We start from the raw sequence: 71,829 nt of genomic DNA, 5'->3' as shown, positions 1-71,829 counted from the left end.
ATAGAATATCAAGAGGTTTCACTTCCACAGGTTGGTCGGTTCCCTCTGTTCCAATTCTTTTTGGAATGAGACCTGTTCCTCAGATTCTCTGTGTCCACTCATGGTCAGATTGGACACTGCTCCCCTCACTGGATCTGCTGGCAAATGTCTGAAGTGGGAATGGCCAAGGAAGGAGTCTCACTATTGTCACAAGAGCTGCCTAAGAATAAAAGAGGCATGCCAATCATTCATTCAGCAAATATTTAGTGGGTACCAGCTATGTGCTGGGCACTCTTCAGGGTGCTTGAGGTGCATAAATAAATAAAAGAGGCAAAAATTCCTTCTTCTGTGCTGCTTCTACTCCTGAATATGTGGCCCAAGACATCAAAATCCTGGAAGGATCAGATAGGAGGGTGAGTGGGTGATGCCCAGTGAACAACAGGAGGTGTTCATCCTCTTTCATAACTTCATAGCCCATAAACATACACAGATCCAGACTTGATCTGGATGTGTGATTGGATACTAGCAGGGAGTAATTAAGCTTATTCTTTCTTATGAATTTACCAGGCATATAAAATGACATGGTTAAAAAGGACTAAATTAATTTAATGCTAGTAACTTTTTCAAACTTTCTGGTATTTACTGTCAGTTCTTACTTGTCCCAACCATGCCCAATAGTAGCTTTGTGGACCTTGAAAGATCAGCATTCATGCTGCTCTTAGTCAGCAAACCAGAGCTGAGTGCAGGGGCATCCTGTGCCTCCTGAAATTAGTTTGTACCATGAAGCCAGATGGCTAGTGTTCAAAGTCAGCGCCCGCCCCCCGCCCCGAAGCAGGCATCCCTCCTCTCTCTGTTATGTGTGCCCTATCTGTAGGACACACCTGTTACCCAGATGCTGATCCTCAGTCAGATTCTATCTCGAGACTAGAATCCTGTCAATTGACACAGCTCTTGGGGTCCATTTGTTTCAGGGGCCCAACTTGTCTGTGAATCAAACTGAAACCCAAGAATTGATTAGAGGCTCAGAGTAAGGCAATAGCAGAACTTCATCCAGCATGCAGATCTTCTGATACCAGCCCTGGGCCCATACACATATCACATATTCACATATTTTATGGAAGACAAATATTATTGTTTTGGGTCTTACTGTCATTTTTCTTCTGGTGATGTGGATGGTATGTTGAGTTTTGTCCGAGATTGACAGTATCAATTATTCATATTCTCAATTCATAGCTACTTAGCTTTATTTTGAGAGTGAAGAAGGCCATAGATGCACTTGCAAGAAAAGAAAATCTAAGACCCTGATTTGTGTATTTAAGGAAAGATCTCATTACAAACTGAACCCAGGTCCAGAGTACATGTGGCAGCAGAGTTTAAGAGCATTAAAGCATTGATTATCATATCATAGATATGCCAACAAAAATCAGACTGCCATAATTTTCAGAGAAGAAACTAAAGATACATGCAAGTTGTGTTCAGAGTAATATAATCTTTGTGAACAATAATTAGCTTGTTTATGTACTATATTAAAAACAATTCTTACAGACCAGTGAGCATCTTCTAACTAAAATCAGTGATTTAAGTTAAGACATAAAAGTGTTCTCCCAGTGAAAAACTAAGGCAAATGTCTCCATCGAAGGTAGGGTTGCCAGGCAAAATACTAGACGCCCAGTTAAAGTTGAATTTCATGTGAATAACAAATAATGTTTATATTAGTAAAATCCTTAAATTTAACTCCACTTCCTGTATTTTTATTTGATAAATATGGAAACCATAATCTGAGGGGCAAATTTCTCCTGCATAAAACCAAAGGATACAATGGCAAATTAATTTGGAAAATAATTAAATACAATTTCAAATCTTCCTGAAGGCAAGGTTTCTCAACATTGGCGCTACTGACATTTGAGGCTGGGTAATTCTTTGTAGTAGGGGCTGTCCTGGCATTGTAGGATGTTTAGCAGCATCTGTGCCCTCTATCCCCTGGGTGCCAATAACATCCCCTAGCTGTAACAACCAGAAATGTTTCCAGACATTGCTAAATGTCCCCTGGGACCCAAAATTGTCTCTGGCAGAGGACTACTGTTCTGAGGGAAGAAGCTTATTTATGAGTAAGTATGGCGCATGTATTTTTTAGTAGAGAACTAGCCTGTCCTGGTCTTGAAGAAAGAAAAGAAAAGCCATATTTTATATAGTTTTCATTCTAAAGCATCCGGGGAGAGACACTAATGGAGAACTGATGGAAAGTGGTTGAGGAATTGAAGAGCTGGTAAGACGTGGGGTTTTTTTGCAATCTGAGGCTCTGTGAGAGAAGCTTGTTTCCTCTTTGAGAGAAAAAGGCAGCAGAAAGGACTTCTGAGAGGGCTCAGTTTCCCAATGTAGCCTTCATCCAGGCTCTGAAAGAACAGTTAGTACTGAGTCTGCTGATTTCTGGAAAAGGAGTGTTGTATTTGGATAGCAATAATTGAAATTCCAACCTAGACCACCTAGCTGAATTATGTGTGTGTCCAAAAAAATCAAATTACCGAGAGATGTGTTGAGAACCAAAGTGGGGAAATCTATTTACTGTTTGATCTTCAGAAAACATTTTGAGAGGGAATTTTGCTATGGTGTTGCTTCTGTTTTCCCCCAAGAAAACATATGAATTTAGTTTGCTGGCTAAACCAAGAAAGTAATGTGGTTACACATATTATAGAGAATTTTTGAAAGAATTAACCTTTCAAGCTTTTGTGGCTCTAATTACTGTTCTTTGGTGTACATAGAGATTCACTAATCATTCCTTCCTCCAAAGAATTTTCAGCATAATCCTATTTTCCACTCAAGTTCTACAGGATTGCCAGATTGGAGTGAAAAATCAAATCAACTTCCAGTGAAGAGAGACTCAAGAGCACAGTGGTTCAAACAAAATTCCAAAGAGAATACATGAACTTCTTATTCTTTTATTAATTTGAAATTTTCAGTTTCATATTTTGTGAGGATAGTGCAAAAAGTGTCTTTTGATTGAGTCATTCAAACTAAATTTAGGGGACAAATATCCCCCTATAATGTTCTTTTTTTAAAAAAGTTAGGTCAAGGCAGTTCTGCTCTAAGTATGAAGCACCTCAATTCTGGTCTACAGATCTTTCTTTAGATAAACAATATAAGGTGCAGCAAAGACCCATTGCCTGAAGGTGCAGCAAAGACCCATTGCCCTTAAGATGAAGTCTTGAATCCTTCCTGCAGTCTATAAGGTCGTAAATTATCGGACTGGAGTTGATCACACTTTCTCCAACTCCTAGGGTATAGGCTAAACTGCTCTAACATAGAGATCCCAAAGTAGAGTGGCTCAAATAAGATCAAATTTAATTATTCTCTCACATAATGGATTAGAATCATACAGGTGTTCAGTGGCCCAAGGTTCATGGGGATCTTGATCCATGAGGTGATCCAGTGACCAGGTATTCTTTATCTTGTTGCTCCTCCACCTTATAAGGCATTCTCCTCACCCACATGGCCAAAGCTCACTCACCAGCACTCTCTCTGTAGAAAGAGAATGCTTTCTTCTCAGCCATAGAAAGATGGGCAGAGTGTCAGGTAAAAAGCTTTCTTTTAAAGATGTGTCGCAGGTGGGTTTCCTAGGAAACAGATTCTGAGATGGAGATCAGCATGCAAGAGGTTGGTTAGGGAATACTCCTGAGATGGACAGCTGTAGGAGGAGAGGAAGGAAGCAGAATTGAGCAAGAGAGAAATCAGGCTGCAGGACAGTCATAACAAGGTTTCAATTGACCTTCTAGAGAGTCCTGAAGCTGAGACAGCCCTTCAGAGGTGGAATGGAAACTTGAGCCTTTGTATGCTTGACCAGTTATCAGCTGTGAGCTGCTTTAGGCAGAGGACATGACCTTGGATGAGATGGCTCTTTTAAGTCGAGGCAATTCCTAAAGAGCCCTGTCAGCCAACAGCCATGGCAGGGCAGGGCAGTCATCAGGACATAGTGTGATCTAGGAGTTGCACAAATCCCTTCTACCTGCAGCTTTTATCTAGAAGGGCCACCAGAATTACAAAAGAGGCTGGGAAATATAGCCTTTAGCTAAGAGGCCATGTGCCTAGTTATGACTAAAAGGAAGAATGGAAGAATGGATATTGGAGAACAATCACAAGAGGAAAGGAAATCACTGCTTGAGTTTTGTTCTGCTTATTGACTATTTTAGATCAAAAACTATTTCGTGGAGGAAGTTACCTGCAAAGCACAGAGGCAGAAAGAGAACTAAAAATGGGGCAAGAACAACAGAGGTTGCTTATACCCAGTGATGTTCTTTAAATAGTGAGGACTACACCAAACTTAGCTAGATTTTGGAATGAGCCAGAGATTCCCCAGAGCTCTGCAGGAAGAGATTCCTGGAGGCACAGGTCTATTTCCCCAAACCCCAGGGAAAACCAAATAAAGCAGTATCTTCATGAAGGGCCCTACTTTGGGCTCTACATAGAGCCACCTATGGGATTAGATCCTTTTCTAAGACCTGCTACACACCTCACTTAATGTAGAGGATAAAGTACACTGAAATACGGTGCTGATTCTACAAAGAATCTAGCAATTGTCATGATCCAAATCAGGCACAAATCAGATAGTACTAATATAAATGTACCACTTTCTGCTAGGGTACTTGGATTTTTAACATAATAATGGTGTGGAAAAGAAGGAGACCACGAAAAGCTCAAGTGTCCGCCCCTTCTGCCCTTTCTGAACAAAGTAGCCAGACCGGTTACTGTGACTAATTGGACCAAGGATTGGAATCCAAAATTAAGCCACCATAGGCTGCACATAAGGATACGAGCAACCTCTAAAGAAGCCTAGTAATAAAGTCTCACAGTAACAGAGCTGCATTAGATAGCAGGGGACTAAACAACCGACTGATCCCCTTGTGCAGTTGGAATAAGACAAAGGAGGAGCCGGTATGCAGTAACAGGAAAGTCATGGAGTCAACTATGGAGACCAAAACAGAGTGAGTACGAGGGACCCGAAGTCTGACTTCAAAATGGCTGATAACTTCTGGAAGTATTCCTCTCTCCTCTCCCCTCTGCCCTGATTCCCATCCTCTCCCACAGACCCAGGGCTGGAATTCAGGGCACTTCTTAGCTGCATGCAGGCAGGTCTATGGCAATCCTCAAAATGAGCCAAGTTTCTGCTCGCCCCCACCAAAAAAATGTTTCATTTCTTAAATCCAGAGGGGTGTTGCCAGGATTCTGCATACCGATAGTTTAAGAATAAAGTGATAATTGCCATAAAGGGCACAACTTTGAGCCCCATCTATGTCCACCTCTGGGATTTAGCCTTAGCCAAGTACATGTGGTAGGAGGTAGTGATGGCTTGCTCTACGTGTATTTGTACCAGGCTGTATAGGATAAAGATTAAGAAAGCAGTCTCTAGAATTCTGCAGATCTGGGTTTATTTTTTTTTAATATTTTATTTATTTATTCATGAGAGAGAGACAGACAGACAGAGAGAGACAGAGACAGAGACACAGGCAGAGGGAGAAGCAGGCTCCATGCAGTGAGCCTGATGTGGGGCTCGATCCGGGGTCTCCAGGATAGGCCCTGGGCTGAAGGTAGCGCTAAACCGCTGAGCCACCTGGGCTGCCCCAGATCTGGGTTTAAACTTCACTTTTGCCACATATTTGCTATGTGGCCTTGAAAAAGTCATGTATCCTGTTTAAGCTTCCATTTCCTCGTTTGCAAAATAAGGATGTAAGGATAGTATCTGCTTCACAGGTCCCCTGTAAGAATTAAGTGGGGTAAAATTAGCTCTTGGCACAGGGCCTAGAATGTAGTGAGCACCCCAAAAATGACAGCTGTAATAGTAGCTATCCCATAAATAATATTCCTTGACATAAATTTACTTTAAAGTAAGAAGAAAGTCAACTTGACCCAGTTAAAAAAAAAACCAAAACACTCAAAAGGAGTGAATCTGAATACAGTTTGGTGTGTCCTGCTCTTAGCTCTGTTTCCTGGCCCACCTTCCCAGCAATTCATCATCAAATTCCACGTGGAGGTAGGATTATAAGTAAATTATGAAAAGAGCTGTTTCATTAAAAACTCATTAAGGCTTTGAGGTACAAGGCAGCGTGTCTTTGGCACCACCACAAACTCCTACGAGACACACATAAATATATATATATTCCACCTGACTGGGGAGCGGGGGCAAGGGGAGAGGTAATCCCCCAAACTTACCTGCAACGTGCTGCACAGCTTTGGAATCTCACAGGATCTGAAGCATCAGAGGTGATCCCCAGCAAATGTGACCGATTTTTCCAGCAGACATGACTGTATTCCCTAGACTGATGTGACGACAGTATCCAGTAGGCATCAGTATGGCTCCCAACAGACATAACAATGATCTCCAGCAGACATGATTGCAGTGCCCAGCAGACGTGACAATGGTCCCTAGCAGACATGGTGGTATCTCTGAAAGAAGCATAGTGGTGCTCTGTGGATGCAGCAGGACTCTTGGAAGTCTCAACAGTATGAGGCTGGTTGAGACCAGGCGGCGCTGGGCCCCAAGACTGGTATCGGCCAGTGGTGGGTGGGGAGGGAGGAAGAAAATGGCTGACACCAGGGAGCAGCTGCTAGTATTAACTCAGGAACATGTGCAGGGATAGCCCCAGGTAGAGAAATGTGGGTAGGAGGGAAGTGGAAAAGAGACTCTGAGGTGAGCTGTAGTGAAGAACATAGGCAAGGAGGTACGGCGCATGCTTCTATTATCTGGGATCCCTGTAAGAGTCAAATGAAGAGCTTCATTCAGGCACCATATTTCAGTGAGGAAGTGGAGTGAGCGCTGCGCCGGGAGCCCAGGGCATTAGGTTTTCATCCTAGCCTGCCGCTGACTCTCTGTGGAGAAGCGCCCCACCTCTTTGAACCTCCATGCTCATCCATGTACAGGAAGGAGGGAAAGGAGTCTTGAAAACTGAGACCCTTTCTGTAATGGTTTTATTTCATCACCAGCAGGTTCAGATAAAGCCGAGGTCTCTCAAACTGTGTTTTCCAGTTGAAATGTGTAACTCTCAAGAATTTGGAAATGTTACCATTCCGGTAAGGAATCTTTTCATGGAAGTAGTACATTCTTTAAAATAACTAGCACTCAGTACTCAACCTTAGAACATTATCCAAGTTTAAATGAGAAAAGATGAAGCAAAGAAAAAGTTGTTACCCTATCGTACTTTTTCTTTTAGACGTTCAAATACTCAATTAAGGCGTGGGGAAAGTTTTAGTTTCTTTAGAACCAAGTTGGTGGCAGCAAAAGCTAAATAGAGACGGATTTTCCTGAGATGATCCAGGTATCTAGGCTGCTTCCTTGCAGCCAGGGAAAATGATGTCCTCTTGGAGCTTGCATGTTTGGCCACAAGTAAGAGAACTTCTATAGAGGTCTACGAGTCTCTGGAGGAGATAGGAAGGCACACTCTAAAGGGCCAAAGCTGGCCTCACCTGGGGGCTGGAGGGTAGACAACAAGTAGGTCTATGAGATGTAATAGGAGAGGGGAATTCATGTTCTGGAGCTCATCCTTATGCCTTCTGGCACATACCTCCCTCTGATAATCATGTGTTTCATTGGAACAACACCATCCTCATCATTAATAAAATGATGGCTGATGGTGGAGGTTCATGGAGAAGATCCCTGGGGAGGCCAAGTGTCACAGGGAAGACTGGAAGACAGGCTCCCAAGGGGAAAGTGCCAGAGCCCAGGCTCTGGGATTCAGTCTTAGGCATATGGGGGGAACTCTTCTCTTGTCAGTGTGTGAGGGAGGTTGGAGATTAATGCACAGACTGCCAGTATTGTCATTAAAAGTCAAGGTGTCTTTTATGAGGTTGACATTCACATCAGCCTGGTAAGTACATTCTTTGGCAAACTGCAAGGAAGCCAATTTAACAGAAAGTTGCCTGGCAAGCAGCAAAGCGGCTGTTGAATGGGGTCAGTCTGCAATTACCTGATGCATCCATTTCCACCATGTGGCCTGCCTGCTTCCTGGACCAGGAAGGCTGCCTTTGGGACCAGGACAACTCTTCCATGAAGGGTACTCCTATGTCCACTGCCAACTTTTGCCTCACTGACTCTTCCCCGTGCCACCCATTTCCAAACTTCAGTGTCTGACTAATTCCCTTTCTGACTGACACAGTCTTTCCTTAAATGTGTTAAAATCTTTCATCAGGAGAGGTCACACTCTAAGGTATGGCTGCACACTAGGTTTACCTGTTACACATGCTCAGCTGGCAAAAGGCTATTTCCTTTCATAGCCTAATTCTTGGGGTCACCCCATTATTGCCCTCCTGCCATTTAACACCTACACTATGGTCTTAAAATGTCATTTTGTTTTATTTCGTTTAATTTTTTTGTGTTCTTTTAAATGTCTCTACTGATTTTTTTGAGTGGGATTACTCTGAGAAAGGATATTATTTTTGGCATAAATTGAATCAAGTGAGATGAAATCTTACAACAAATTCAACTGCCACAATCAACTTCATTATATCAAGGGAGGCAGGTTCTTTCCCTGTTACAATTTCTCTTTGAGAGATAAAACTATGTTCATAAACAATGAAATGATGGAACCTGCTTGGCTCAGAGAGTTGGGCCTCTGCCTTCAGCTCGGGTCATGATCCTGGCCAGGGTCTTGGGATCAAGCCCCATGTCGGGCTTCCCTGATCAGTGAGGAGTCTGCTTCTCCCTCTCCTTCTGTAGCTCCCACTGCTTGTGCTCTCTCCCTCAAACAAATAAATAAAATCTTTTTAAAAAATAGTGAAATGAGTATACATGTATCAACACATTTAGAATTACGGTTGGCTCTGAAAGTTGGTCTTACTGGCAATGTGAGGTAATCAGTTTTTATTTCTCTTTTTCATAAGACTTTGTCTTGTTGGTGTTTTGCAACCACTAGCAGCTCCTAAAAACCCCAAGCCTAGACAAACTGCTTGTGATTCCAACCTTAGATGAGCAGATTCAAACATGGTAGATTAATGCATACCTCACTCCCAATAACAAAGAACTCTACAGAGCAGGCGACATAGTTGCTGCTTTCTAGATTTCAATCTTCTGTTTGCTTTAATCATTTTATTTTTATTTATTGATTCACTCAATTGTATATCTATTCTTACCTGATTTGTTCCACAAAGCACGTAAGACAGATGACAAGAACGCAAGATGAAACTTAGATTAGAAAAAATAAAAATCAGGGATCCCTGGGTGGCGCAGTGGTTTAGCGCCTGCCTTTGGCCCAGGGCGCGATCCTGGAGGCCCGGGATCGAATCCCACGTCAGGCTCCCGGTGCATGGAGCCTGCTTCTCCCTCTGCCTGTGTCTCTGCCTCTCTCTCTCTCTCACTGTGTGCCTATCATAAATAAATAAAAAAAAGAAAAAATAAAAATCAGTGTTAGATAAAGTGAGAGGGAAGAGTTACAAGATACATAGGATAATAGTAGTTCCTGCATGATTATTAAAGTGGAGGTCAGTGTTTGGGCTGGGCTTCCTGGCGGCAAAAGGAAAAATGAAAATATAATGGATACGAAATTACCTACTACCCCTAAAGAAAACCTCCAAATAAACAAAGCTTTTTTTTTTTTTTTTTTTTTTTTTTTGGCATTGAAGCTGAAAGAAATTTCTTATTGCCTCTTTTTTTAACATTTTTTTTATTGGAGTTCAATTTGCCAACATATAGCATAACACCCAGTGCTCATCCTGTCCAGTGCCCCCTCAGTGCCCGTCACCCAGTCACACCCCGCCCCCGCCCACCTCCCCTTCCACCACCCTTTGTTCATTTCCCAGAGTTAGGTGTCTCTCATGTTTTGTCACCCTCACTGATATTTTCACTGATTTTCTCTCCTTTCCCTTTATTCCCTTTCACTAATTCTTATATTATCCAAATGAATGAGACCATATAATGTTTGTCCTTCTCTGACTGACTTACTTCACTCAGCATAATACCCTCCAGTTCCATCCATGTCGAAGCAAATGGTGGGTATTTGTCGTTTCAGGCTGAGTAATATTCCATTGTATACATAGACCACATCTTCTTTATCCATCATCTGTCGATGGACACCGAGGCTCCTTCCACAGTTCGGCTATTGTGGACATTGCTGCTAGAAACATCGGGGTGCAGGTGTCCCGGCGTTTCATTGCATCTGTATCTTTCGGGTAAATCCCCAGCAGTGCAATTGCTGGGTCCTAGGGAAGATCTATTTTTAAGTCTTTGAGGAAACTCCACGCAGTTTTCCAGAGTGGCTGCACCAGTTCACATTCCCACCAACAGTGCAAGAGGGTTCCACTTTCTCCACATCCTCTCCAAGAGTTGTCTTGTTAATTTTCCCCATTCTCACTGGTATGAGGTGGGATCTCATTGTGGTTTGGATTTGTATTTCCCTGATGGCAAGTGATGCGGAGCATTTTCTCATGTGCATGTTGGCCATGTCTATGTCTTCCTCTGTGAGATTGCTGTTCATGGCTTTTGCCCATTTCATGATTGGATTGTTGGTTTCTTTGCTGTTGAGTTTCATAAGTTCTTCTTTTTTAGATTTTATTTATTCATTATTCATTATATATATATACATAGAGAGAGAGAGAGAGAGACAGAGACAGAGACAGAGAGAGAGAGAGACAGAGAGAGAGAGAGACAGAGAGAGAAAGAGAGGCAGACACATGCAGAGGGAGAAGCAGGCTTCATGCAGGGACCCTGACTTGGGACTCGATCCCAGGACTCCAGGATCATGCCCTGGGCCAAAGGCAGGCACTGAACTGCTGAGCCACCCAGGGATCCCCGAGTTTAATAAGTTCTTTATAGATCTTGGATACTAGCCCTTTATCTGATAGGTCATTTGCATGCATCTTCTCCCATTCTGTAGGTTGTCTTTTAGTTTTGTTGACGGTTTCTTTTGCTGTGCAGAAGCTTTTTATCTTGATGAAGTCCCAATAATTCATTTTTGCTTTTGTTTCTCTTGCCTTCATGGATGTATTACCTCTTTATATAAGAAAAACTTAGTAATATGGATGCCATCCACAATATATTTGGCAACTTACAAACCAAAAGAATTCTGTGTATTTTGAGGGATTTTTTTTCCTTGTTCAGTTTCTTCCTTTTACTGGAGCAATACATCCTTTGTCTATTCTTCCAAATGTTAGTATAAATATATTAATTTTTAATAACATCTAAGTTTAATCAATATTTGTACCTGCTCCTGAGAAGTACAAGGACATGTTAAGATTGTATCAAATTTCTTCCCTCCCAACTTTATTTTTTTTTCTTTTTCCTTCCCAACTTTATAAGCTTACTATAAGTTTATAGTACTTTGGTTTTTTTTCTTGCTTTGTAATTCTACAAATTAAACATTGTTGTTATTTTATATGGCCAATGTTTAAATTTATTTATATTTATGAATGGCTTTACTCACCATTTTTTGTTGCATTCCAGACTTTCAATTTGTGTTCACTTTCTGAGTCTGAAGTAAATCCTTTAGAATTTGATTTTGTGAGGATTTATACTCAGTTTGATTTGTCTTAAAATGTCTTTATTTTCCTCTCATTCTTAAAAGAAATTTTCACTAATTGTAGAGTTTGGGATTGATAATTATCTTCTCTCAGAACATTAAAGGTAATTCCTTATGTTCCAACTTCCACAATGCTACTGAAAACAATGCTGTAATTCTAATTTTTATTCTCTTGAGGTGACTTAGGCTGCTTTTAAGATCCTCTCTTTGAGCTTGGTATTCTGAACGTTTGCTACAATGTGTCTAGGAGTGATTTTCTGCTTATTTATCTTGTTTGGGATTTGTAGGGATTCTGTGGTTTGCAGTCTTTCAACAATTCTGAAAAATTCTCAGCCACTATCTCTTTAAATACTGTCACTTTTTCATTCTTTCTACTGTCTCCATCTAGAACTTCAGTAAGACATGGACTTCCTCATTCTATCCTCCTTTACTTGTAATTACTCATATTCTTTTTAACCTGCTTTTCTGTGCTACCTTCTGTATAATTTCTTTAGCTTTATCATCTGCTTCACTAATTATCTCTTAATTTTGTCCAATCTGTTATTTAATTTATACATTATTTTTAATTTCAATTCTATTTTTTATTTCTAAAAGATCTATTTCAAATACACTTGGTTTTTTATTTACTACCTCTTGTTTGTGTGTTTCTTGTTCTTGCTTTCAGGCTTTTCTTTTATTTCTTGAGGCATATTAAATGTACTAATTGTATAGTTTGAAAGTTTGTGAAAATATAATCATGTTCTCTGTATTTTTGTTGGTTCTCACTTATGATCTGTGTTTCCTTGAGTGTTTTGTAATTTTCTTTTCATTATGGGCCTATATTCTTTGGAACATTATCTGTAGGAATTTTTTGAGAACTGGGCTAATGTTCCTGGCCCCCAGAGAGGATTTTCTGTGACTTTAGTTGCCTGGAGTCACTATCAGTTCTCTATTTGGGTTTTTCACACCATATTTGAGCATGAATTTGAGACTACAGAACAACAAGGAGCAACATCAGCTATGAAGCATTCTTGATGAAAATATTTCACCTGAATCTAGTCATGAGAAAAAAATTGATCAAACCCAGAATATAGGACATTTTACGTGATTACTGGCCTGAATGCTTAAAAAAAAAAAAAAAAAAAGTCATTGTCACATAGGCAAAAAGAAAGGGCAAGATACTCTTAATTAAAAAACAAAACAACAAAAAAACCTAAAGAAACAGAACAATCCAATACAATGCACTTTAATCAGCTTGTTTTCCCTTTTTAAAGTCATTAAACATATTTGGGAGACAAGAATATTAAAATATTGAACATATACGAAATGGTATTTTGGAATTCTTACTTTTCTGAAGTAAGATATGTTCTAGGAGATGCCTATTCAAGTATTTAAGGGTGCTGCGTTTGTGTCCTGTGCTTGTAACTTCATTTCAGCTGGTTCAAACAAAAATCCCCTAGGGACAACAAAAATGAGCCCTTGGGTGGCTCAGCAGTTGAGCATCTGCCTTCCGGCTCAGGGAGTGAGCCCAGGGTCCTGGGAAGGAGTCCTACGTCGGGCTTCCTGCATGGAGCCTGCTTCTTCCTCTGCCTGTGTCTCTGCCTCTCTCTCTCTCTCTCTCTCTCTCTTTCTGTCTCTCATGAACAAATAAAATCTTAAAAAAAACCCAGATGGTTATTTACACACACACACACACACACACAAATATAGGTATAGGTAGAGAAATTGGTGATTCTAGGAAAACTATTCATTTTTATTTTCTCTTGACTTTTTTTTGTAGGTTTTTAAACATTTAAACTTTTAAATTTTGTGGGAAAAGGCAAAGACAAAGAAATAAACCACATGAGGGATAGCTGTAGCTACAATTTTCAGGAGGAAGACTTTCTCCCCTCCAGGAGAGCCAAGATGAAGACAAGCAAGTCTCCTCATTCTCCCCCTTCTGAACAGAAGTTTATTTCTAATCTTCTCTTACACTGAGTATGTAACCCTTGAGGTCTCAGCCTTATATGAAAGAGGAGGTCCTGTATTAGACTCTTCACCTTAGAAGAGCCTTAGGCTTTTTAAAAATCCCTTCAACCTAGGAAACTGGTAAAACAAAAGTTCAATATCCCAGGGTTTATCAGATAATTTCAGGGTAAAAGCTGATTTTCCTGCTCATCTACCTCCCAGGATTCACGCTCTATATTTGACTTCTATGGATTTCTTGCTTTCTTACAGCTCAGCAATTCATCTAATTTGTAAAATATTTTCCACCCCAAAATTTTAATTGTTTTTACTAGGAGAATCACTTAGGGCATCTTGCCCTATTATACTAGTGGAAACAGAAGTCTTCATGCAACAACATTTTAAATGAAAGGTATTGTTTTTCTTCCGATTCCTGCAGAGATTTAAATAGCTGGTAAAGCCACAGGCACATTTTGAAAAACATTCCTTATCGTATCATTATTATAAACCCTTGGCCTTAATACATAAATCCAGTGTATTTACCTTTCAACTATCCAATTGAAAATATAGTTGTGTCAACACAAAAAAATTACTCCATTAAGTCGATCTTTTCCCCTAATTAAGAAGCTCATTTATTAAATTTATTATAAAGTCACAATTCTACATTCTGTGCCCAAAAATATATATATATGAGAGCCTAGATCATGAAAGAACACCTTCTCAGTAAGTCATAAACACCTTTCATAACAACAGTAAAAACAGCGCTGTTGAAAAGAGCAAAACATCCCTTTTTTTATGCTTGATTTATTTGGCTCTGTGAGGAGCAGACTACTAAAGCCACTATCTCTCACATTTTCTTTTTTATTGTAGTGGACTTGGGATGCTCTGGATCAAGGTACTCCCTAGGATGTCACACTTCCCTTAACACAAGCCTCCAGCTAAGAACCAGGGTGAGCCTTTCCCCCAAGTAGCTGAGTAGGCTATCATCAGTTCCCTCAGTTGTGTGAATACCAGCCTCAATTGGTGAACAGAAAATAAGGAAAAAGAAAAGAATCATTATATATTCTGCAACAAGCAAATTTCAGAATCATAATTTTCCATGATGTTCCATAGTCCCTGATTACAGTAGAATAATTGTTCTCCAATGTCAGTTATGGGTTGTGGATGGAGGATATTTTCACTCTAGGACCTTCCTTGGCCTGAACCAGACTCAAACTCTATTTTTCTGATCTGTATGTTGGCCAACATATCTAGGTGTCCCTGTACACACATATTACTCAGGAGTGAGATTATTCTGCTTCTGTCTATAGTAGTATAACCTCCCCCCTTGATTTGGGAGCTCAATTTTTGCCCTTGGTTACCAAAGCAGTCAAAAGCATCAATTTTTGCTTGTAGTCAGGATAATTAAAACTTCCTCTAAATCCTGCTGTTCTTTTCTTCTTTTTACAAGAGGGTGGGTACCCTTTCCCTACAAGAATATGCTCTACTTGGGACGCCTGGGTGGCTCAGTGGTTGAGCATCTGCCTTTAGCTCAGGGCATGATCCCGGGTCTGGGGATTGAGTCTTGCATTGGGCTCCCTGTGGGGAGCCTGCTTCTCCCTCTGCCTGTGTCTCTGCCTCTCTCTCTCTCTCTCTCTCTGTGTCTCTCATGAATAAATAAAATCTTTTAAAAAAAAAAAAAGAATATGCTCTACTTGTTTAAAGATTGTCAAGGCAAGATACTGCTTCTCCATTTCCTTTCATTTAGGCTCTGGATAATAATAGATTAACTAACTGAATGACATATGACAATACCTGAACCTCATCAAAGAAGAAGAAGAAGAGGAATGAAGAAGAAGAAGAAGAAGAAGAAGAAGAAGGAGGAGGAGAAGAGGGAGAGGGAGAAGGAGAAGAAGAAAGAAAAGAAAAGAAAAGAAAAGAGAAGAAAAGAAAAGAAAGAAAAGAAAAGAAGAAAAGAAAGAAAGAAAGAAAGAAAGAAGAAAGAAAGAAGAAAGAAAGAAAGAAAGAAAGAAAGAAAAAAAAGAAAGAAAGAAAAAATATAATGATCAACAACTGTGTGCTAGGCAATTAGGTCAAATTGATCTTAAATATTTTACTAGCATCTCCATTCACCTTACAGCAGGTACCATGAGCATCTTTATCCTAGAGTGACACTCCAGTCTCCAAGACAGAGCTATTTAATGGCTGCCTAAGGATACATGGAAACAGAGTCAGGAACAAAACCAGGCATTATGGCCACAGAGCCTCCTGCAGTCCTAACCAGGACACTACCCCTGCTTGTTTTCACCATCTGCTCAGAATTGTTTTGAATTCATACATCTGGGATGTCAGCTTCAGGTCTCCGGAGTCAGAGCCCCAACCTAGGAATAAACAACCACTACTAATTGAAAGCCACAATATGTCAGGTACCATCCTAGAGCTGCCTTTCTACAACTCACAAGGTTGGTGTCATTTGCACTTCCTGCTGAAGAAATGGAGATACCATCCCTCCCACAGCAAAAGCCTAAGGGTATTCCCAAAGCCAGACACCTAATAAATGCCTGAGCCTGGTGTGGCTCCTCCATGCTACTTCCTGGATTAGTTATAGCATTTCCTTCACAGGTCAGGGCTAGGTCGTAATATACTGTGTTAATGATCATGCCATTTTGGCCATGGTCTTTAAAAGGTATATATATAAAAAAATAAATACTGGAAAACTGAGTTTTTGTTTCACATACCATTTTTTAAAAAGATTTTATTTATTTTTTCATGAGAGACACAGAGTGTCAGAGACATAGGCAAACGGAGAAGCAGGCTCCCTGAAGGAAGCCTGATGCAGGACTCAATCCCAGGAGCCGCAGATCATGACCTGAGCCAAAGGCAGACACTCAACCACTGAGCCACCCAGATGTTCCTCACATATCATTTTCATATAAAATTAACAATAAGAAAGTCATTCTTATGGCTTCACTTCACTTCATCTGCCTAGGAAGCAAGGTTTTATGCATTGATCAGATTTTCACTCTCCCGAGGCACCCCTTTGTTTTACAGCAGAACAAAGGGGTGCTGGGCCTGGGATCAGAGACCTGAATGTGAGTCCAAGCTCCGGCATTTCCTTGGGAAGGTTGTTCAACCTCCCAGACTTTTAGTTTTCTAGTCCGTATAGTAGGAATTATAATCATCCTATCCATCACATCTTGTTGTGAAGATTGAGATGAAATATATGAGCTACTCAATGAGATATTAATGAGATATTTAAAGTTGATTACTATTATGGTGTGGGGTACTACGACTCCCCCACAGAAAAAAGAAAAAGATGAGGTGTATGTATGTGCTTACGAATATACACACACACACACAGATATGCATGCATGAACACGTATGCACGTACGATGTATAAGTAAGCTGTGTTGTACAGATGAAGGTGAAAAAAAAATTAGTCATAATATGACAGGAAAAGCCCTGATACAGTGTGCTAAGACAAGCCTGCAGGCCTCATTTTAGCTGCTGACTATGGGATATGCAAAGAGTGTTGAAAGATTGCTGCTGTGACCAAGAGGAATGATAGTCCTCAAAGGACTGGAATGAAGCTTTGCCTCCACTGGGGACTCCAGGGAGCTGCCGTGGAACACCCTAGTTCCCCCAGAGGGCACCAGAAATGAGCTCTCAAGCCAGGGGTGTGAGAGAGGGAGGGATGTGGGATGATGAAACAGGAAGGTATTACAAGGGGCATGGGACTCACTGAAGGGAGTTTACAAAGAATCAGCATTTAACAGCCCTGGACACAATAAGCTTGTCCTTAAGGGATGCTTTGCTGCCTTCTCATCTCTCCTTCCCCTGCTCTCCAGACTTTTTCTTATTCCCTAGTTCCTCTTCTACTTTTGCTCAGTTCTGGTTTTTTGGGCACAACTTTTACGCGACTGAATTGGCCAGATCTATTTTCCTTTCCTGCTGTTCAATTTTTAAATGCAGCAGCCAGAATAATCATCACTAGCAATTAGATCTATACTCAGATTACTTCTGTGAAAGGAACACGCCAGACCCCATAAGGAAATCTCTGAGAATTACGTAAGTCAGAATTTCATTTTTAACTGACATGTATGATGGAACACATGCTATATACCAGTGAAAGCCATTGTTCCAACAGAATGCTAAAATGTGTTTGCAGTTCCCATTTCCCATAAAAGGAATCACATTTTCATTAGACATTTTTCAGGTCCAGTGACCAACTCTTCATCTCCTGAAACGGATAGAAAGCTGGTCCATTTGAATACCACTGGGAAAAAACTGTACCTCGAAAGAGGAAGGAGAGAAACAGTGGATTTAATATTAGTTTGTGGTGCTAGACAGCAAGATGTAACTCATGCCCATGCCCCTCAAAACCTAGGTTTGAGCAGAAGATAGTAGAGTAAGGAATGGAGTATCAGCAAGAGGAGTCCACTAATATTTGCTTCTTCCTTCCTACCCTTTTTTCCTCTCTGCTTAGCAATAAAGCCTAACTTACTGGATAGGATTTTCAGAAAAATTATGGTCTGAAACAGAGCTTGGTAACATTTCTGTAGAGGGTCAGGGAATAAAGACTTGAGGCCTTTACATTCCATAGGAATTCTGTTGCAACTGCTCAACTTTGCAGTTGTGCAATAAAAGCAGATGCAGATGAGTGAACATGGCTGTGTTCCAATAAAACTTTACTTATAGCTTAAATTGTACCTAATTTTCACATGTCAGGAATAATACTCTTCCAGTTTTTCGCATCCTTTTAAAAATATAAAAACTCTTCTTAGCTTGCTGAGTCTACAAAAAGAGACAAGGGGCCACTGTAGGCCAGTTTGCCAATTCCTGGTCTAGAACTTTTTAAATATTAAGAGTATTCTTCCCATTAGACTCATCAAAGTAGAAGTTACTCTGTCTTTTATTCCCCTTCCACTTTTACCTACATCAGTTATTCTTCCCCATAGCCTCCTTCCTACTCTGATTTGCTATTTTGTACTATGAACCTCACAAGAGAATTTGCCAAAGACCCCCTTGAAAGCACCCAGCATTGGAGAGAGCACTAATGAGATGGAAGACACAGAGTCTGTGGCTAACCACGTTGACATGGTCAGTTATCCATTATCCTCTTTCTCATCCTTCCTAGTACATTCTACTCCCACAAAAGAGGCTGAACACTAGTCATCACTTTCCCACCCCTCCTGGTAGACAAGACATGGGTATGTCTGTGAGCCACACTGAGACAATTAAACCTGAGAAGTCTCTTTGGGTGCCCCTGAGAAAGCTTTTTTCCACTAGAAAAAGAGAGAAAGAGAGAGTGACGGCCAAAGTGTGTGAGAGAGACAAGAGCAGAAGCCTCATCTCCTTGCTACCTACCTTTGGATGATGTCATATAAGATTTGGAGCTATAGCAGCAACCTGCAACATGAAGAAAATCCAAAATCTTTCTGTCACATGGAAAATGCCTTCTTATCCTTTATGACCCAAATGAAAAGCCAGCTCTTCTGGGAAGCCCTTTCAAATTCTAACTACAAGTTATTTTCCCTTAAGTACTTCCTTATTTCTTAGGATACATGTCTATTATAAGCCTGAACATATTTTTTATATCTTTTCTGAATAGACAATGAGCTGGAGAATAAGAACTATCTTATTTGACTTTGTATGCCTATCATCTAACACAGTGCTGGGAACATTATAGGAGACTCTCAGTAAATATTTTTTGAGTGAATTAAATAATGGATACAGAGTAATTATTTGTTGCTTACCTGATCACATGAATGAGAAGAAACTCTAAGATTCTGTACCCAATAAGCAAATATTCTAACTCAACACTTTTCTCACTCAGCAACACCCATATAATTTTAGAATTTGGAGTTGGAAAAGTTGTATATATCTAGTGCTACTCCTTTATGAACTCATTTAAGGCTCATTCAATTAGCAGTATGAGTTTTCCCCTTGATAGTAAACAAAGATCTTTGATATGTTCATTCTCTTAGTTAGGTCAAACATGTACCCAGGAACCCAAGTGATTCTATTTGCCTGCTTACAAAACTTTTTTTCCACAGAAAAACTTCAATTCAAAGCAAATTATCCTCAACCCTAAAATCCTTACATCCAAATGAATAGAATTATAGCATTTTTTGCAAGTTTGCTTTATATCATATTATTTTATTACACTTTGTATTGTGTTTTCTTAGCAAATATATTTAGACATCTGATATAAATTTGGTATTGTCCTGGCACAGTAATCATTGTTATCACTTGATATTCCAGGAACTACCATCTGGATGGATTAATGTATTGTTTAATGAAGTAGAGAAGTTACTTTAAGAGATGCTAGTTGCAGGGTGCTTGGGTGGCACAATTGGTTAAGTATCCTACTCTTGGTTTTAGCTCAGGTCACGATGTTAGGGTCATGAGATCTAGCCCCATGTCAGGCTCCATGCTGAGCACAGAGTTTGCTTGAGACTCTCTCCCTCTCCCCCCATGTGTATACTTTCTCTCCTAAATAAATAAATAAATCTTAAAAAAGAAAAACAAAATGCTAGTTGTCAAAACTCTGGACTTCAAGTTGGGTAGACATTGTTATTTGTAGTAAAGGTCCTCACAACTGCATTTTTCTAAGGAATTTTTATGCAGTATTTAGTAAAGTATGTTAAAGAAGCTTAATGAAAGCTTTTTTAAATAGTCTACTTAGACCCTTAGTGAAATTGAAAAATGAGTGATTTTATACATTTGTGTTTTGCTTCACTAATCTTCAGTGCCTAAACTGCTGTCTTTTAAGTTCTGGGGGAAAAAAAAACACCAAAAAAACCTTTTTACTTTTAACTGCACACTAATCAAAAGCCCTCTCCTTAATTTACCAGGCCCTTATTTGTGCTAACTAGTTTCTAGAGAAGCTATTTTCCTGTCAGTTAATCAAGGGCCTTCCTTTGCTATTCTCATTAAATTACATAGCAGCCCAAAGTCTACATTTTCCAGTGCTGTGGCATGAATGTTATCACACATTAGAGTATAAACCATATTCCCTTAAAGCCATCTTTAAATGTTAATAATTATTTTCCATTTCCACTCCCTTCAAGAATTCAAGTGGAAAACTTAACATAACTAATGATAACCTTATTCAAATATCAATTAACAAATATGTGTAAAGCTACTTAGCTGTGCCAAATAACAGTATATAAGATGAGTAACTTCTCCCACTTCTGAGTAACAGAAGGAGCAGGAGCAGGAAGGGTATTCCCATACACAAAATGTGGTCTGGATGTTAAGAGTGATGACAGTGCCACCCATGCGCAAAAGGGTTCGAAAATGTTTATCACCCACATAATGAGGCTTTCTGGCAAGAGTAGGATGGGCTCCCAAGCTGATGTGAAGATGGCTTGAAAGAGTAGGGAAAGGAGGTCGTTTGGGGGTTTTCATGGTGGTTAGAGGGTGACGCCAGGGTGATGATTCCTGGGTATGATGTGGGGCTTGCACAGTTGGAACTTCCTGCCAGCATCAAAGGAAGGAACACCCAGGCTTTCTTATCGGCTCGCTGAGATGTAGGGCCAATGGGAAGGGGAATGCCAGAGCTCAAGAGCTGTAAGCAAACATGAAAAAATGGAGTTATACTCTGTACAAAATAGTTACAAGTGGAAGGACACCTAGTATACCAGTTATCTATTGCTACAATAATACTACATAATAATCCTAAAATCATAATGACATACAAAATAAACTTTTATTGTTCCCATGTTCCCATGTCTGGAGTTGGCTAGACAGCTCTGCTGATCTTGCCTGAACTCACTCACCTGTCTGAATCAACTGCCGGCTGATCTTAGGTGGCTATGCCCAGGAGGACCGTGGTGACCCAGCTCTGCTCCATGTCGCTCATCCTCCAACAAGCTAGCACAGCCATGCTATCATGGCAAAGGCAGAAGTGAAAGAGTAAGCAAGTCCAATCACACAAATACTTCTTAAGCTTCTGAATGTGGCATTTTTTTTCTAAACTCTATTGTGCAAGGAAGTTACATGGCCAAGCCTAGAATCATAGTGGGAAAGCAACAGATGCGTAGACTGCAGAGCAAAGCATTAGGACAATTTTTGCAACCTACTGCACTAATGGATTACTAACATATCACGACCTCTTATCGTACAGTGCTGCTGGTAGAGGGAAAGTCAATTCAATGAGCTACTCACTACTATGTGCTGGGCACCAGGATTTGGGTCTACAAAAATAAATGAGAGATAGTGCTAAGGAGGTCAGAGTCGGATATTGGGGAAAAATCAAATAATGCATTATTAAAATAAATTAAAATTCACTATAATAAGTGCAACAACAGATATTTTAATGAGGTGTCACAGGAAAGACACATTTTCATCTCCGTTATCATAGATTTCATAGCCAATGTAATGGATTTTATTGTAATCGAATTTCCTCTTGGTTCTGAAGGCATAAAGAAAAAGCTGACGAGATTCTCCAATGAATGGTTTCATAAAAATCCGGACTCTTTGGAAGCAAAACGAGATTGTAAGTATGGTAGGCTAAGTCGCTTGGTTCTCCTGTTGATCTGCTACACTTAGCAGTCATCCAGTGTCAACCAAACGTTACCTGTGCAAGCTATTTTGCTGGGAATTTTCTAGGAATTGGCGTTACCTAGCAAAGATGAGTAAAAAATAATATCCACCTTTAGTTATTCTAAAAGAATTTAGAATTTAGTCCTGATGACCCTCACGTCCATCGTACAAGATATACGTAAGCGAAGCTCTTCTGCTTAAAGCAGAAGTTGGAAACCTGGAGCTCCCTCTAACTCAGGTCACTGTTGGGGACACAGTTGATTTGAAGATTACTCAGCCATCCCATTAGCTTACAGTCACATTGCTACAGTACACTGTCATATACAGATCAACGATGACCCATCCCACAGAGTGGCATCTGTGTGAGGGGACACCAAATGAAGCCTAGAGCTAAGGTAGACCTCAAAGAGAAGAGAGGCCTCAAGGTAGCCGGCAAATCTCCAGGTCACTAGCTACGGCCAGAATCATAATTGGTGAGGGGTTATCCCAGCACAGTTCGAAAATAAGATGATGAGTCAATCTTCCAGCTTGTGGCAGATTAAATTTCGAAACGCAATTCTTTCTTTGGGACATGAAGACAGGGACAGAAATGCTTTGGGGCACTTTCTCCAGTTCTCAAGTTTTTTCAACAGGCAAACGTTTTGCCATTGCTCCGAGATAGTTTTTCTTCTAGTTACACCACCTTATTTCCCGGGGGCTTCGCCTGGGAGAAAGACAACTTCCTTGGGTTCCTTCCGGACCTTTGAACAGTCCCGAAGCCTGTCCAGGAGGACGCAGGTGGGGGTGGGGGTGGGGGTGGGGGTGGGCTGGCCGAGGCCTGGAAGCCCAAGGCAGAGACCCGGCCCGCGAGGCAGCCCCGTCCTGGGCCGATGGGTTCCTCGGGATGTGTTTTATTTCCATTAAAAACTCAACGTTTTCAAACGTTCGCTGTTCAGGTCTCAAAAGTCGATGGGAAAAGTACTCAACATTTGGAATATTCAAGAAAAGCTTGGAGAAAGGACAGAAACCGAGGACTCCCGGGGCCGCTTTGGGGGGCAGGCGTTCCTGGGGAGCCTTCAGGGCTCCTCGGCCGGCCGGGGGCCTGCGACGGGGTTCGGGAGCCTCCGCAAGCGCTGTTCTGGGGCGGTGCGGGGGGGTGAGGGTGGGGGGGTGAGCGGGGTGGGGGGTGGGGGGGTGCGCGGGGTGGGGGGTGGGGGGGTGCGCGGGGTGGGGGGGTGCGCGGGGTGGGGGGTGGGGGGGTGAGCGGGGTGGGGGGGTGAGCGGGGTGGGGGGGTGCGCGGGGTGAGCCGGGTGGGCGGGTGGGGGGGTGAGCGGGCTGGGGGTGCCGACGCCGGCGGGACCCGGTCGCTGTCCTCCTCTCGCCGCCCCTTCTCCGCCTGCACCGCCCCGTCCGGGCGCCCGCACTCGGCCCTCCCCCCGCCCCCCCGGCCTCGGCCCTCCCCTCCCCCCCCCCGCCCCCGGGCCGGGCCATAAAGGGCCGGGCGGCGGCCGCGCGGCCAGCTGCGAGCGCGCCCCCTCCGCCCGCCGCCGACATGCCGGGCCCGCGCGGCGCCGCCCTGGTCCTGCTGCACCTGGTCCTGCAGCCGTGGCTGCGCGCCGGCGCCCAGGGCCCCCCCCAGGGTAAGTGCGCTCGCGCCCCGCCGGCCCTCCGCGCCCGAGCCACGGCGCCTGCGACTGCGGGGGGGGGCGGTCAGGGGAGCGCGTTGCCCGAAGCCCTTATTCGGCGGGGACACCAGCTCCCCGGACAGCCGCCCCGGGGATGCCAGACGGCTTTGCAGCCGGTGCACACAGCGGGGCTCCCGGCCTGACGGCTGCTGACCCCGCGCCCCCGGCCCCCCCCCGCCCTCCCCTCCCGACCCCCAGGCCCCCCCAGAAGCGCACGGCGTTCCCCTGCTCTGCCCTTGGTTGGGACCCCAAAACCTCCCTTGCGAGCCGGCTTGATTCCTTGACAGGAGCAGATTCCCCGACGCCAGTCCCCGGATTCCTGAGATCAGCGGAGCAGGACGGACGGAGGAGGGGGCGCTTCTCTCCTAGAAGCACCAAGGCCCTGTGGCCCCCCCCAAACCCCCGGGTACACAGGGCGCCAACAGCGTTGGCCAGAAGGCACTTAAACTTCAACTGGGTTTTTGTGGGTTTTGTTTTTATTTTTATTTTTTTGTTTTTTGTTTTTTTATTTTTTTTGAAGCCCAAAAAGAAGAAATTATTTAAGCCAGGAAAGATCCTCGGGCTCTCTGGCCTCCAGGGATGACCTTCACCTGCTGCCCTGCGGCCGACTGGTGCAGTAAAGCTGCAGGAGCCCACCGGCTGCAGTACAGGCTGTCCTCCGTGGCTGGGGCGCAGGCAGGGACTTCTCCCCTTCCCTCCCCGCCCAGGGCAGGGATCCCCCACTTGAACTCTGCCTTTCACCAGCTAACTCCCTTGGATTTCTGACCAGGCAACCAAACTAGCGGGTTCGGGGGTAATGTACTGCATTTAGTTTTCCTTGAAATATTTGAAAGGAAAGTGACAACCTCGATTCCCTAAGTATACACATTGTGAAACGGACACCACAGTAAGTCTAAACACCCGCCACCATACAGCATTACAAAAAACTACTTTCTTATGATGAGAACTTTTGAGGTCTTCCCTCTTAGCGACTTTCAAATATGCAATACCCTATTATTAACTACAGTCGGGTGCTGTGCTTTAAATCCCCATGACTTATTTTATAGATGGAAGTTTGTACCTTTTGTCACTTTTCACCCATTGCCCACCTCATCTGCTGCCTGTCTAGGAGCTCGGGTCGTTGTTGTTTTATTTTTTTAAGATTTTATTTATTTATTGAGACACACACAGAGAGAGAGGCAGAGACACAGGCAGAGGGAGAAGCAGGCTCCATGCAGGGAACCTGACGTGGGACTCGATCCAGGGTCTCCAGGATCACACTCCAGCTGCAGGCGGCGCAAAACCGCTGCGCCACCGGTGCTCACATATAAAAGGAGATCGTGCAGTATTTGTCTTTCTGTGTCTGACTTACTTCACTTACCATAATGCTCTCGAGGCATCCATTTTGTCACAAATGGCCAGATTTCTTCCTTTTTTATGGCTAATATTCTATTATATACATCTATATATCCCCCACATCTTCTTTATCCATTCATTATTAATGGACACGGGTTATTTCCATCTCTTGGCTATTGTAAATAATGTTGCAGTGAATGGGAACGTGCATGTATCTTTCTGAATTAGTGTTTTTGGTTTTGTTTTGTTTTGTTTTGTTTTTTTGGGATAAATATCCAGAAGTGGAATTGCTGGATCATATATAGTTCTATTTTTTAGTTTTTTTAGTATCCTCCATACTGTTTTCCATAGTGAATGCGCCGATTTAAATTCCTACCAACAGTGCACAAGAGTCCCTTCTCCCCCCCCCACATCCTCACCGACACTTGCTATTTCTCTTTGATGATAACCATTCTAACAAGTGTCAGGTGATAACTCATTGTGGTTTTACTTTGCATCTCCCTGGTGATTGCTGATATTGAACATCTCGCGTGCCAGTTGCCCCCTGTATGTCTTCTTTGGACAAATGTCCACTTGATCTTCTGCCCACTTAAAAATCAGATTGCTTGTTTCTTTTTTGCTGTTGAATTGTATGAGTTCTTTATATATTTTGGGTATTAATCCCTTATCACATATAATCTGTAAATACTTTCTCTCATCCTGTAAGTTGTCTTTTCATTTTATTGATGGTTTCTTTTGCTGTGCAGAAGTTTTTTGAGTTGATGTAGTCTCACTTGTGTATTTTTGCTTTTGTTGCCTTTGTTTTTTGATGTTAGAAAGGAAGCTTTATTTAACACAACTCAAAGGTTTACTGATTGCAGACATTATTTGGCAGTTTTAAATTTATGGGTTTAATATTTGTGTTTTATAAATTCTTGACAGTGGAACACACAACTTCATGATGTGCTGCATGTCTGAATTTTGCTTCTTAGAGCTGCCTGTTTTATGGGACTTGAAATCAGCCTGAACTACCTAAATTACCTGGTTAATTTAGTTGCTGTAGATTATCAGATTAAGTCAAGTTTCTGGTAGATTCTTTTAGTGAGTTAATTAGTCTTTTAATCATCAGCTCAACTGAATAATTTGCTTTTATATCCTTTCTCCTCTGGGCTGCCTTGCTAGTCTTCTTAGTATGTATTCAATTTTCATACCATGGTGGTTGGGCTGATGGGTAGTAATTTCACCTCTAACACTAGAAGGTTGTACTTAGATCCTGGCACTATTACTAAAATGTAATAACATTAATAGAAAATTGTTGTGTCTCATTTCCTTTTCAAAACACACTCCAAACTCATTACTAACTAATCCCAACTCTGCCCCTTGAGAGAGAAGCCAATGGATTAGATGAGCCTTGCAGATTGAAATAGAGTAAATTTAGCTTAAGTTAAATTATGAACGTAATCCTAGAGCAAGAATCAGGAAGAGTTTAATTTTGAATGCAATTCCCATACCTTAAACTCACATCTGCAGATACCCTGTCCTGAATGGAACTTCTAGACCTTTTGCTCTTACCAGTGGACATGTAAAGCTTCCAATTCTCTGGAAATTAAAAAATTATATTTCCCTTTTGAAGTACGGTAGGCAGCAAGCTTCATGTTTTGGGGGAATGTGGAGTGCTAGAAGGAACATAGTAGATGTTCTGCTTTCCAATACTTCTAGTATCAAATTCATTATTTTGTAAGGCCCTAAGCACATGGGAAAGAAACAATACAGAACCAGTATTAAGGCAGATTGTCTTTTAAAGAGTAGACATTCTTGAGTAACTAGGTTTTGCCTGTTGGTTTTATAACTTTTATTTACTTTTTCCTACTGCAAAAGCAACACCTGTTCATTGTAAAAATAAAAATAAAAAACTGGATAAGCAAAAGAAAACGAAATATATATATAATTATACAACCAGGAGATATCTGTTATTCATGTTAGCATTGTGTTATCTTTCAAAGCTTTCATGTGCAAATATTTATTTCAAATGGGATTATGTTATACAAAGTTTTATGATTTTTTTTCCAGTTCATATACCTCTAAGTAGTCAGCTGTATTACCCTTTTAGTTAGCTAATATTCTACTTTTTGGAAGGACCAAAATTCATTTATCCAGGGTTTTAATATAGGACACTTAAGTTGCATCAAGTGGCTTGATATTATAAACAACAATTTGTTGAACAGTTGTGGTGCACAGGAGGGCTTGGGATAGCTAATATCCCCTTGATCTCTGTCAAAGCCTTCTCTCTCTACTAAGGACAGTTTATGTTTTAATAACAGTGTTATCCCAACAGGGGTTTGTTTTTTCACCTCTTCCAGTCAGATTTTCTCATAATTCCTTCCTAAATAGAAATTACAGAATTACCACTGGTAATTAATGCCTTTGGGTGTTATCGTATTTATTGTATTTTCAATGAGATGGTGTAAAATAATACCTTATTTTTCAACTTAGCAATTCCTTAATCTTTAGTTAAACATGAACTTTTATATGTGTATGTATACACACACACACACACACACACACTTATTTGCCATTGTAACTCTTTTTCTGTAAATTGCTTTTTCATTCATGTTTTGTGCCGTTTTTCTATTGCTTATTTTATTGATATGTAAGAGGTCTTTATAAATTATGGGTACTATTACCCTTTTATAACCAGATCATTGTATCTAAAGTTTTAGAGGCTGAAGGCAGAAATTCACTGCTTGGGCCCATAGGAGAAACAGTGACTTGAGTGTTCTCACATGTTCCCTTTGTACTCTAAACTATTAGTACTTTACCTAGTGGGCATTTTCAGAGCCACTTCTTTGACCAAATACAATTTAGGGTTTGCAAATTTAGCCTTCTCTTGGGGGCCATGATCCAGCGATGAAAATTGTACTGTATTTTTTTTCTGGCTCAAATGTCCAGCCACTATAAGAGTGACAAGAAAGAACTGGTGAACTAACAAAGAAAGAAAGAAAGAAAGAAAGAAAGAAAGAAAGAAAGAAAGAAAGAAAGAAAAAAGAAAGTGAATGAACTGGTGATTTTAGCAATGTGGAAAGTGATAACAGTGTTAGTTGACATTCCTTGTTCTTACTAACAAATTGTGCCCCTCAAAAAATCTAGTTGTCTCAAACTTTTTTCACTGATGATCCTTTTCTCCCTGTTATTCCCAGTCTTTGACCTTCTCCCATCCTCCAGCCAGAGACTGAACCCAGCTGTTCTGAAGCCAATCCTGACAGATCCCACCCTGAATGAGGTCTATGTGATCTCCACCTTCAAGCTGCACACTAAAAGCTCAGCCACCATCTTTGGCCTTTACTCTTCAACCGACAACAGCAAATATTTTGAATTCACTGTGATGGGACGCTTAAACAAAGGTAAGCACATTTGCGGAAATCATTTTCTTAAGAATTTTCTTTCCCTCTCCCAGCTTTTGGGGTCCACTTAGATGGTTCCCTCCTACAATTCTATTCTCATCCACCATTCATTTCTGTTTTCAAGACCAACTCTTCTTCTTGTACATTGACCTATACGGGGAGGATGAGTTGATATATGGAGGAGAACAAAGAATTGCTTGTGGCGAAAAGGCCCAACCTCATGTTATTCTGGGTCCAGTTTGGAAAGGAACAGGACCCAGGGCCATTAGGCCACCGTCTTAGTTCGGGCTGTTATACCAAGTACTGTAGACCGGGTGCTTCAAACAGCAGACAGTTATTTCTCATGGTACTAGAGGCTGAGAAGTCCAAGGTCAAGGTGCCAGCAGATTCTGTTCCTGGAGAAAGCCTGTGTGCTACTGCCTTCTTGCTCTGTCCTCACATGACCTTTCCTCAGCCATCATGAGGGTCCTACCTTTATGACCTAATTTAAACCTAATTGCTTCCTAAAGACCCACTTCCTACTACCACCACATGGGAGGTTAGAGCCTCAACATATGAATTTGCCGGGAGAGAGGGACAGATACCCGCACCATTCTTATGTTCCCTTGGAAGCATGTGGCTTAACACACCTAACTCCCAGCTCTGCAAGCACTTTCCTGGACTTGATGAAGAGAATATGCCTCAGTCAGTAGAACTAACTGAATGGCTCTCTTTTTCGCCTGTTTTGTGCCAGTTTACACAGGTCTGACACCTGTTTGGTTGCTTTGCTGTCAAATGTTTCACTGTCAGAATGAGTTACTACAAATGCTAAGAAATGGCTTGCAAAGAAAAAGGTCACTATTTTTTTCATCTCTTTCCCTTCCACCCGGGCCCTGAGGACAACACCTGTTCCTGCTTATTGAGGAATGTGACAGATACATGTTCTTGCTGCTGCATGCTTTTAATAATAATAGTTTAAAAAAAAAAGGAGGACTGGTCCTTCTGGCTAGATTTTATATTTATTTTTGTTGCACTGCTTCAAGACTCTATCAGATTCCAATTGTGATTGAACACTGAAATTTTCAGATATTAGGAGCTAAAAGAAATTCCTAATCTTAGCTTTCATAAGACAACAGAATTAAAAGCAAGAGGGAATGGGATTTTAATTCCTTTTATGTCAAGTTCCAACATCCACCTTCCCACTTCCCTCCCCACTCACTTGTGCCCTCTCTGTCTGTAGCCAGTTGTCTCAGATACTGTGGTGAGGTCTCAGAGAGTGAAGGGAGACTGAGGACATGGCTCAGCAGATGGTCTAACCATTCCTGCCCCCTTTGCCCCATCCATAGCCCTCATGGGAGACAACTTCACCTATCTCTCTGCCTTGAATCATATATCCCCATATGCCTCCCATCTCTGAAGGAACTGCTCATGCTCTAATAACCCAGGCTTTAGTTTGTGATCTATAAAAACCACCCTTCTTCATCCAGAGATCAGAGCTTCTCACAGAACTGTGTATTTTAGATGCATTGGAAGATTCTGGATTAGCTCACTAAGCTTAGTAGCTAGAGGGCCCTCTATGGAGTGAAAAACTCTGTGTCTAGCAGTCCTTCCTCACTGAATCTCCCCATCTATTTCAAAATTGGCCAGTATGTGTGAGCCCATTGTGGAAAATCTGTGTTGCCTGGAAACATAAGGCCACAACTTCCGGGAACTGATTCTTTCTGTTTGCTCTATATGAGCAGAGGTACTGCTGGATAGGACGGTGGAGAAGTAATGGTATTTGTAAATATATTTACTTTGGAAAGCCACCAGTCATGTAAACACCAGCTAATCTCCATGTTGCTGAACACCTCTCCACCCTCCAATCTATTAGAGAAGATAAATAGCTCTTAGGATTCTTTTTATGAATATTTTCTAACAAACTCCAGAAATGAAAATTCTCAGAAAACAAAGCAATTTATACCAGAGTTTGGAGAGTTAAAGAATTTGACAAAGAGACGTTTCACTGGAGCAATAGGAAAAAGCACAGAAATTTGCCAACATTGGTGGATCTGGAGGTTCTAAGCAGCAGCAGCCCATGGTGATGCAAACAAGGAGAAGTCACTGGGTCCATTAGCTCCCTGGAAAAGATGGGCATGTGGTTGTGACTCCCCGTTGAGGTATTTGGTGTAGCCGTGCAGGCCTGACATAATTTGTGGGGGAGCCCCAGTCATTATCTAGGGCCCTAGACGAGCTCCTATAATCAACTGAAGTGGATTCCAGGAAGACTGCAATGCACAAGTTTGCCACTGCTTCTACTGTCTTGCTCCCAAGACATCCTTCCAGTCATTACTGTTCACAAGCATAACCTGAAATGAGTTACACCGATAGCAGATAGTTACTGTCTTCCCATTCCAGACTGAATAGGTACAAATGTCCCTGCTGGGCAGTCAGGACTTTCTGCTACATGATCCCTAACCAGCCTTTCCAATGTATCCCTCCTTCCAGCCCTCTCTGTAGCTTACCCTTCAGTTGATGGACTAGTTACATTCCCTGGGGTGCCCATGCTGTCTGTGTTTCTCTGTCCTTTTACTGTTGCCCTCTGCTCCCCACTGGTATGTTTACTGCACCATCTACAGATGCCAAATCATACAGATGCAAGACCCATGTCGTGGTCCTTCTGACATCTTTCATTATAGGACTTCGTCCTTCCTTAGAAGGTACTAATCTTAGTTTCTTAGTTTGCCTTGTACATGAATTAACTCTAGGTCTTCTCTCCAGTAGGTTGTAAGCTCCCTCAAAGCAGGCACTGAGCCTCCCTTTACTCATGGTTGTGGCTGCTGCAGCACCTAGCACAGTGCCTCGTACAAGGAAGTAGCTCATGAGCAAATTGAATGGTGGCTGGGAAGAGTAGCCTTGTTTCTTGAAAAAGATATATACTATTGTGAAAATTCTGGAAGTACACAATGTCTGGCACATAGTAGGTCTGATTCAAATTCATTCATGAATTAATGAATTTTGGACACCATTTGGATGAGGTCATGAAGGAAATTCAGTCGTATTTCTGATATAAATGATCTATCAGATTGTTAGTAATACAGGTGGTACAATCTTGCTAGAAATGAGCACTCTACAGAAACCACCTGGCTGGACAGAAGATGTGGTTGATACTTTTCTTGTATCTAGCATAGGGCAACTTTCCAGTTAGTATTTTGAGTTTGAGTCACAGTAAAAATCCTGACAGCTGTGTCCCCATGAATGTGTCTCTAAATTGCTTAGCCTTGGTTTACTGTCTCTACAGTGGGGGGGGGGGGGTGATAATAACTACTTCACAGGTTGATTGCAAGAACTGAATTATATAAAGTATGATTTTTTTAGATCGTGAAGCTCAATAAAAATTTGAGGTTCTTCCATAAGCTTCTATAAGATGGGTAGGTAGAAAGAACGAAGAAGGGGAGATAAAGATCTTTACTTTTCAGGAACTGTCTTCTGAAGATGATTTGGTGAACTCTTGGCTTGCTTTGATGAGGCCTTCACCTTTAGAAAAAGCAAAAAAGAACTCCTTTAGTCTTAATTTGAATGCCACCGAAAATCAACTTGGTGCTGTGGAAACAAAGGGAACCCCAAAATTTGCAGTAATGACTGTAGATAATCCAGCCCCTTAGCCTAAGGATAAGAATGTGCAGAGTAAGGATCCACAGATAAGCCTGTGGGCTAAAGAGAAACCCAGCATGAGGGAGCTAGAAGGGTTTCAAAATTAGATTTATGAACCCAGTACTGAAGGGGGAAAGTGAGGTGAATTTATGGAGCTCTTATAATGTACCAGGACTATACTGAAGGCTCAACACTCATTTTCTTTTTTTAATCTTCACAGTATTCTTGTGAGGTGCCCTTGAATTGGCTCACATTTAAAGTGATCATATACAGAAAATGGAAAGAATTTTAGTGAACTTTAGGACAGACTCCTGGAGGGTTATATCATTATCCTTGTATTTGGGGATTACTTAGGAAAGGAAGCTGGGATTATTTGAAGGCAAATAGGTTCACTAAAAAGAAGTCATGCTGAACTTTTTTAAAGTAAAGATTCTAAGCTGATAGATTAAAAAGATACTGTGAGCGTAATGTATCTTGACATCAGAAAAGAATTTTATGAAGTCGCTCATTATACCTTTCTGGTTACTGTAGAAAAGAATGAACTAGATAAATAGTACTGTTAGGGGTTAATAAGTTGTTTTATAGCAAAGTATCTAGTGGTTTTTGACAAGGCTCTATCTTGGGCATTGACCTATTCAACAAATCAGTGACTTAGGTGAAGACATAAATAGTATTTTATCATGTTTGCAAATGGCACATAGCTGGAAAAGACAGTTGAACGTACTGGATGCCATCATGAAGATTAACAAGGTCCTACCTGTCTGACATATATGCCACAATCAGCCAGATGAAATTTAACGAGAAGAAATGTAAATTCATCATCTAGGAGTGAAAAGTAAATTGCGCGACTACAGAATATGGAACACATATCCTAAGAGTTCTAGGCAACAACATTCAGAACCAAGTAGTGTTGGGCACAGAGCCTAACATTTAGTAGCTATTTAGAAATGTTTGCTGAATGAATGAAAGAAAAGATACAGTGATATAGCAGTTTTTTAAATCTTAAATTTTAGGCTTTATTAATGCATTCATGTGGCCAGATTAAGGGAGCTAATAAGTCCTACCTTACTCGTAACCATCCAGGCCACATGTAGAATGTTATGTCTCATCCTGAACACATTTCAAAGGGACACTCTCAAGTCCAAGATTACCTTGAGGAGACTCACCAAAACAGCCCATTTTTAATGACATCACAAATCACCAATGTTAAAGGACTTGGAGAAATAAAGGAACCGGATAGAAGACATAATAGATGAAAGTTGCCTTAAAATATTTGAATAGCCTTTAGATTAGGGTAAGACTAAATTTACTGTCTATAACTCTGAACAGTATCGTTAGGACCCATTGGTAGAAGTCAGGGAGAGCAGATACTGGCTCTGTATTTGGAAAATCTTGGAGAGCAATCCAAAAGTGAAATGAGTTTCTCTTTAATTAGTTCCGATGGGCATTAAGGAGAATACAAGATGAGATGAGCACTGGTTGTTATACTATATATTAGAAAATTGAATTTAAATAAAATATTTTTAAAAATCTATCATCTTCCTACTTGTCAAAAATAATTAGTTCCTTATTCCTGGAAATGTGCTGGTAGAGGCTGCACTTTTATTGAAGGGATTTGTGAAGTGAGATACTGCGCTAGATGACTTACAGGGCTCATGTTCTGTGGCTCTGCTAACGGCCAGAAGGTTCCATGGGCGCTTAAGGAATTGCTTTGCAACTCTCTCCTACAACATGACCTTGGGATTTTGTGCACCCTCCCAGCTTTGTTGTCCACCAGATAGTCGAGTATACCATGCATCTCAAAACTTCTCCACGTATAAAGTCCTGTGCAGATGTTTGATATAATTGCTGTGTTTCCTTTCACTGGATGGTTTCTTTGCAGGGCGGGGGTGAGAGGGTGGGTGTACGTACATATACTCTCTATACTGTACATTTGTTCAAACTGCTAGAAGAAGGTTTCACCTCCAGACTGCATCCATCACACCTGGGAGTCACCAGAGTACTTCCAGGAAAAGCAATTTGATGATTTACCTTTTATATATCTTTCTAAAGCACTGAGTTACAAAGTAACAAAGACCCAGTGTATAGGGCATAAAGATAAATAAGCAAAGGCAAACAAGAATATCCATCACCAGAGACATTAATGGCAAGAAGGCTTTTTTTTAAATGTACAATTATTTAAAAGAAGAGGAAAGGTTGACAGCAATGGCTTTCATCATATATTTAAAAGTGCCAAAGAGCAAAGCCATTTGCCAAGCAAAGCAGAAAGCCACGGACTACCTTCACACATTTGCTGCCTGCAGGCCAGGTCACTCTGAACTCTTTTGCCCAAGCAGACAAAATATTATCATTTCCAGTCCTTGAAAGCTGGCACCCTGCTTCATTGCTTTGACATTCAGTACATCATAATATTTTTGACTACCAAGTCCACTTTTTAAACAGTACCTTTTGAAAATTCTTTTCCAAGAAAGCAATATTTCAAATCTTCCTTGCTTGGGTTTGCTCTTTCATCTCCTGCCAGTCATAGAGACAGTCTTTAATCAAGCTAGGCTCTGTGGTTCTGGTGTCAGGCTGGTATCCGGGCATGGAAATAAAAGTATAAAATCAGACCCCAAATTGTCCAATGTACAAAGATGTGAAGTTTAGAAGACTAAAACTTTGTAAAAATAAGCCAATAGAACCCCCTCCACACACACACACACACATATTATTTAAGAGATTGTGGGTAAAAAAAAAAAAATCAGAGTGGATACCTGAATATTCTCTTTTATCTGTTTTTCATTCAATAAATAGTTGTATTTGGTGTTGTCAGATGCTGTGGTATATGAGAAAATAAGAATAGAATGCTGGTCCCAAGAGCTGTGTTCTAATAGGAAAGATAAGAAATAAACACAAATAGATATACCTACTGTTGTAAAGCAGTTTATAGTTTTTGCATTTTCTTGTTTGACTACCACTGAAAACAAAATGGGACAGAAGGTGCAAATCTTACTAGCTCCATTTAATAGTTTAAGCAATGGACATTTCGCAAAAATAACAGGCCCAGGGTCACATAGTTATTAGGTGTCTGGGCCACAACTGGACTCTGCATCCTGGAAAAGTGTTATGGGAACAGGAATGAGAACAATTGCCAGCCATTGGGAAGAAGAAAGACTTTGGGGAGTATTAGGGTACATTTGAGCTGGGTCTTGGCTTCAGACACGTAGCAGTGATGGATCGCGAAAGAGAGTGATGGAAAAGAGAACATTCCACACAGAGGGAAGGAGGAGGGAAGCCAGAGAAAGCTAGAGAGAGGTGAAAAAGTAAGACAAACTGTTCAGCTTGGCTGGCATGGCAGCATGGAGGGAATGCAGAGGGGGAAGGTTGCAGCTAGTCCTGGGATGAGGAGTTCAGTTCTTAGGGACCACTGGGGAGCTATTAAAAGATTTCAGTTGCTTGTGTGTGGCTTTGCGAAGGCAATAACTTGGTCAGAAGAGTCCTGTAAGGAGCTCAAGCTGTCGGTCCAGAAAAACTGCAGCAAGAAAGCTTCAGTAGGAAGGTGAGTCAGGAATTGGGGGCCACACTCAGTGGTAGAATGGAGTAGAGGCCCAGAGGCCACGTGGAGACCCGCAGCCTTCCATGTAATCACATGTGTGCCCAGGTCTTTGTACAGGCCCGGAAGAAGCAGGCTGACAGCACCAATGAGCTGGTGTCAGCTAGGGCTGAGTAAAGACGGACTAGGAGAACTCAGCATGCGGCAGCTGAAGAAAGTTGTACCCAGTGACCGTTTCCAAGTGCCGTACTCCTGGAGGTGGTGATGGGCAGAGGGTGGTTGACCCAGAAGACCACTCCCTCCAGCTTCAGGGCTCCCACTCTTTCTGGAGGAGGGAACGATGTGTTACTAGCTCTGTGCTACTTCCCCTCTGGTCTCGCTGCTGTGTGTGTGTTCACGCACATGTGTGCATGCATTGGGCCAAGAGAGGGCTAAGTGAGCACTGAGAAAGGGAGAGAGAGAAGAAAGCAAACACGTCTGTTCTCTCCTGCTCCAGTGGTACTATCTCTGGAGAATGTCAGAGAAACTTCCACCCAGCAGGCTGCAGGCTCCTGGAGCCAGAGCTTTAGACTGTTTCTGGACTCATTGTGACTGATGCGAAAACATTGAGTTTCCTGAGCAGGTGCCTGTCTGCCCTCTGGGGTAGTCTTAGTGCTCTGAAGATAAAATAAGTATTGAGGCACTGAGGTAAGGAGTTTGCAATAAAAAAGAAAAATGAAAGCCATAAGAGAAACGAGAATTACCAAATCAAATATGAAGAATGGTAAATGTCAAAGCACTTGATAATTTTTCTGCTAACAGAGATTGTGAAGATGGAAGTTTCCATAATTCTTCTTTTCCTTTTTTTCCTCTTGCTATTGTCGCAAGGTCTGGGAGCCTGAGGAATTTGTCATTTCAGTGTTGCATTGCAACATGAAGCAAGGCAGAGGTATAGAAACCCCTTAAATGACAGCATGAGCACAAAGGAGGCTTTGCTACCTGCAGTAGATGTTGAATTGCCACTCTCTAGGCTTTTAAATTTATATGTGAAATGGTTTCAATGCGATCATTTTATTGTTCATCGAAAGTTCATGTGCACAACATTTAATGTGTACCTGTTACGTGTAAAGTACTCCACTGGGTACTATTTATAAAATTAAACTTGGTGATTTCAGATCTGAAAATAAATCATGACCCACATACTCTGGAAGGACTGACTGTCAAAAAGCAAGCAGGATGCCCATGAAAGTATGTTTCCTTTGAATTCCATAGAAATCTCTGTTTGGGAAAGAAAACCATGCCTATTTGTTTTCAACCACTATGTATATCTCCTCAGCTGTTAATATGAGGAGCCCAGGTTGCGGCTGTAAAGAGAATAAGGAGATGTTGACCATACGTGTCTATGACCTAACTGAAGCTCGGTGATCCCAGTGGTATTTTCTTGGGCCTGTAAAAACTCCAGATATTTTTTTAAACCGTTTAAAACAATGAAGAAATAAGAATTTTTAAGAGTTGAATTGGTGGGGCACCTAGATGGCTCAGTTAAATGTCCGACTCTTGGTTTCAGCTCAGATCATGGTTTCAGGGTATCAAGGGTGATGGGATCAAGCCCCATGTCTGCTTATCTGTCCCCCTCTGGCCACCCCCACCAAAATAAATAAATAAAATCTTTTAAAAAGTTGAATTAGTGCATAGTTTTGGTCAATTTTCCACCTTTTGGGTACCATATATGCCTCCAATTTCCAGCTATGTGGTTACTATTTATATTCTCAACGATATTAAGTAAAAGGGTAAAAATTCTGTGGTATCCCATATTTAAGATACCTCTTAAATTCATGTCTCTTTTCTTCCTTCCCATTCTCTCTTTTCATATCACACCTACTTAAGTCTTACCAGTACTTTATTTCAGGAAATATAGTATTGTACTGTAGTCCTAGAAGGGCCTTGTAGCCAGTCTGTCTTGCCAGGTCTTCGCAATTCTTTTCTCTTGGTAAACAAGTGGCGGTGACCACATTGGTATTAAAGATCTCCTTACTCCTCCTGGAATCTCTCTTATCACAGAACCTAAAGCCATCTGGCCCTCTCCAACCATGGTCAAATGGAAAAGCAGACCTAGTCAGATTTTAGAAGCCATGGGAATATCAGCCTAGAAAGTGTAATATATTTGGAGGAAGTCTTCAAATAAACCCTAAAGTTTCACAGTAGTGATTATTTTCTCTGGCAGTGCTACAACATAAATAGGCTGGTTACTCCATGGGGCAGCACCAAGTTGGCATTTACGCTCTACTGAAAAGGTACCTGAGGAGAGATAGTCCAAGTTACTCGCTACAAATTGTACAACTTGACAGAAGCACAGTCTGGTTATTTGTGTGAAATACCCTTTTACACATTTCCCTTTTTTTATTATATAAGGAATATACACTTGTGCAAAAATTAGACAATGAAGATGAGCAAGAGGAAAAACACATCATCCAAGCACCCAGCAATGACCCTATTAATGTTGACATATTTCCTTCTGATTTTCTGTATATTTTTTTCTGTATGAAATTACACTGTGACTCAACTTTTTTTTTTCACTCAAAAAAATACTGGGAATGCTTTTGTGTTTTTAATATGCATCTATTCCATAGTATTCCATTTCATGATTACATCATAATTTATGTAGCCAGCCGGCCCCTTCTTTTTATACATACATATGATGCAGATGTTTCTTATATGAAATTATTATTTCTGAAAATGAACTTGGGTTTGGCAATGGTACCTATGAATGGATCTGGAGTTGTTCTTGGTAGACTCATTAAGTCCTTGGAAGCAAATCACCTTGGTCTTTACAGCAAACGTCACCATTGGGCTTTACTCCCAGAAGCTCAGCATCCAGGAACAGATTTTAGATCAGGGCTCAATAAATTCAAGGCAATAAAGGAGTAAAACAAGATGGAAAACCAGAATCCTAAAATTTGTATGATTTTTTATTTAACAAAAAGTGAAAATGCTTGAGCTTAAAAAGATATGTGAGTAGATAGCTACCTGCATAGAAAAAGAAAAAAGCAAACACAACAAACAGAACATGAGATAGTGGATGGTAGTCCACTTTGTGCTTGTCCTTCTTTTGCAACCATGGATATCTTTGGTTCTCTAACTGAACATTGCTAAATTGAAGATAGGTTGCCGAGGGACAGTATGACAGATTATACTCCATTCAGTAGGTGCTTACAAAGGTGCTTACAAAGGCCTATCCGTATGTCACATTCTTTTAGTCATGGAATAAACCACACTCAGTTTCAAATTCTAGTCCTGCCACTTATGATTTCCTTGAGTAAATTCCTTCACTTACCTGAGCTTCGCTTCTGTCATCTGGAGTTACTCCAGTTTGCTCATATTGCAACAAGTAGAAATTAAACGTTGAAAGCAACTCCAGGCAGCATCCAGCCCACAGTGTTGTGCTCAGTAAGTGTTTGGTAAATTAATGAACGTTGCATCATGAACATGTTCGTTCAAGGAATGAATGCATTGAGGAGCTTACTTGGATTACAGTTGACTTTTATGGGTTCTCCTTGCTCATTGTATTTACACTGTCTGAAATTGTTTGTTTTCTGATTTGCTGTTTATTGTCTATCTTTCCATGAGCACAAAGCATCTGCAGCAACCGAGTGGGTTACCAGTGCCTAGAACAATGCCCAGCACTTAAGATGTTGAATATTTATGGTTCCAACTCACTTGGATTCTTTCTGGTAACCCAGCCTTGTGACCTGGAGGCTGTTCAGCAGAGCCCTGCCCCTCCCCATACTCCCCATTCACTGATATGTGCTTGGTTCCAGCCATTCTCCGTTACCTGAAGAATGATGGGAAGATTCATTTGGTGGTTTTCAACAACTTGCAGCTGGCTGATGGCAGGCGGCACAGGGTCCTCCTGAGACTGACCAACTTGCAGCGAGGGGCTGGCTCTGTAGAGCTCTATCTGGACTGCACCCAAGTAGATTCTGTGCACAACCTTCCCAGAGCCTTTTCCGGCTCCTCCCAGAGTCCTGACTCCATTGAATTGAGAACCTTCCAGAGGAAGGCACAGGTAGGAATTGTTCCCCAAAGTGGAAGGATGGACTGCCCAGGCTCAGGGAATGCAGAGTAATATGTCAAGGTCATGAGTGGGTCTAATTCAGGCTGTGTAATTAGAAGCACCTGTGGAACTTAAAAAACTAGAGGGCCCACCCTCAGGACAAATTGAATCAGAACCTATAGAAGTGGTGCCTAGGAACAGGTATTTTTTTAAAATACTGGTTCTAATGGGAAGCTAAGTGAGAGCTTCTGCTTTAGATGATAAATGAAGACTTTCTGGATGTAATTGTGAGGTTGGAAAGAAATAGCAAAAATCTAAAAAGCAGTCTTACAGGGGGTACCTGGCTGGCTCAGTTGGTAGAACATACAACTCTTGATAATGGGGTCATGAGTTCAAGCCCCACATGGGGCATGGAGATTACTTAAAACAAACAAAAAAAAAAACATAAAATCTTAGGGCAATAGGATGATCTATTTTAATCTTTCTATGATGATACTATTTACTATTTGTAATGAAAGTGATAAAAAAAAATGATTGGAAACTGCCATCCACTTAGGAACAACATTTTTCATAGGTCTTATTAGAGCATCTCTAACAAAAAGGACCCTATTGCCAACTTAGTTCCACAAGGCTTAAAAGTTCCATCACTTCTATTATCTATTTTATGCCATGTTGATGGTATTTTTTATTATATCATGGTACCTACCATAGAAATTGCCACATATAGTTTAAAAGAATCTTTTGTGTTGGAAAATACTTTGTTTCCTATAAAGAACTAGCATTCTTTGTCCTTTCCATTAATTATAACTAGAACTGGTCATAGTTGCTGAATTTTATCTGATGTGGAAGTCAATGCCAAAATCAGTAACTGTGTTCATCTGTTATGGCCCATAATGTTATCTTCTGTGTCTCAATTGTCACTTTCCATTTCCTTTTTATTATTTTATTCTATGTACTTTAGTTACAAGCTGCTCTGAGCCCTTTGTACAAAGAGGCTGGGTGTAAGTAACAATTTCCATTACAACACTGGCATGCTGAAAAGTTTTATATAATAATATAAAAACTATGAACTGATATTAGAATTTGTGCTTGGAAAATAGGAAGTATTTTCAAGCAGAAATTGCAAGAAAGCTAAAATTCCAGGATTTTGTTTTGTTTTTACAGAAAAAGAGAGAAAGAGGTTTATATACTTAGTATAGATTTACAAAGGAAAAAATAGTTAATGGAGAAAGATGTTTATATACTTAGTATAGATTTACAAAGGAAAAAAATAGTTAATAGAGAGATATGTAGAACTTTATTTCTGAATCCCCGAAGCAGCCCAGATAATTAGAATGACAGAAATTGTGTCACTACCATTTCAGAAATTAGTGTCTACCACCAAATAAGTCAGTTTCTAAAAGCCAGGTGTCAGCCACAGCAAGGTCATAAGAAACTATACTTAGTGGAATTTTTTCAAAAGTTCTAAATCCTTAGACTATCAGAGACGGCAATGGTCTATCTTCATAGTCATCTCATTTATTCAGTTAATTAACAAATTCTAGGCATCAGGGAAAGCATGGTGGGCAAAATAGTCATAGCCCCGCCCTATTGATCTCATAGCCTGATGTCCAAAACAATATCTGCTTTATAATAGGTGCTATGTACATCTTAACTTAGCTAAATTAGGAAGTAGAATTCATCTGAAAATCCTGAGCATCCTCATTTTTAAAATAAGGATGATGGCATTACATTGGCAATTAACATAAACTTTTTGTCGTGAATATATAATAACGGGTACAATTAAAACTTAAAAATAAAGGGGCGAGGAAATTGACCTTGTGACTAAAAATGAATGATTAATATCAACCAATAATGTAAAAATCCGATTCCAACTACCTAATAATCATAGAATATACCGTTTATTCATTCTCCTATCCCAGACAATGAGGGACTTTGCTAAAAACCTGGAGCTAAGATATCATAAAAACAATAGTGTTTAAAATTGAGATCATTATCTTATTTATTACCATCCAAACACTGTAAACAAATTCCAGACAATTTTTAATAAGCTCCTGCCACAAAATGACTTGTTTACCATGAAACCAAAAGCCTTTCCTCAGATCCACCTTGATGAACCCTCAGACCAAGTTGGATGCCAGCATTTTCCTAGCCTATTGGCTGCTTCCATATTTGCTCCAGTCAAAAGGATAGGGCTGGCAGGTTTTAGGGAAAACCAAACCCACAAAATTATGTAAGATGTCAGAATCCAAGCCTACAGGGCTACTTAGTATATTATAAAAACTGTGTGAGTATGCAAGCACATGGGCTTTTGAGCAGTGTCAGCAATGTGTGGTATGAATGTGATTTCTTCCAGGACTTCTTGGAAGAGCTGAAGCTGGTGGTGAGAGGCTCGCTGTTCCAGGTGGCCAGCCTGCAAGACTGCTTCCTGCAGCAGAGTGAGCCACTGGCCACCACAAGCACAGGTGTGGGCTCTTGGGCAGTTTGCACACCTTCATCAATACAGTTAAACCCTCAGCCCCCAAGAGCACTGGGTCTCCTCACTGAAAGGTGGATTTCAGCAGAGCACCCCTATAGGATGTGTCTACAGAAATCAGGCACTAGTGCCAAAGTTCAGGCCAAGAAATATTTCCGTTGTACTTGTGTTTGTATAACTCATGAATTTGGGCTAATAGCCAGTGGCATCATTATCATTTTTTAGGTGTATTAGATGAATTACCCCAAGTTAAATTCCTGTACCCTAGGGATTTGTCACGATGGTTCTCTGGGAAATCGTTTTTGAGCCATTGTAGGAATGTCAGTCACTGGCTGAATGCTCCTTGCCTTTTGCTATTGCTACAGGAGATTTTAATCGGCAGTTCTTGGGGCAAATGACACAACTAAACCAGCTACTGGGAGAGGTGAAGGATCTTCTGAGACAGCAGGTAACGATGAGGACACAGCATCGGAAAACCCTAGTCCCATCAGAGAAGCTTATTGTACAAGCTAGTGGAGCTGCAGAGGCCGTGGAGGCAGGGAGGCGGACCTGGAGACAGACCTCAGGTGGCCCCACATGCCCACCACCCTGGAGGTCTGTTAAAAGGGCTCTGGAAATGGGGGGCAGGTGTGTGATGAACGCACCATAGTTCCAAGCAGAGAGGGAGCCATCAAGAGCTACATGAGCACTCCCTTAAGCAGTGTTTACTGGATTGCTTCACGTGAATTCTTTCCCTCCTGGATTATATATCAGATCTTCCTTTTCCATCCTGTTTTTCCCTTCCCATTTCTAAAGGTCAAGGAAACATCATTTTTGCGAAACACTATAGCTGAGTGCCAGGCTTGTGGTAAGCGCTGCTCGAATAACTGCTTCGTTCTGAGTTGAATGGGCAGATGAGGAGGGATGAGGGGCCTGGGGTCGGCTACATTGACTGTGGTTTCTGGACATTTGGCACAGAGTTGGAGGGAAGGGATGCTCGTTGGGAACCCAGACTTCATTTTGTATCAGCTGTTTTTCTGGTGGTTAGTAGGTGTGTGGATTATTGTTTTTGTCTAGGTCCTCTCAGCTTTCAGTCTCCTACCCCAAACACACTGGTGCCTCCAGCGCCCCCAGCACCCGCAACATCCCCGACACCCCCAGTGCGCCGCTGTGATTCCAGCTCATGTTTCCGCGGCGTCCGGTGTATGGACACCAGAGATGGCTTTCAGTGTGGGCCCTGCCCCGAGGGCTACACAGGAAATGGGATCACCTGTTCTGACATTGATGAGGTAAAAATTCAACTCTGTGGGGTGAGGGCTTCCTAAGTATCTTGGATACCCTACAGCTTAGGGAAAAGGAAGCTAGGTGGATGACTAAAGGATGACTTGGGGTGTCCAAGTGACATAAAAACTACTCCCTCATGGATCCTTAGAGACCACAAGCCACCGTGAGCAGGGGGACGAAGGAGGCCTGACACACTGTTGTGGCTGCGTCCGTAATGTCTCCTGTCTCCAGCTGCTCTGCAGGGCCCATGCTGCTACAATGCCGACATTTGTACTCCACCATTGATTACTTCTCATATGCAGTCAGCAATACAGCTTTGATTTTTCTGCACTTCATCATATGTGGGCGGGGGATGATCTGTGTAGGGGTATATTTTAGGGCTTGCAACCAATTTCTTCAGCCTTCCTAAATTGCAAGTGCAGAGGGGAATCTCAAACCAACAAGACCTGTTGAGGAGGTCCCATAAACCAAACCGTGAGTAACCCAGAGTGCTGGAGGATGGAGCCAGAAAGACACATACAGCAAATGCAGGCTGTTTGGCCAGCTTGCAAAGCCTCTGAAGGAGACTGATTCAAGGGCGGGATTAGCCAGTCATTAATCCAGTCCCAAAGCAATGTTCACAGTATGTAGCAAGGCTGCCATTAAAATATGCCATTCCCTTCCCATGGGGTCAGAGATGGGCTAGAGGGAGAAAGGAGGTGGCAAGGTGCATACTAGGAGTTTAGGTGTGCATGCATACACACACACACACACACACACACACACACACAGCTCCTGCAGGCTCATGGTAGCACCCAACTAACTACTTCCTCAGGTGGTAAGCAATTGAGATGGTCTATAGTAATTCCTCAGTTGGAGAACCATCATGTGTGTTTCACAGAACTGCATCTGGTTTTGATCTGTGAGCTGGAATTTCCATCCTTTTGAAAGGGCAGGAAGTGGTCATGTTTTTTACATTAGTTCAGGTGGTTTAAAAAAAAAAGTTAGAAGCAGTCTCCTAGGTTCTAAGTTTTGGAAGAGCCGTGGAGTTGATAGGGCATGAAGGCAGATGCAGACAGCAATAGACCGCAGCTTACTGAAAACACAAGTGCCCTGGCTTTGTCTCCTCTGGATCTCTTCTTTGAGAAGTTGCTTTGGTAATACGCTTGGATTCATCTAACAGTCAGCTGACAGGTGGCCCGGGAGCACTGTCCTTTCATGGTGATTTTTAAATTACAAGGTGTAATATCAGGAAATTTACATTGGGAGGTAGACTGATGATCCTTAAGGACCTTTTCACTTGGTTGTGCCGTTATTCTGTAATAGAGCAAAGCCCACTACAAGGCAACGCCATACTGTGTGTGTCTGGGATTCTGTGGGCAACTGTGAAATTAGAGGCTTTGATTTCCTTTTACCCATTTCACTAGTACGGGGAATATAAAAAATAGTGAAAGGGATTATAGGGGAAAGGAGAGAAAATGAGTGGGAAATATCAGAGAGGGAGACAAACCATGAGAGACTCCTAACTCTGGGAAACAAACAGGGGGTAGTGGAAGGGGAGGCGGGCGGGGAGATGGGGCGGCTGGGTGACGGGCACTGAGGGGGGCACTTGATGGGATGAGCACTGGGTGTTATACTATGTGTTGGCAAATCGAACTCCAATAAAAAATATACAAAAAAATACTTCCTTTTACCATTTTGGTCTTCAAAAAATGAATAGTTAAGTAGATAAGTATATATAAATAGATGAATGAAAGTTTGTTTTCCCTGTGTGGCTAAAGACTTCGGGTTTTTTTTTTCTTTCCTTTCCAGTGCAAATATCACCCCTGCTACCCAGGTGTGCGCTGTGTGAACTTGGCTCCTGGCTTCAGATGTGAGGCCTGCCCCGTGGGCTTCACTGGGCCCGTGGTGCAGGGTGTCGGGATCAGTTTTGCCAAGTCAAACAAGCAGGTGGGCTGAAGTTATGGTCTTTCTATTCATTTTTTATCTTAATTACCAACAGAAAAATCTTGGTTTGTTCCCACTCCCTTCATTATAACCTCCTTGAACAGCCAATGTCGTGTGGAATGTCTTGGTGAATAATAGTGGGCAAAAAAAAGGAAGTTTTCCGACTCATTTCTGAGCATATATGTTCATAACGTCTAGTAGGGAGGAAGCTGTTAAATCAGGATAATAGAGTATCACTAGGAAAACAATCAGTGGGATAATACTAAATGTGTGGCATGATTTCAGGCCTATTCTGTTAGCCATTCAACGTTTTGTCCTGCAGAATAACTTGAGAATACGGAAAACAAATAAAAGCTTTGAAAAATTAGGTCACTTTTATAGAGTCATTGTTGCTGATAAGAAGCTGTTTCAGAGATGAGAGGATTTCAGGAGTCGAAATAATCCCCTGAGGAAAACCCCTTCTTCTTATATAAGCTATAAATTGTCATAAAGCACTTGAGCACTTTGTGACAGTCTCCATTTATTTCCAAATGTTCTACTATATCCTGGCCATTATTTAACTGACTGTGAAATTCTTTTTGATGTTTTCAGCCCTTAAAAATGGTTAGTCTATAAATATCTTTTACTACCTTAAGGAAATTATCAGGTTTGAAGAAGGGCAGGGGTTCATTATTTTCTAGCTGCGTATCAAAAGATTCTAGAGGGCATCTTTTTTTTTTTTTTTTAAGATGAGAAAAAGGAGGCAAGCTGGACATATAGGAGTGACAAGAAACCATGAGAGTAATGACCCAAAGTTTTGCTTCCTCTCCTCTGAAGACAATATCTCCAAGACTAAACCAAGGAAAATAGACAAAATGAAATAGTGGGTGCTTTATGTGAGCTAGTAAGAGTTCCAGTAATATGGTAGACTGAACTGAAGTAGAAAGAGCCACCTTGCTACAGCTTAGCAAATTCATACTCATGGGAGCTGGGAGTTGGTCCTAGGAGTCGGGATCTGAGGTTTGAGCACCTATGTGGACCTTTAGGAAGACCTAATACCCCTTCATAAAGACACAGGCTCCAAGAGCTACCCTACCCATTACAAGATGGTGAGAAAACCACTAGCTCCCAAAAGCAACAAGGAAGCTTGATGTCATCTCTGGGAACGGTTGACAAAAAAGAAAATTGGCCACCACAAATCAAAGTTCCAAGTTTATAGTGCATACTGCTATGAGCTTCAAATCTATGTTACACATATAATGTGGGACTACAAGCCATAAAATTAACATAAAAATCAGCTCTGGAGCAGTAAAATCCCCAGGAGATTGGCTAATGTCAAGGCCATACCACTGGTAAAGAGACTCTGAAACTCAGGTGCCAGTAGAACATGGGAAAACGGGGCCACTAAACATATGTTCATAAACAAAAGTGGGGATTTACCTGAAGAAGCTACCATGAGGAAATATGATCAATGTAAAACAATTCAAATGGATAAAGAGAAAAAGGAAGGAAAATATACCATAATTTAAAAATAGCATAGTGTGGGAAATAAAAGAAACTTTGAAAAATTGTCAAGTTAAATTTATTCAATGAAAAATGTAATCATTGACATTAAAAACTCAATAGATGGGGGGGCATCTCAGTGGCTCAGTGGGATCAGTGTCTGACTTTTGATCTCAACTCAGATCTTGATCTCAAGGTCATTAGTTCAAGTTCGGTGTTGGGCTCCAAGCTGCACATGGAACCTATTTAAGACAAGCAAGCAAACAAACAAGAACCCCACAAAACTTAATAGATGGACAAGACAGCTATCAGAGAATGTATAGAAGGGAAGGTGGATTTAAGGAAACCATGCAGAATGCAGCACAGAGGGGAGTCAGGTGGCTCAGTTGGTTAAGCATCTTCCTTTGGCTCAAGTCATGATCACAGGGTCCTGGGATTGAGCCTCACTTCAGGCTCCTTGCTCAATGGGGAGCCTGCTTCTCTGTCTCCCTCTGCCCCCCTCCCCACTTGTGCTCTCTCTCTGTGTCTCAAATGGATAAAATCTTTTTTAAAAAAGAATGCAGCACAGAGAAATAGAGATGGATAATAGGAACAAGAAGTTAAGCAGCAAGAGATTAATGAGAAAGTCTAATATTTGTCTAATTGTAGTTCCAAAGAAAGAGTTGAAAGAATAGGAGCAGAGCGAAGCTGAGAATCCTCCAGAATTGAAGAAAGCTAGGAATCCTCAGGTAGAAGTACGTGGAGTACCAAACAGGATAGAGAAGAACCTTCCCGAGTAGAAAGGCTGTAGAACAGAGTAACCATACAAGTTGTGTTTCTGAACAACTTGAAATACTAAGTCAGCAACTATCACTTGAAATTAGGTTAACTATAGACTGGTACAAACACAAGGAGGCGGCTAGAGTGATGCTCCTATTATCATTTTACCTGAAATTCCATACCTTCACACAAAGGCATCAAAGCAAAGCAAAATTGATTTGCATTTCTGCTTAAACAGAGTTATCTCTTTAAACTTTTCTGCACTAGGTCTGCACTGACATTGATGAGTGTCGCAATGGAGCATGTGTTCTCAATTCTATCTGTATTAACACCTTGGTAAGTATTTTTCATGGACGATGTTATCAAAGCAGACCAATTATTAAAACAAATGTATGTTTATAAGTCGTAACCCCCAAAACACACATAGAACAGATGGGCACAATATATTTGATTGGCAAATGAAGATAAAAGTTTACGTTGAAAAATAGTTTTTCATGTAAGACTAATTTAATAAGTAATATTTATATAAGAAAAACTTTATAAGTGCCAGACTTTAACCAGAGTTGCCATGTTGGGCTTTCAGAAAAATATTTGTTGAATAAAACATTGTTCTTATATTTTAAAAATGTGAAGGGCTTCTGAGTTTATATAGTTGAGAATATGCATTTTATTGGTGATGACACAATCCCCAAATAGTGTTCATTATTTTTATAAATCTTTTCAAAAGTCATTTGTATTAAAATGCTTACCCCTTGGGGTGTCTAAAATGTATATATTTTAGGTATGGTTTAATTTCTGAAAGTTCTTGTCCACTGATTCCAAGATAGAGATGTGACTCAGAAAACCACCAACATGATGGAATGACGGCTTCCAGCTTCACATCCCTGGGAAAGTTAATCCATCTCTAGGTTCCTAGTTTCCTTGTATGTAAAAACATTTTATAGATAACAAGTCACTTATTTTAATCCTCCCAATAAGTTTGTCACTAGGCACTATTAATTGCCATTTTACAGTTGAAGACATTGAGCTATGGAAAAGGCCATTGGGCCAAGGCCAAGTCATGGTCTCCTAAGGCTTCTGGTCTGGCTACAGAGCCTATGTTCCTATCTACACACTCTGCTGCCTGATGGGGAGCTAATGGGGAATTGTTAATTTCTTTGCTTTTCACCAGGGCTAGCTCACCTAGTCTGCAGATACAGATTTGGGAGATGCTGGCATAAAGGGAATACCTAAAGCCACCCTGGGGGAAGGAAACTAGACCTTGAAACGACCTAGAAAGTAGATCTCCAGGGAACCTCAGAAATGGGCAGAGAAAAAAAAGAGCAGGAGTAAAGAAGAGAGCCAGCCAAATGGAGCAGTCCAGTAAGGCTGATAGATCAAGGAAATTTAAAAAAATAAAAATAAAAATAAAAATCACTGAAGAGCATCCTTTGGATTTGGCAAGTAGGGGATTGTGAGACTAGAATCATTGAACTGTATACTCTACATGGGTGTCTTTCATGAAATGTAAATTTTAACTCGGTAAAGCTGTTTGAAAAAAAAGTCATGGCTGGCCCTGGAAGTGCTGTTGCCGTGGAGCTGACGGCTCATTTGCCAGGTTGCTTCCATAGCAGCCATCTCATCAAGAATTCTCGGGGCAAGGCCACTGACACTTCCCTGTACACCTGTTCTCTGTCACTCAATTGTTAAAAAGCCAATGGAACGGTTAAAAAAACATTTTTTCACCCTAACCTGCTTCTCCATCAAACCATCTCCCTTGTCCCCAGAATAAATTCTCACTCCACCTCCCAGGGCTTCACTGACACCACCAGCCCTTTCCCTTGTGTCATCCACAGTGCAGCCGGCAGATCACAGTGATGGGGGTTCACTCTGGCCTTCTTCTGCCTTCGGTGCTCTTCCCTCATGTCAGCGTGGCTCCAGGCTGGGTATTCCCGTAATCTTATAAGATATGTATGGGTGCAGAGAGGCAGGCACGAGTCTCACTCAATCTTGGCATCGTCAGGGTGCCTGGGTGGCCCAGTCAGTTAAGTGTCTGCCTTTGGCTCAGGTCATGATCCCGGAGTGCTGGGATCAAGCCCCACATGTGCTCTCTCTGATAAATAAGTAAAATCTTTAAAAAATAATAAAAAAATAAAAAAACAACCCTAGGCATCATTGAGTACATATAAAAATACACCTGATTGCAATAGCTTTGCTCACAGTCCTGAGCCCCTGGCCCATCCTCTGATCTTGGCTCTTTGCAGGGATCTTACCGCTGTGGGCCTTGCAAGCCAGGGTACACCGGCGATCAGACAAGGGGATGCAGAACTGAGAGAAGCTGCAGAAATCCCGAGCTGAATCCTTGCAGCGTGAATGCACAGTGCATCGAAGAGAGGCAGGGGGATGTGACCTGTGTGGTGAGTTGTTTGTCACTTGCTCGACCCTCTTCCATTTTAAATGCCACCCCTCCTCGGGTACTCCTTGCTTCCCAGTAAAAAGTCCTCACAAGTGGAAACCTTCCCCCTGAGAGAGCACAGAATGTAATAGCAGCAGGGTGAGTGGAGTTCCTGGAGAGCACTCTGAAGCCCAGTTAACCTCTGCTCCCCCTCTAGGCCTCGGGTGGTCAGCAGTGGGGCCCCCGCACCCAGCCCTCTCTGTGAAGGGCCAAGAAGGAGGCTCCTCCCCTCCCTTGCATCCACGCCCTGTTTGTGCACCTGGCTGGCATCCTGCCGTCCTCTGTGGCTGTGCTCAGTGGGGCCTGGCATCCCAGGAAGCAGGTGGCAGCGAAGTGCAAGCAGCTGTAAACTCTCAGGGAGGCCCTGTGTCTGCCAGTGAGCAGGAGGGGGCATGGCATGATTCTGTGCCCATCCCCACCGGGCTCAGGGAGAGCTGCAGGGATGGCCACCTCCTCTGCCTGGGCACTTCCCAACCCTGGAGCCGATCAGGGGGAGGTAGCCGGCAGGAGAGCGGGTTCCCAGGCAGCCATGGCTACAGTGCCAGGCAGGTGGTGGGGCCTGGGTGAAGGAGACCCTGCCACCCCCTCCCAAGTCCCAGGCTCCAGAGTCTTCAGGGCTTCTAGGCTCTGAGAAGTCAGCCGTTGAGCTGCTGTCCCCTCCTTCCCTCCCAGCAGGCCAGGCCCTTGGCAGGTGCCCCTGCAGATGGTGGGATTTGTGGGTTCGTGGGGATCACCTCTGAGTGGCAGGACAGGCTTTCCTCTCCTCCTGATACCCCAAACTTAGACTTCTCTCTAACGTCATGCTCGCAAAATTTTCTACGGTGAGCCTATCGCTTTTCAAATAGGAGAAACAAGAAGAATGAGAACTAAGTTTGAGAAAGAAATGTAATAACATCCGTCCTCTCTGGCGGCACAGGTAGTCCATAACGAGGTCCTGACAAAGGAGCAAGTTGGGTCAGAGGGGAAACACCCCCAGTGTTCCTAATTCCCGTTGCTGGACGTGTTTATTACCACCGAGAGGCGAGGGTAGATCTATGTTTAAATCCTAATTTTCTGTGAACAAATTAATGACTTCCCTGGGATAGTGGGTGATGGGGCTCTTAATATGTTTTTGAATTTGTAATAAGGCACAACGACAGATGGTAAAGGATTAATATACTTGGTGTGACTACTAAAATAATTTAATCTGCCAGCAAATGGCTCATTAAAAATGTATTTGTTCCTAGAGGAAATTTTTTCTTCATTAAAATGAGTCAAGGACCGTACCCCATGGCTGAGCTTTCCAGGCCTTCTGAAGTCCCGCTGAAGCAATTGAGCGGAAATAGAGGCACTTAAGGGGAGGGGTGTCGTTGGCCTCCTGCCTTCTAAATCTCTGGTTACAGAAGGAGAGCCTGGACGATTGAGAACAGGCAGGCTGCCGCTTAGGAAGTCATTGGTCTTCAATCACCTTATTTTGATTAGCAAGGCCAGGAAATTTAACATTGGTTCATGGAAAGTTTCTTTCCCTTGGCCCTGCTTCTGTTCCTCAGACGTTCTGCCCCCTGCCTGCCTTTCTGGTTCCCCTGGTCCCCTTCTCTGTGTTCCTACTCTCCTGTCTGCCCCCTTTGCAGGTGCCTATCCCATTCCTGGACTGAGCTCTCCGGTCCCACCTTCTGCCCCAGGCACCACTTAGGGAATTAATTTCTTTTCTCTCTGATTTGCCATTGATCCTGGCTCAGGAGCCCAGTTGTCTCTGGTACAGTGGGTAGCAATGACCTTGCGGTGTCATTGTAAGGATTGGAGATGATGGTTATACATTCCAATGTAGGGTAACTCTTAATGCCTATTCTGCTGATAATGAAGTCAGTGGCTGATGGTGGCAAGATACTTGGGTAGACTTTTCCAGGGACAAAGAGACCACGCAGGCCCAGCTCTGCACCTGTGGGAATCTTTTCCTGTTAAAAGGGCATGAGTAGGAGTAAAGCATGTTGGAAGAGGTAGAGGTAAAGCACTTTTCTTTTGGTGGAAATTGATCTAGAAGACTGTAAAAGTCAAATATATGACTGTAGTTCAAGAACGATAAGGGAAGTACCACTAAAGCCACATGCACTCGTTTCTGCTGGGAGAAGAAATGAGACAATCATATGGGGAACATTTCCACAGCAACTCAAAATTACAAATAACCTTTGAACCAGGAATTCACACTAAGAAACCAGTACAGGTGCAGAATGACAAATATACTAGAATTACTTGTTGTAGCATTATTTGCAAGAGAAAAAAAAATGTTTTAAAAACCAGCCACCCACAAGTAGAGGACTGGTTGAAATTCATGGAGGCGCACACACACCACTTTATGTATGATAGATCTGTGACCGTTAAAAAGAATGACATGAATCTATATGCAGTGATATGGAAAGAGTTCCAAGGTATGATATCAATTTTTTAAATAAAGTGCAGAACTGTGGGTATGTGTGCTCTCAGTTGTGTCAGAAGACGAGGTAGAAAAAGAATGTGTGTTTGCTTATCTGTGCATGGCATATCTCTTAATTAAAGTATACGGAGGAATGGGGGCACCTGGGTGGCTCCGTGGGTTAAGTGTCTGCCTTCAGCTCAGGTCATGATCCCAGGGTCCTGGGTTCAAGCCCTGCATCCATCTATCTGCTTGGCAGGGAGCCTGCTTCTCCCTCTCCCTCTGGCTGCAACTCCCCCTGCTTATGCTCTCTCTGTCAAATGAAAGAAAGGGAGGAAGGAAAGAAGGAAAGGAGGGAGCGAAGGAGTGAGGGAGAAAGACAGAAGAATGCATTGCCCGAATCAAGGGAACAGGAATGGGAAGGAGTTTTTATTCTGTGTCCCTTTTAACCTTTTGATTCTCTAGACTATTCAAAAAAGTAATAGTTTTAAAATCCTACCCAACAATGCTGTGTGGCTGTGGGCACTGCCTCTGGGAATGCGCACAGGGGAGCAGGGATTCACAGGTACAGCGCAGAGGCCCTTGTCCGCCCCCCACCTCCCACGGGGCTCAGCTCCCCAAGCCCCTGCTGGGCTTTGCCTTCACAGTGTGGCGTCGGCTGGGCTGGTGATGGCTACATCTGTGGGAAGGACGTGGACATTGACAGTTACCCTGACGAAGAACTGCCTTGCTCTGCCAGGAACTGCAAGAAGGTAAGGGCGACACGCAGGAAAGAAACTACACAGGCTGTGGCTTTCTAGAGCCGCACCTCCCATGGCGGGGAGACTCTATGGGCTCCATGGCATTTCTCACGTAGCTGCATCTCAAACGTAGCAAAACAGCCATCAGCAATAAAGTCAGGCGGCTGCCGTCAGTCTTGAGGTTAGAAATCATTTCTGACTTAAGACAGATGTAGACAAAGGTGGAGAAACAGGGAGAAGTGGATAGAAGGACACAGACTTACAGTGATAAGATGGATAATGTCTGAGGATTTCATGTAAAACATGGTGAGTTTTGTTGATAATACTGTATTGTCTAATTGAAATTTGCTGAAAGGCCAGAACTTAGATGTTCTCAGAAAAAAAAAAATGGTCAGTATGCAAGGTGCTGGATGTGCTGACTCCATGATGGGAACCCTTTCATATATACGTGCATGGTAAATAATCACACTGTACACCTCAAGTATATTACAGTTTTGTCAATTATGCATCAATAAAATTGAAAAAAGGTCAGAGACGTCTCTCTGAGCTGTTTCTTCTCCCTAGGACAACTGCAGGTATGTGCCAAATTCTGGCCAAGAAGATGCAGACGGAGATGGCGTTGGGGATGCTTGTGACGAGGATGCTGATGGAGACGGGATCCTGAATGAGCAGGTACTTGCCCTGCCAGGAGGACCTGTGAAGTGCCCCACTCCAGGGATCGTGGGAGGAAGCCCACGAAGTCACCTGTTTCTATTACTCATCCCAAATACTAGTTTCCATGCCTGCGATCCTGTGGCATTGTGACTTCTATCCTGACTTCTGACTGCGTGTGACCGGTTGGGGGTGGGGATGTTGGGGGAGGTTGGGGCGTTGTGGAGGCTGGCTGGCATCCACTATAGGACCAGCAATGAGCCTGAGTAAGCGCTTGGCCTTCCAATCCTTTAGGATAATTGTGTCCTGACTCACAACGTGGACCAAAGGAACAGTGACAAAGACATCTTTGGGGACGCTTGTGATAACTGCCGGAATATCCTAAATAATGACCAGAAAGACACCGATGGGGATGGGAAAGGAGATGCCTGTGATGACGACATGGATGGAGATGGTGGGCTTGTCTCATTTTGTCGTTCATTTGGGACTCATTTGTCCTTTTGCCCTCGTTCTCTGTTAGGAGCACAAATAGAACTGCTGACTCAGAAGGGCTCCCACACTGCGTGGTTACCTGTGGCCGGTGTCTGGCCCACCTGTTTCTTTTCTTTTTTTTTTTTTTTTTTTAAGAGAGAAGGAGAGGTGCAGAGGGGCAAGGGAGAGAGGGAGAGGGAAAGATAGCATCTTAAGCAGGCTCCACACCCAGTGCAGAGCCCGACTTGGGACTTGATCTCACAAGCCTGGGATCATGACCTGAGCTGAAATCACAAGTCTGGATGAGCCATCTGGGTGCCTCTGGCCCACCTGTTTCTCCCTAACCTACTCTGCTATTTAATACCCCGAGTGTTTCTGGAATTCTACATCATTGCCAGAAATTTTGTAGGAATTATTTCAAGCTGTGTCTTGTCAGGGCTTTGTCTTTGTAGGGCATCTGTCTTCCTAGAAAAAGCGTGTCTTTCCCCACCACCCCCACCACCATCCTTCTGCACGCATAAGAATCCTGGAAGCAGAGAATTGAATGAGGGGCCTCAAAAGAGCAGGGTCACCGGCTACACCTGGGTCAGGCTCCTCCAGCAGAGGATCAGACGTCTCCTGGGAAACGTGTCCATGCCCTGCCTATTCTGGGAAGAGCCTGGAGGCAGGAGATCCACGTTGCCCAGCTCCTAGCTCCGCTGAAGGGGCCTTCTAGTGTGGGCTGTGTGAATGGCACCCCCTAGAGCACAGCTTGAGCTCTGGAGCCTCTCCCGATGTGAAGAAGGACATGTTTGGGGCCTTTTTTTTTTTTTAATTTATTTATTTGAAAGAAAGAGAAAGTGCAGGGGACGGGGAAGAACAGAAGGAAAGGGGGAGAGAGAATCTCAAGCAGACTCCCTACTGAGCTCCACATGGTGCTTGATCTCTCGACCCTGAAATCATGACTGGAGCTGAAATCAAGAGTCAGCTGCTTAACTGACTGAGCCACCCAGGCCCTGCTGAAGGACATTTGTTTCTGTATAGCTTCCATGACATAGAGATGACTGTCATCGAAGTATAGACTGGATCCGATAGTTTCTAAAAACATTTCACATCACAAGGGCCTTGAAGGAAAACCTTCCCAGATGTGTACCCCCTCCCCCCCATCCTACCACCCACCCCACACACACACCCCACTCCAGAATATCTACACCTCCCTAAAGCATGACCTCATCTTCTGCAAGCCTGATGGACGACCAGAGCCAGTGGTATGCTGGTAAACCAGCTCAAGAAAACCAAAAAGCCCCAAGTTGTAGCGTTGGCCAGTTTCCGTGGGATAAATCCCATTCCCACCATGACTGATTTCAAGCAGTTGGTATAAGAGGACCTGATGAGACAAAAGCTGAGAAACGAGGGGCACAGTGGGCCTGGCTCCAGCACACCACTGCCTCAACCCTCAGGTCCCAGTCTTTGTTCACCAGGCCCTCCTCCAGGGTCAGGCCATCTCACCCTCGTGACCTTCTCATCTAGTTGCAGTGGTTGCCCTAGATGTCTTGGACAACTTAAAACTCCATGGAGAAATGCCTCAGGTCATCATTCATTTTTAAGTCTCCCAGAATCCATGCTTTGATGTCACTTGCAGATAATTGCTGACAAAAGGTAGCGGCTCTGGGAGGATGGCCCTAGCAGAAGTCACTCACTACATGACTGCATCTAGGCCTGATCTCTTATTGCCTAGAAGTCTGTTAACCCATCTGAGATGTTCACTTGACTCAGGCAAGTGTTCCTTTCTTGTAGGAATAAAAAACATTCTGGACAACTGCCCAAGAGTTCCCAATCGTGACCAACGGGATAAGGATGGTGATGGTGTGGGGGATGCCTGTGACAGTTGTCCTGATGTCAGCAACCCTAACCAGGTGAGTACCATCCGGGGGATTCAGACTCTAGGCCGAGCTGCCCTGTGCAGATTCTTTAAGAACACTGTCTAGAAAACCAGCTGAGCGCACTGGCCCAGCTCCTTGTCATTGCCACAGCCTCCTGGAGCAGAGCTGATGGGGTTGCACACTCCAGGCCTGGGGGTGCTAGGAGGACTGCTACAGGAAGTCTGAGGCCCTCTGGGTGGGTCCCACAGGCTGCAGACTGCTGTAAGATTAGTGGCAGGAGTTAGAGATGCCCAAAACAACAATGATGTTTTCCTGAAAGGAAAATGTAACATGGCATCTAACCATTGGGCGCCTTGTGTCCTTTTAGTCTCCAAACCCCTACACAGCCTATGTATGGACATTTCAGATGCACTTCAGTCAGCGACGTGTTGTTTCCCTTCTCACTCCTCCTTCCTGTCTGGATAATTGGATAGATTGTGTCATGTATTTTTAAAGCCCCAAGAGAGGGGCGTCACTGTTGCCCTCTGTGACTCACTCCCATTCTGGCTCAATTCCAACATGCGGAGGGAAAGCAAAATCGGTTTGCCTAGTCCCCAGGCCTTTGGCTGGCTCCCCTCCGGCCCGTGCCAGAGTTGCACGTCTCCACCTGCCACCCTCCTGCCCCGGCGCCCTTTCCAATCAGCTCATCTGGTGTGTAGGCAGCCCAGCCATGTGGCTTGATATTTTGGAAGGCTTTTTTGACAATTCAGCATTGTGCCTACACCAATATGGTGTTGTCCTTTTGCAGTTCTGCACCAACCCAATTCCAGAGAAATAATTCCTGAGATGCAGTGATGATGGGCCAGGTCTGCCTTCTCTGGAACATTCTGTGCATGAAGGCCCAGGCATAAATAATAACCTGTTCTGTTCTCTTTGCAGTCTGATGTGGATAACGATCTGGTTGGGGACTCCTGTGACACCAATCAGGACAGGTATGGCACCTTTCCCAGATGCGTGAGGGCCAGATGAAAAATTTGGGGAGAATTTTAGCTTTGAGAGCAATCTGCCGCTACCTTACTTCAGGATCTCTCTGAATGGATGGAGAGAGATTGAGCTACTGGTGGGACAGTAGCCCGCCTCTGGTCAGGGTCACCACACCTCCTCGAAAGCCCCCTATATTCAGGTGATTGGGTCAGCAGGGGCCACCGAGCATTCTAGTGAGTGAGATTCTATTACAGGAAAAGCAGCGGAGCATCGTGCTTCAGAGTTGGCCTCTGGATGCCCAGCCAGCTACACATCCCAGCCCCCTCACTTCAAAATACCTAACCTTAGGCAAGTCACCAGTCTCTGTTATTCAGTTGTCTCTCATCTGAAAAACGGGGATGACGGTGCCATGTAGCTCATAGGTCTGTTGTGAAGACTGAGTTAATTTATGAAGAGTGCACGTTACAGCTGCCTTTACCTAGAGGCGCTCGATGGGCTTAGCGCTTTCATTATGTTTGTTCAACTCAGGAAAGCTTCACCACGATCCCAAAATAGAAAGCTGTCAGTTTGAGATATCACTGTCGTTTTATTGTCCTTGGAATTTTTTTCATTCTGCGTCCCTTATTTTTGGTCGATTGTTCTGGGCAAATGAGTTTTGTCACCTCCTCTCCCCCCCCCCCCCCCCCCCAGCCCCACGTGGAGGTAGTCCTATAGTAAGATGCAGGCCTAGGGCAGCCCCAGTGGCTCAGCAGTTTAGCGCCTACCTTCGGCCCAGGGCCTAATCCTGGAGACCTGGGATCGAGTCCCACGTCGGGCTCCCTGCATGGGGCCTGCTTTCTCCCCCCCACCCTTCTCTCTCTCTCTCATGAATAAATAAATAAAATCTTTTAAAAAAAGAAAAGACAAGACGCAGGCCTGGATGGGATGCTGTGGAGCGTCACCCAGGACATAGACAGCATCACCTCTGCCCGGGAGACTCCTGCTGTCCAGGCCCTGGCCCCTTTCCTCTGCATCAAGAGACTCTGGAGGGCAGAGCAGGGGCAAACAGGGCTCTCCTTCCCGACCTCCTCTCCGAGGCCGCCCTGCACACAGTGGCTCTGGAGCCAAACTTTGTGCAAGGACAGCTCCTAGGAAGCCCCAGCTCGGTCCTCTGTGTGCCTGTGGCCAAGTGAACGTAAACACCCTTAGCGGCTGCACTCTCAATGTCCCTTAGCGGTTGCACTCTCGATGTCTTTCTCTGCAAAGTAGAGGGAATTAAACGTACCTTGCAGGTTCCAGTAATAATGAAAGAGAAATTAGGCAGAGCTCGGGGCAGAATGCCGGCCCTCAGGTGACGCCAGCAACGGCGGCCTGCGTTACCGTTGCCACAGCTGAGGAGAGGTCACCATTTCTGCGTGGAAGGTGGGACCGGCACCCTGAACCCTCCCTAAGTGGTGGACATCGAGACTGTTCCCCGTTTGGGATCCTCTTGCGCTGCCAGCCATCCCGGGAATCTCTGAAATATCCTATCCTGTCAGCCTCTAGATATTTGCCTAAAATAAATGACTCATCCTGCTACATTTTAATTCCCACAAACTTGAACCCTGGGGAGGAGGACAGGAACTGCTTGTTTTTGCATAAGAATGTTCAAGGCTGCATAGAACAGAATACCGAGATCCTAGGATTTAAACACCAGCCCTGCTGCAGGCACAGCCATTCCACTGTCCCCTTCTGCTTGTCCGGGTTGGCCTCATTTTCCCTGGGACCCCTCTGGGAAGCGGGGCCTGAAGGGCGTCGACAGGTCTCCGACCCCTCCCCCGCCCTATCCCAGCCTGGGACAGGCCATGGGTGGATGAGGTGGAAGGAGCATCTGTTCTGACTCCAAGTGGGTGGCCTGCATCAGCTCAGGGAAGCCTCTGGGGACAGGGCAGTCTCATCCTTGGTGGCCGTTAGGCCTGGAAAAAAGAATTGTCACGTGGGCAGAGAATGAGGGTTCTGAGAATGCTTTAGAGCGGGACTGAGCCCAGACTCCATGCGCAGCTCTCGGGAAGAGGCGGCCCTGCCCTCTCTGCCACTTTCCCCGGGGCATTCACCTCTCTTCCTTCTTGGGTCTGCGGGCCAGGGAACGCGAAGAGGAAGAGAAAACATTATAGGGCTTCCCAGGAGCCAGCGTGTAGAAGTGCTTTACCACATACTAAAATGTAATGTGCCAAATTCTAGTCGTGTGAACATTTAATCTTTATAACAACCCCATGAGGTAGGCTCCGTTATTCCCATTTTACAGATGAGGACACTGAGCCGCTGAGGGGCCAGCTGCTGGTGAGTGCTGAGCCAGGATCCACACTAAGCGGCCTGGCTCCACTGCCCCTCACACTTGGCTCCCTTTGTAGGTTCTCAGTTGCGTGGGGGGTTGGGGGGGGGGCGAGTGATCATAGTCCCCAGGGACTGATTGGGAGCATCTGGTCACAAAATCGGGAATCAGCCTTTATCCTCTGGAGTGTAGGATATGATCTACTTGTTTCAACAAGACGCAGGAGTGGGAAAATGTTCTCTGGCCCAACCCCCAAATCCCAGCTCTCATTCCTATCCTGTTCTCTGCTTATCTGTGCCACAAACCACCTGTTCTTTCTCCCGCAGTGACGGAGATGGGCATCAGGACAGCACAGACAACTGTCCCACCGTCATTAACAGTGCCCAGCTGGACACTGATAAGGATGGGATTGGTGACGAGTGTGATGATGATGATGACAATGATGGCATCCCAGACCTGGTGCCCCCTGGGCCAGACAACTGCCGGCTGGTCCCAAACCCAGCCCAGGAGGACAGCAACAGTAAGTGGGCTCAGCGTCAGGCTGCGTGCGGCTCCCAGGCTCCCTTCTACCAGGCGCCTGGGGTGGGAGTGGGATGCTTCTCCCAGGACTTCCCTGAGCAGCCACAGCTTGTGTGGACAGTGGACAGCTGGCAGACACAACCCCCTAACTCTGTCACAGAAGAGCTGCTTTGCAGCTTCTCAGCAGCCCCGGATGAGGTCACATGCAACAAGGGAGCAGCCACATGCTCCTGCCCAAGGGGCTTTCACCAGGGGCCACAGGAAAGGAGCAGGATAGAGGGAAGGGCAGAGCCACGAACGGCTTCAGTGGGCTCACCACCTCAGTGGCCGCCGGGGGCCAGGCCCACAGGGAGAATGCGCACCAGCCAGAAAGGAGACAGAACCATGAGGACCATGGAGGGCCGGTGAGGGCACAGCCGTCCACAGCTAGGTAGCATTTAGCTGAAATACTTTAATAACATATCAACGGAACAAAACATACCATGAGCCGGATTCAGCCTAAGGATCACCAGAAAGTACGGTCTTAGAGACACTCTGATGACAATTTCCCGGTTTTTCATATGTTACGCTATGGATGTTGCTTCTGTAAGGTCAGCCTTCAGCCCCACCACTTGGTGAACCCCAGTGTCCTCAGAGAGCATTCAGGGTTTCTTATAAGACCAATTTTGAACAGCTGCCTTCCAGTCTGTCCCCAGGAAATTCTTTTGGTCACATACAGTGGGGTTCACCAACCCACCCTGAAGATTCCAGGGTGGGGCCTGGGGCCTCATAGGCTGAAGATGGTTGCCTGGAAGAGGGGGGGCTCCCTTCGGCTCCTTGCCCAGCCCTGTCTCTGTGAAGGAGCGGTGGTGCAGGCAGTGTGGACGGGAGCCAGATCCTCTCCTCCTCCCCACCCCACCCCACTCAGGGGACGGCGTGGGAGACATCTGTGAGACCGACTTTGACCAGGACCAGGTCATCGATCGGATCGACGTCTGCCCGGAGAATGCAGAGGTCACCCTGACTGACTTCAGAGCCTACCAGACGGTGGTCCTGGACCCTGAAGGGGACGCGCAGATCGATCCCAACTGGGTGGTGCTGAACCAAGTAGGTGCCCGGTGGTGGGCAGCTCTCCACACAGGAGAGGGCGCGCTGCCCTTGGCCTCTGGCCCAGTGCTTCCGCGAACCCGTTCTACACAGGAGATGGAGCCCCCTCAGTCTGCAGTGGTGGCTCACGGGAGCTCCGCAGGGAGAGGCTGGAATAGAGACCCAGGCAGAAGCAGTCTGGCCCGAAAGCCATGCCCCCCAGCTCTCCAGCAGACTGCCTCCCACCTGCCCCCCTTGTTGTGAAACTACGGAAAGCAGGCACAGAGAGGCTTCGAGCCTTTAGCCTCACCCGGCAAGTCACATGCGTTAGAAGTGATGCTCTCTCAGAATTAAGCTGATTCAAGGAACCCTTAATTCTCATTTTAGCAAAATCATTTCTGTTCAGCTTTTCTCCCCCTCCCAGGGCTGTGCTTTGTTCGAGCACCTAGCGAGGTAGAGCAGTTCCTCAGATAAAGCAGGCTGTGTGGAGGCCAGGCCTCGTGAGCGCTCCCCACCACGGAGGCTCGGGGCTTCCTTGAGCTTCTCCACCCTCTCAGATTGCCCTTAACTCCTTCAACTTTCTCTGCAGGGCATGGAGATTGTCCAGACCATGAACAGCGACCCCGGCCTGGCAGTGGGTATGTCCAGGGCCTCCACAGCACGTGCATGGAACCCGCTCTCCGCAGCTCCTCCCGGGGCCGGTCAGCTTTTCTGATCTTCTTGTGGTCCCTGCAGGGTACACGGCGTTTAACGGAGTTGACTTTGAAGGGACCTTCCACGTAAACACCCAGACGGACGATGACTACGCCGGCTTCATCTTTGGCTACCAAGACAGCTCCAGCTTCTACGTGGTCATGTGGAAGCAGACGGAGCAGACGTACTGGCAGGCCACGCCGTTCCGTGCTGTCGCCGAGCCTGGCATCCAGCTCAAGGTAGCGACCATTCTAAGTCACTCACCTCCCCTCCGGGCCCTTCACCCTCCTTCTCAGGCCTGTTCTCGCCTACGGCACTTAGTTCACATATGGACATTCCTGTGGACAAGCTCCCTCCTGACCTCAGGTGACTCATGTCCTCCCCATCAGGTCAGCTCAGGTGGGGAATCAAGAGTTGGGGGAGCCCTGGGGGCACGTCAGCAGGTGCACTGTGCCAGAAACGGGCTAACCTGTGTCCTCAGTGGGGCCCGCTCTAGTGGGCACTCGCTCTCTGCTGGGAGAAAAGGCAGACTTCCGAGTCCTCAGAGGACAGCTGTGGGGTGCGGTGGAGTTACAGCAGGAAAGCAATGGGCGAGGTCAGCGGGGTATCGGCCAATGCTGATTATTTGAGGGCTGAGGGTCACCTCCATAGAAAGGGCATATCCAAAGGCAGCCAGATTATAACCATGAAGTCACCACCCCAGGGACCCAGGAAGCAGGAAGGGTGGCCTGTGCATTCTGGTCTAAAACCTCGCTTATTGGGCAGCCTGGGTGGCTCAGTGGTTTAGTGCCGCCTCCGGCCCAGGGCATGATCCTGGAAACCCGGGATCGATCCTGGAGACCCGGGATCGAGTCCTGCCTCGGGCTCCCTGCATGGAGCCTGCTTGTCCCTCTGCCTGTCTCTCTCTCTCTCTCATGAATAAATAAATAAAATCTTTAAAAAAATAAAAAAATAAAACCTCGCTTATGTCCCTTCCAGGCTGTTAAGTCTAAGACAGGTCCTGGAGAGCATCTCCGCAACTCCCTGTGGCATACCGGGGACACCAGTGACCAGGTCCGGCTGCTGTGGAAGGACTCCAGGAACGTGGGCTGGAAGGACAAGGTGTCCTACCGCTGGTTCCTGCAGCACCGGCCCCAGGTGGGCTACATCAGGTATGTGGAGGACATAGCTCCTCACCTTGCTCTTGAAGCTAGGCCCGCCCTCGTTCAGCCTCACAGAGCCTCTGCTGCCCTGAGCAGCCCCAGCCTACCATGGCCCTCCCAGGGCATGCCAGGACTTCTGAGACATCAGGCTCTGGCTCCTAGGAAGGAAGTGGGAGGAAGACCCCCAGCTCAGACTAACCAAACTGGGGGGTAGAGGGACTCTTTGCATGGAGGCCTCCGCATTGGAGGAGGGGGGTGCTTGACTGGTGATGGGCGCCTGCCGCACTCACCAGCGTGAAGGGAAGGGAGATGTGGCTCAGCCTGGGTGCTGGCTCCTTCATGAACATTCCAAACTGCACTGCAATGAGTCCCTTACCATCTCTTCCCGGCTGGATGGTGAACTCCATGGAGGCAGTGCCCGTATCTCATTTTATGTTGGCCTCCTTGCTGCTCGGTGTGTACCACACGTGGCAGGAACTGACCTTCACACAGCCAGTGCAAGCTGCCTCATTTCCCTAGAAGACTGTTTGAAAAACAGATGCAAACAACTGTCCACAGAAGCTACAGTGGCTTAGGCTGCACCTTTGAAATTTAGACCAGGTACTTCCTTTCTCACTCCTCAAGCTTGCAGATCAACACTGACGCCAGTTTATGTAGCTCACTGAGAAAGGAGTACAAATTGCCATCTCCTGACCGGGGCAGGCAAGCAGCCTGCTGGAAGAAAGAAAATCATGAGGGCTAATTCATGCTTTGTTCTCCCGAGGACATTAAGTCCAGTGTACTGTTTGTCACACAGTAAGATGATCACTCATGTTCTCAGCCCGAGGAAGCCTGATGCCTCCTTTTCCGTCCCAAAATGAAATCATGGAAGAGACAGTCTGCCTGCAGACAATTTGGAAAACAATCTGATCCCTAACACTTTAATAGAGAAAGAAGAGTAATTTATAACAAAATCACGTAAATGCTTAGACACAACTACACCACAACACAAAATGACATAGTGGCAGTGACATTTTAATGCAGGTTGTTCTCCTGCTGACTTCATTTCTAAAATGGAGAACAGCTCTCGTTAAGCCGAAGAAAGTACTCGATCGCTCCTCAGCTGACCCACAGAAAATTCAGTATATATTCAAACGGTGCAAAAACTACTCGCTGTTGACAAGGAAAAGGAAGTTTGGTCCCAGGTCAATTGCAAATGGCCTTTCCACCTACCCAAGTGTCCGGAGGCAAGTCCAGAGTGTAGAGGATGCAGGACAGGTTTTGCTCTTTCTCTCCAGGGCCAGGTGAACCGTTCAGCATCCCTGGCTTCAGTCACAAAATGCCAAACAACCAGCCTAGAAATGTCCCCACTTTAGGGATGCTGTTGCCCCCAGCGGGGATCACTATTCTGCGATTCGACCAGATGCTGTTGGACCTCAGGAAAAGCAGTGGGTTTTGTGATTTCTCTTGAACTCCTCAGCGGGTACCCATCAGGTTTGACTCTGTGCCCAACATCGTGTTGGGCCTTTGGAGAGACAGCATAGGGGAGGGCATGAACCTCCAGTCCCTGACCACATGGAGCTTCCAATCTAGTAGGGAAGGGGGGACAGTGAGGACCCAGGCCAGGGCTGTGAGAAGTGGAGTATGAAACAGCAAAGAGGTGGGTCTGACCTTGACTCCAGTTTGAGCTTCATGGTGACCAGCCTGGGCTGTGTTGTCTGCAGAGTGCGATTTTATGAAGGCTCTGAGTTGGTGGCTGACTCTGGGGTCACCATAGACACCACCATGCGTGGAGGCCGGCTTGGTGTGTTCTGCTTCTCCCAAGAAAACATCATTTGGTCCAACCTGAAGTATCGCTGCAATGGTAACGTACTATTCTTGTTATTATACAATATTACTAGAATTAATCAAATCCTACTACCTTATTCTTATAGCACATTTTCCTCCCAGAAGCCCCAAGCTCATGCCACGTATTCATTAAAATGCAACAGTCCCTGCATAACTAAAGTAAATGGTAGATCTCATTTTTCCTATTTGATGGATGAGGAAATTGAGATGCATAGAACTTAACTGCTTGACTTAGGATTTGGGGGTTCAGTGAGAAATTCGGTCAGATTTCATTTACGGGCAGCCTTTATTTTCTTATGGCTCAAGCATAATCACGGACTCCATCCCTCCTGCCTGCTAATGTCCTTTAGGCCCGTGAATGAGCACTCCTGGGCTTTAAGCCAACAGTTTGCAAAGCAGCCTGAGGTAGAAAATGGCTGTGGAGCCTGCTGGGGCCTGTTGCTCGGGCTGACAGTGACCCCTACTGGATGCGTGCACGGCGCGAGCCGGGCCAGGCTTCCAGGTGGCAGGAGCCTTACTAACCCCTGGGTCTGTTCTTGTCCGCAGACACCATCCCAGAGGACTTCCAAGAGTTTCAAACGCAGAATTTCGATCGCCTGGATAGCTAAGCCAAGGAAGCAATCCGTAACTGCTTTTCCAAACACTAAAGCCATATATTTTTTAACTTCTACAACTTTTTTTTTATATACACGGTGGCTTCCTTTTACCAACCCAACCATATCAGACTTTTTATATGAACGTGACAATAAAGAAGAGATAATTTCTAAACACCGTGTTGCTCAAACATTGCTTACGTGTGGCTCAGGCTTTGGGGGTGAGTCTATTGTTCTTGAGGTCTGTGTATTGTGTATTGTGTATTCCTTGCTCAGGGAGTCAGTGAGATTGGGCAAGTGCGTGAGTCAGAAGGCTCAGGCCAGAGCTCCCATCTCTGGTTACTCTGGCTGAGCTTCACAGCAAAGTCTCTCGGTGCCGTGCTCGCCTCAGCAGCCTCCCTCTTCTGGGTAAGGAAACTCAAAAAAAAAAAAACAAAAAAAAGCACATGCTCGGAAGAACCTTCCCCTTGGTTCCTGACCAAGCCTGGAGCAGATGTGTGCAGTGCTTTCTGCCCCCCCCCCCCAGGACCCACCCTCCAGACCAGCACCAACCGCCCCATCGACAGGCTTGTTTGTAGCGTTGGCTCCCCCTAGTGGAATGTCAGCTCAGCGAGCTAAAGGCTCCCTCCCTCTTCCTATAATCCATGTCCCCCACGCCCAACACAGTACCTGGAATATAGTAAATACCCAAATACCCAGGATGTGTTTGCTGGCTGGCTGAATGGACAGTAGTGTAGACGGATCATACAGGCCCTCCTACAACTCAAACGGCTCCTCACGACATACTCTCCAACGACGATGGTATCCGTGACATCACCCTGGGGCGGGGCAGGGAGGTGCCTCACCGCTACACTAGCCTTTTGACCACTGCATCTGTGAGGCAAAGATCCAGGCGAGTTTTTACAAACTCCTTAGGAATTCTGGTTTTTGTTTTTTGTTTTTTAAAAAAAAGAAGAATTCTGTTTTAAAGAATATTGCTGGGTAGTAAACTATTCTGTTCCAAAATTCCTAGAGGAATCTTAAATCCTAAGTGAAGCATAAACACAGTCACCACGGTTTGAGCATGATTTCAGTATTCGGAAAATCCCATGGCCTAGGCATGACCAGCACGGGACAGGACTTCAAGGTAGCTGCCTGCACACGTGAGGTGTAGAGACAGATGTTGCGTCATAACACAACATCTGATCTCCTGCATCCAGGTCTTCGCTCAGTGGCCAGAACTCAGGCCAGTCTACCAACTCCCTCTGCTGGACTGTGAGTTCCCCAGGGGGGATTCTCTTCCAGGATCCTTCCAAGGATTTCTGGGCCATTGTGCTGTCATGGGCTTCTTCCGATTTGTGGTTCCACATCTGTAAGTCTTCCCTAATTCCAAAAAAAAAAAAAAAAAAAAACCCTCAGAAGGACAAATTCATTTGGTTAGAGATTGTCCTCTTTCAATCTTACTCCTTTTCCTAACTTTCTATATCTCACGGAAAGATGATTATTTCCTGATCCCTTAGGAACTCTAGGAGCTCTTTCACTCACTGTATCAACAGTGCCCTTAGGTTATACCTTTATAGCTATTTTAATGCCCTTTTTGCTAAGTCTTTGGCACTTTCCTAAGCAGTCTGTGGTGAAATCTTGGGAGATTTCATTCTCATCGTCGAAATACATACCAGATCCTGGACAGGAAATACACTCATCTCCCAATGTGTTGATCAGATCTGGATGTGACTCTAAGATGAATTCTTACCGTATCTTGATCTGACTTTCAGGGAGCCTGGTTTCCTTAGCAAAACCATCCTATGGCTCCCACAGGAGTCTTCTTGAGACTGGTGGAAAGGAGAGGCGGCCTTCCAGTGCCCTCCCCACCCCCAAGTCTCCCTGCTACTAGCTGTGCCGTTGTGTTAAGAAAGCAACGTATCCACAGGAAATTTCCTTTAATCGATACTTTTGCATGTGTAACCATGCTCGTACCATCAGCTTACTGGAGATCAGGAATATAACTGCATCCCTTAGGGAACTTATTATATTGCTGGGAAGACAAAAGTCATCAAATACAGAGAGCAAATAGATCCAGTGATGTGTTGAAGCCAGCACGTACCAGCTCAGAAGAGCCAACAATTAAATTTTGAGGAATTTTGAGAGACAGTTGTCAAGATGTTGACAGTTAGAAATCAACCATGGTGAAATATTTACACTATAGAAATCGGCAAACACTACAAAGCAGGGCACCGGAGAACCAATCAGACATTTAGTGACACACAACTGAGTGGGTACACTATTTTGTCTTACTTCTAGTCATCCTTCCTCAATATCTTGAGAACTGGGGTAGAAAACTTGAAACTTTCAGAAAACTTCTTGTTTAAATGGAGAATTACTGGGGTACCTGAGGCGCTCAGTTGGTTAAGTGGCCAACTCTTGATTTCAGCTCAGATGGTGATCTCAGGGTCCTAAGAATCCAGCCCCGCGACAGGCTCCAATCTCAGTGGGGAGTCTGCTTCCTCTTCCTCTGCCTCTGTCCCTTGCCCCACATGTACTCTCACTCTCTCTCTTTAAAAGAAATCTTTAAAATAAATAATAAATAGTAAATAATAAATGGAGAAGTACTGGGAAAAAATGTAGAGAAAAAGCTTCTTGACATCGGTCTTGGCAATGATTTTTTTTTATATGATGCCAAGAGCACAAACAGCAAAAGCAAAAGTCAGCAACGGAACTACATCGGTCTCAGAAACTTCTGCACAGGAAAAGAAACTAATTGAAAAGATAACCTACAGAATGGGAGAAAAATTTTGCAAACTATACATTAGATAAGGGGTATATATAAAGAATTCACACAAGTCAGTAACTAAAAAAAAAATCTGGGGATCCCTGGGTGGCGCAGCGGTTTGGTGCCTGCCTTTGGCCCAGGGCGCCATCCTGGAGACCTGGGATCGAATCTCACGTCGGGCTCCCAGTGCATGGAGCCTACTTCTCCTTCTGCCTCTGTCTCTGCCCCTCTCTCTCTCTCTCTCTCTCTCTGTGTGACTATGATAAATTAAAAATAATAATAAAATAAAAATAAATAAAATTTTAAAAAATCATTTTTTTTAATGGATAGAACTAAATAGACATTTTTCCAAAAAGGACGTCAAAATGGCCAATAGACACATGGAAAGATATGCAACATCACCAAAAATGTAAATCAAAGCCATAATGAGCTATCACCTTCCACCTGTTAGAATGGCTTGTCTTATCAGCAAGACAAGGGACAAGTGCTAGTGAGGATCTGGTGAAAAGGGAACCCTTTTGCACTGTCGGTGAGAAAGTAAATTGGTCCAATCACTATGAAAACCAATATGGATTTTCCTCAAAAAATTAAAAATAGATCTACCATTCCATCCAGCCAGTCCACTTCTGGGCATATACCCAAAGGAAAGGAAAACAGGAGCTCAACCAGTTATCTGCACCCCTATGTGTATGGTAGCATTATTCACAAAAGCCAAGATATGCAAACAACCTGAGTGCCCATCGTGGATGAAAGGATAAAAAAGAGGTGGTAAATATACACAATGGAATATTGTCCAAGCATGAGAAAGAAAAGAGAATATCCTGCCATTTGTGATGACATGATGGACCCTGAGCATAATAATTCTAAGTGAGATAAGTCAGATAGAGAACAATAAGCATTCCTGTGTGATATCACTTATATGTGGAACCTAAAAAAGTCAAATTCCTTAAAAAACAGAGTGACATGGTGGTTACCAGAGGATGGGGGTGGGCGGGATAAGATTGATGGTGTTTAAGGGCACAAACTTGCCACAAGTAGTAAATAAGTCACAGAGATCTGAGGTTCAGTAGAATGAATATAGACAATATTGTGCCACAATCATCAAACCACTAACAGACTAAAAATTATCGTAACTGCTAAAAGAATAATTATACATGATAGAGGTGCTAAATATCACTATGATGGCAATCATTATAATATATAAATGTATCAAATTAACAAGTTGTAATGCTTAAATTTACACATTACATGTCAAATATATTCAATTTTAAAAAGAGGGAGAAGTAGAAAGAGTTGTGAGAATCAGGAAACACTTGAGACAGTCTAGCCAGAGAGTAGCAACACACTATGGGGCTGGACCAACTGGTGTGGTGCCCTCTGCCCCAAACAGAAACCTGGGATTTCCTAATGTTTATACTCAACCCTAGTGCAGAAACTCACGTTTCTGCGAGAGTCCTAGTCATGTTAGTGAGGTCTTCATTTGAATCTTATCAACACCTGTAGGGGTGGGAACACTCACTCTCCAACTAGGATGAATTCATCTAGTGCCCATCTTCCTCCTGACTGTTCATTGAGCTCAAGGGTCCTGAGGTGACTGGGAAAAGGAAGAGAGACGTCCCTGGGGAAAAAGACCATACTGGGGTATTCCCACAGGATGTGAGGAGAGTTCCTGGGGGCAGAGGAGGGCTTCGGGGCCATGGGCAGAAGGCCCAGGGAGATGGAAGCAGGGGGCAAAGAGGGAAGTAGAGCACATTTTGCCTCCATCCAACAAAAAGGAAGCTCTTCTTCCTCTTCTCCCAGGTTATTATTCCTATATCTGAGAATTATTACAGGGGACTGTCCTTCACTTAATTTTAATGTGGGGCTACAGAGTCAAAGAGAATGAGAAAGATACAGAATCCAGTTACTCATTATTTAAGTACCTATAAGCATTTCTTATGGCCCAGACTAGGAAATAACTAGGAGTATAGTGATACAACAAAAAAGAATCTGGTCTGGAAGAAATGAGAACTAGGTCATTAATGATACGAAGCAATGGGAATGATGCATGAGGTACCCTTGTTTGAGGGCCTACACTTGGGCTCCTTAATATCATTTATCATTGGGTTTATGAGCACTCAGCCTTTCTTCCAGAGTTATGAGAAAAAATCCCCTGCACTGTCCACAGCTCCAAATCTTACATCTTTGCCCAAATCTTTGGTAATAAATAACCTCAGTCCACTGAGAAGTTTACCCTAAATTTCTTGAGGGTTTTTTATTCCTGAGAAACCTTAAAATTAAGTACAGAGATATTAAACCCACCTTCCTAATATTTTTGTATAGTGTTTAAAAATTATCTTTGTATATATGATATTGATTTTTAGATTATTCTAGAGAGTGCAAGAGCCAGTGAGTACGTGTTGGGGGAAGGGGAGAGGGCAAGAATCTCAACAGACTCCCTGCTGAGCATGTGGAGAGGGGCAGCTCCATCTCATGACCCATAAAGTTACAAACTGAGATGAACCCAAGAGTCTGACACTTAATTGAGCCACCCAGGTGTCCCTTAATATGTGATATTCAAAGTACCTGAGGGGCGCCTGCCTGGCTCAGTTGGAACAGTATGCTAGTCTTGATCTTGGGATTCTGAGTTTAAACCCCACACTGAGTACAGAGATTACTTAAATAAGTTAACTTTTTTAAAAAATAAAAATAAAGAGGGACACCTGGGTGGTTCAGCAGTTAAGCATCTGCCTTTGGCTCAGGGCATGATCCCAGGGTCCTGGGATCAAGTCCCACATCAGGCTCCCTGCATGGAGGCTGCTATTCCCTCTGCCTGTGTCTCTGCCTCTCTCTGTCTGTGTCTCTCATGGATAAATAAGTAAAATCTTTTTAAAAATAAAAATAAAATACAAGTAAAGTATTTGAAATATTTTAAAGAATTTGGCATATTAGAGAATCTAATAAATTGAACTTGTGATTCAATCAAAAAATGCATAATTGTGTATTTGACTTTAGACTTCTGATTTTAGGTTAAAAGGTATGAAAGAATTTGATTGACTATATAAATAAGAAATAGTTAAGATAATTTAAATCCATAATATGTATAAGTTTGTTATCAGAGTTACTTGAGTACCTATGTAGGCTTTGTCAAATGTCAAAAAAAAGTTAAATTTATAAATGAAATCTAAACATACTACGTTTATAATCTATTACAAATTAATATAGCATTTTAGATGCTATAAATTAATATATTCAATTTATAAATGAAATTGAAAATGTCTCTGGAAATTTAAGTTTGCAAATGAGACTAAACAAAGCTTAAAGGTGATGATAAAATTTGCTATTGTGTATAAATATATTTGTATATTTATAGAGTATAGAAGAGTAATAAAAATAAGTTGAGCTTATAACCTTTAAGGTTTTGCAATTTGTATCTTTAATCAAACACTAATTTTCAAAACCAAAGTAGCCATAAATTGTGTTTTCTGTGTACAGAAGCTGCCCTCCTAAGCAAAAAACAAAACCAACAAAAAAACCAGCCCAGTGCTAGTGTAGGCAAACACATCCTCAACCCCAGATTAGTAGTGACGACTGTTCTAGAGCACACGCCTTTTCTCCAAAGGGGACTGTCACTGCACAGAGGGGAGAAGAACCTCGGTGCAGCCCCCGTAGTTCCAGGGGTGCCGCCAGGCCGCCGCATCCCCCAAAGGCCCGGGCGGGGTCCCCGGGGGGCTCAGCGGCGCAGCGCGTGACCCCGGGGTCCCAGGATCGAGGCCCGCGTCGGGCTCCCCGCGTGCAGCCTGCTGCTCGCCGGCCTGGGTCTCTGCCCACCCGCCCCAGGCTGAGTCCCTGGGCCCGCGGGCCCTTCCCTCCCCCCCACCACGTGGGGCCCACGGAGCCCCCCAGGCCTCCCCTCCAGGCCTCCGCCTGGCATGAGGGGATCCATCCTGAGACTGAGGCGGAAAGCCTCATCTTCCCCCTTGCTTTTGTTTTTTTTTTTTTTTTTGGTTTGTTTTTTACAGATTTTATTTATTTATTCATAAGACACAGAGAGAGGCAGAGACACAGGCAGA

The 71,829-nt window shown here is 43.8% G+C and overlaps 1 protein-coding gene and 1 long non-coding RNA gene across 2 annotated transcripts; one reads left to right on the top strand and one right to left on the bottom strand.

The window, feature by feature from the left end:
• Window positions 1-17,539: 17,539 nt before the first annotated feature.
• On the bottom strand, window positions 17,540-21,344 carry LOC121490067. The gene is made up of 4 exons (XR_005987495.1): window positions 21,161-21,344; window positions 20,694-20,949; window positions 18,744-18,785; window positions 17,540-17,663 (listed from the first exon to the last, which is right to left on the bottom strand). It is a non-coding gene; the product is annotated as an uncharacterized LOC121490067 (long non-coding RNA).
• A 2,050-nt stretch (window positions 21,345-23,394) lies between these two features.
• Window positions 23,395-65,203, top strand: THBS4 (thrombospondin 4). The gene is made up of 22 exons (XM_041753805.1): window positions 23,395-23,546; window positions 28,103-28,306; window positions 39,248-39,495; window positions 41,840-41,948; window positions 42,325-42,407; window positions 42,755-42,806; window positions 43,016-43,227; window positions 45,014-45,151; window positions 47,657-47,725; window positions 49,633-49,785; window positions 52,860-52,964; window positions 53,517-53,624; window positions 53,898-54,057; window positions 55,851-55,969; window positions 56,855-56,907; window positions 59,516-59,709; window positions 60,616-60,794; window positions 61,363-61,411; window positions 61,509-61,705; window positions 62,445-62,617; window positions 64,312-64,451; window positions 64,982-65,203. Exons 1-22 carry the CDS (start codon window positions 23,459-23,461, stop codon window positions 65,041-65,043), a joined length of 2,895 nt encoding a protein of 964 aa, XP_041609739.1. The 5' UTR covers window positions 23,395-23,458; the 3' UTR covers window positions 65,044-65,203.
• Window positions 65,204-71,829: the final 6,626 nt, after the last annotated feature.

Source organism: Vulpes lagopus, chromosome 4, assembly GCF_018345385.1.
Source record: "Vulpes lagopus strain Blue_001 chromosome 4, ASM1834538v1, whole genome shotgun sequence".
Taxonomy (NCBI): domain Eukaryota; kingdom Metazoa; phylum Chordata; class Mammalia; order Carnivora; family Canidae; genus Vulpes; species Vulpes lagopus.
This window is presented reverse-complemented; position numbering and strand designations above follow the sequence as displayed.

Coding starts and splice junctions, on each gene's coding strand:
- THBS4 (XM_041753805.1), top strand. CDS start 23,459: ATGCCGGGCCCGCGCGGCGCCGCCCTGGTCCTGCTGCACCTGGTCCTG. Junction 52,965..53,516: donor CTGCCAGGAACTGCAAGAAG/GTAAGGGCGACA, acceptor TCTTCTCCCTAG/GACAACTGCAGGTATGTGCC. Junction 62,618..64,311: donor CCCCAGGTGGGCTACATCAG/GTATGTGGAGGA, acceptor TGTTGTCTGCAG/AGTGCGATTTTATGAAGGCT.